Genomic DNA, 63,785 nt, shown 5'->3' with positions numbered 1-63,785 from the left:
AGGGTTCAAAGTTACAGGCCAATTTCACTTATCAATGGGGATGTCAAGTTATACTCAAAAATATGGGCCGAGAGATTAAAGAAGATTCTTCCTTCCTTGGTAAAGGATGACCAGATTGGATTCATTGAGGGTCGTCAGGCGTCTGATGGAACCAGAAGGATTCTGAATATATTGAACGCTGCAAAATTTTCTACTACTCCTTCAGTTCTGGTTACATTAGACGCCGAGAAAGCTTTCGATAGGTTGAATTGGGCTTATCTTAGAAGGGTATTTTTGAAGTTTGGATTTAATGATACATTTATATCCTCGATTATGGCCTTATACTCAGAACCATGTGCAAAAGTTTATACTAATAACCATCTGTCAAAGCTATTCTCTATTTCAAATGGTACTAGACAGGGGTGCCCCCTTTCCCCACTTTTATTTGTTTTAGCAATAGAACCCCTAGCAGAAAAAATTAGATTTAACTCTAATATTCATGGCCTAGAAACTTCACAGCGCTCTTTTAAAATCAGTTTGTTCGCAGATGATATAGTATTGACTCTTCTAAATCCAGAGGTTTCTATTGCGGCGCTGATGGTGGATTTAAAGGCATTCTCAAATATATCATATTTTAAAATCAATCACTCAAAGTCAAAGATTTTGTCTTTTAATTTAAATTATCAGGAAAAGGAACGGATTGAAAGTCTCTCAAATTTTTCAGGAAAAGAAGAAGAAGTCGGATACTTAGGGATAATATTGACAAATAAATTCCAGTCAATTATTCCAATTAATATTAACAGACTAATCAAAACTATCACTACAGATTTTACAAATTATAAGCGCATCACCCTATCATTATTTGGAAGGAAACTGGCCGTAAAGTCTTTCATTCTACCCAAAATATTATATTTATTCAGAACCCTGCCTATCAATATTCCATCAGCTCATTTGTCTAAAATCCAGGCTTTAATCAACTCTTTTATTTGGGATGATAAAAAACCCAGAATTGCCTCAAACGTTCTTTATAAAAATAAGGAAAATGGAGGTCTGGGATTACCGAATATTACGGCATATTACCAAGCCTTGTTAATTAGAGCCAGCCTTCTTTGGTTTAAACAAACCAAGTCTCCGGCATGGGTGGTTTTGGAAGAGAGTCAGAGTAACAACAATCTACTTTATAATACTTTTTATAACAATATCCTTGGGTCTAAACAAAAACTACCCTCACACCCTATATTTCAAGCTATACTTTTGGCCTGGAAAAGTTTTATTCGGCCGGGAAGGAATTGGAATAAAATAAGACAACTAAATAATGTACCGTTATCCTTAATAGCAGTCATTTATAAGCTCTCAATTCCAGATATTTGGTCTACATGCAACATAAAAAAAATAGGAGATTTGTATAATGGGTCTTTCCTTTCCTTCAGCGAAATTAAATTAAAGTTCAATCTCCCCTCTTCAGAATTCTTTTTCTTCATTAGGCTGGTTTCACATTAGCGCTTTTTAAGCGCACGCACGGCCGGGGGTAGCTCCGCCCCCGAGCCGGCTCTCTGCCCGGCGTGCCCGCCCCTTGCTTGTAGCGCCGCCTTCTAGCGCACAGCGGCGCCTGCGATCGGCGCACCCTATCTTTAGCATAGGGTGCGCAGATCGTGCGCAGGCCGTGCGCTAGTTGCGCTTTGACCTGCGCTGCGCACTTTTGACGGTGCGCCGTGCGCGCCAAAATCCGAAAAGTTTGATTTTGGCGCGCACGGCGCACCGTCAAAAGTGCGCAGCGCAGGTCAAAGCGCAACTAGCGCACGGCCTGCGCACGATCTGCGCACCCTATGCTAAAGATAGGGTGCGCCGATCGCAGGCGCCGCTGTGCGCTAGGAGGCGGCGCTACAAGCAAGGGGCGGGCACGCCGGGCAGAGAGCCGGCTCGGGGGCGGAGCTACCCCCGGCCGTGCGTGCGCTTAAAAAGCGCTAATGTGAAACCAGCCTTATTCTTAAAGATCATATAAAAAAATTCATTAACCTCAAACCACTAAATTTGGACATATTGGCCTCATTCATGGGAAATTTAGAAAAGAGAAGCATCTGGAACTTAAAAAATATATATAAAATTTTTAATAGAGATACAGTTATATTAAAAACAGCGTATATGAAACGCTGGGAGTTTGAATTAAATATAACCCCCTCACTAGAACAATGGCAAGATGCCCTCAAACTTTCTTATACCTCAACAATCTCGATGTCGTTACGCGAATCCTACTACAAATTAGTTGCAAGATGGTATTATACTCCATCGAGATTGTTTTTTATAAATCATGGCACCTCCAACCTATGCTGGAGAGAGTGTGGATCGGTAGGGAATTTATTCCACATATTTTGGGGATGTCCAAACGTTAGGAGCTTGTGGAGAGAGGTTTCGGTTCATATAGATACATTCTTAGGTAGGAGGTTAGTTATCTCTCCTAGTATGGCTCTCCTGCTCCTGGACCTAGAACATCTAGACCAGGGGTCCTCAAACTTTTTAACCAGGGGGCCAGATCACGGTCTCTCGGACCATTGGTGGGCCGGAATATAGTTTTAAAAAAAATTAGCACCAAATTCGTAGGCACTCTGCACATATCTTATTTAGAAATCATAAAACAAAATAGGAACAAATACAATATTAAAAATGAAGAAGTAAAGTTAAATCATCAAACTTACCGATTCTTTTGGGTTCTTCGAATATCCTACACTTCGAGTCAATTTTTTCTCTTTCTTGATATCATTGTTTCCTAGGGATTCAAAATTGCTATTAGTAAAATACCAACATATATACAGCGCTACAAAAACAATATACCAGCAATAAAATTGCCCATACAGAGACATACAGACTGCACTGCCCATCAATGCAGCCTGATCAGTGCCCATCAAAGCAGCCTGATCAGTGCCCATCAATGCAGCCTCACCAGTGCCCATATTGGTGGAACTCCACTTTTACCTCAGGCTCAGACTAGTGTGGTGCAAGAATCCCCAAGAGGCAGCATTGGTCCCTAAAAGGCAGGTAAATGTCCCCAGTAAGCAGCACAGGTCCCAAATAGGTAGCACAGGTCCCCAATAGGCAGCACAGGTCCCCAATAGGCAGGTAAATGTCCCCAATAGGCAGGTAAATGTCCCCAATAGGCAGCACAGGTCCCCAATAGGCAGGAACAGGTCCCCAATAGGCAGCACCAGGTCCCCAATAGGCAGGAACAGGTCCCCAACAGGCAGGTAAATGTCCCCAATAGGCAGGTAAATGTCCCCAATAGGCAGCACAGGTCCCCAATAGGCAGCACAGGTCCCCAATAGGCAGAAAAATGTCCCCAACAGGTAGCACAGGTCCCCAATAGGCAGGTACAGGTCCCCAATAGGCAGGTACAGGTCCCCAATAGGCAGGTACAGGTCCCCAATAGGCAGATACAGGTCCCCAATAGGTAGCACAGGTCCCCAATAGGCAGGTACAGGTCCCCAATAGGCAGGTACAGGTCCCCAATAGGCAGATACAGGTCCCCAATAGGCAGATACAGGTCCCCAATAGGTAGCACAGGTCCCCAATAGGCAGATACAGGTCCCCAATAGGCAGGTACAGGTCCCCAATAGGCAGATACAGGTCCCCAATAGTCAGATACAGGTCCCCAATAGTCAGATACAGGTCCCCAATAGGCAGATACAGGTCCCCAATAGTCAGATACAGGTCCCCAATAGGCAGGTACAGGTCCCCAATAGGCAGCACAGGTCCCCAATAGGCAGGTACAGGTCCCCAATAGTCAGATACAGGTCCCCAATAGGTAGCACAGGTCCCCAATAGGTAGCACAGGTCCCCAATAGGCAGATACAGGTCCCCAATAGGCAGATACAGGTCCCCAATAGGCAGATACAGGTCCCCAATAGGCAGATACAGGTCCCCAATAGGTAGCACAGGTCCCCAATACGCAGCACAGGTCCCTACTAGGCATGTAAACGTCCCCATTTTGCAGCACAGGTCCCCAATAGGACCCGGAGTTAAAAAGAAAAAAAAAAAAAACAGTACTCACCTATGTCCCCTGCTGTTCTGAAGAGGCGCCCGCTCGTCTCAGTCTTCTTCCGGCACAGGCGGCGTGACGTCATTAGGCCGAGCAGGCGGAGTGATGACAAACACGTCGTCTGTGTGGTCTCTGCTGCATACTGAGGGCTTCACAACGCCTTTCCTCGGCGCCTCGTCCCGCCCGCGAGTTTTCACTCTGCAGTCTAGTTCTTTAGTGGGCGTGTCAGGGGGGTGGCAGTGTTTGTGAGCTGCAGCGCTGATTGGTTCATCACGGCTGCAGCGCTGATTGGTTCACCACGGCAGTGAGGGCGGTGCAATCAGTGCGGTTAATGTCAGCCTGGCCAGGGGCCGGATAAAAGTCCTTCGCGGGCCGCATGTGGCCCGCGGGCCGTAGTTTGAGGATCCCTGATCTAGACTTTTCATCAAACCTTATGATAGCACATATTTTATCAGTAGTGAAAAACTCCATAGCAGCTCATTGGAGGAAAATTGACTCTCCAAAGTTTGATGATATATTCCATAACCTTTTGGTCCATAGTGCATTGGAAAGGCGCTTTGCTTTACAAAATAATTATTTGGACAAGTACAATAAGAAATGGGATGTATGGAACAAGCTCTTTATTACTTAACTTGTACCTCTAGAAAATTTTGCTTCGGGTTTTGACGAATCCAGGTGAGACTATACTTCATATTCTATATTTTAGAGTCTGGAGTTCAGTTCTTAGATATAGCTTTAAATTAGAACTTAGCTTGTCTTTTGATAATGGTCATACAGTTTCGTGTCATTGCCTAAATGTACCGATATTTCTTATGTTCATGCATAATCAAGGTACTCTCATCGAGTTTTCTATTGTATTTTCTTTCCCTTCCCTTCCTCTGTTCCCCCTCCCTATTTTCCCTCCCTTTTTATGTTTGTTAAATCTTGGAAAATTCTAATAAAAATTATTGGAAAACAGAAAGGTACATGTTGGCGGAGCGTTGGAAGGGAGCATTCCATCTGGCCTGGAGGTTGATTGAGCCTCTGACCCGGAGGACACAGTACGGAGGCAAGCACCGGTGTGTACAACAGACTGTGAGTAAAGCTTTGGAACTACAAGCCCCGGTGTCCTCCATTCATTCCTGCGCCAACACACCTGCTACCGCTACATCTGGGTATCAGCTTCTACACTGCCCGCGCCTCTCAGCTACCCCTACATCCACACTGCCCTGGGACTACAGCTCCACCTGTGGGGAGCTTCACCATCTTGGCTGCAGCACACCACCAGTCCCAGAGGATCTGAATGCAGCGTCGGCTTAACATCTCCCTTGCCGAGCACCACAGGTGGCGTCATGAACTATTCATCAATTCTACTTCATTGTTCTTGCACCACCTTTTGCCATGGAGCCCCAGGGCCACGGACCGGGTCACAGCTTCCGTGACAACTCCCATTGAGATCAACGGGCCCGGTGTCGAGTACCCCGCTAGCCTTGGCCGGGGCGCTCCAACTCCGCCTCTCAGGTTTGGCTAATGGTGAGGGTTGAGACTTGCTCGTACTCCCTGGCAGCACCTCTGCTGCCCCCACTGGAGAAGAAGGGGACGGCTGTAGAATGATGGCAGAGACAGTAGTCCTCCGGCAGCAGCCCTCACATGACTGACCCCAGCCGACTTCTTCCCTAGACCGCCAATCTATTACCGGGTTGTGTCTTTTCAACCAAGGGATGCCTAAAACGATAGGTGATGGCATTCCTCCCAAGACGTAGCATGACAGGGACTCTTCATGATGTGTCCCTATGCACAGATGTATGTTATCCACGAATTGGGTCAACCTCCCCTGGCTCAGTGGGACAGAGTCAATGGCCTGGACGCTTAGGGGACTAGCTAGTGTCCTACACCTCAGGCCATGGATCTGGACAAAGAGAGCGTCCACCAAATTGACTCCTGCTCCGCTGTCCACAATCACCGATACGCCATCAGTTACCCCGCCAACCACCACCTCTGCTGACAAGGTACACTTAGGGGACAAAATGGAGGAAATATACACTCCCTGGTTGCCTACCTCCACACGACCAGGGGATGCGGCTTCTTAGGTGGTACAGACGTTTTGGCCTGAGCTGGGCAGACCCTGATAAAATGACCAGTCTGCCTACAGTGGAAACATGCCCCCAGACCACGATGAATCGCAGGCGACACCATTTGGGAACTAGCTCCTCCCACTTCCATGGGTTCGTCCGTCAGCTCTGGTGTGTCATCTTCCCTAACAAGAACTACAGGGGGCACATTTGGTGTATGTCTCTCCTTGAGGCGTCTATCTACCCGGATGGCAAGGGACATGGCGGCCTCCAACGACCTGGGGGTGGCGTACTGCCCCAGAGTATCCTGCAACTTAAGGGACAGACACTGCACAAAATGACTCCTAAGAGCACCACTTCCTGAACTCTGAGCAGTACTCCTCAGCCGGCCGGCCCCCCTGTTTGATTTTACGGAGTCGGGATGCCGCCAGGGAGACGCCATCAGGATCTCCATACACCATCTCCAGAGCCGCAAAAAACCCATCGGCTGACTGTAGCAATGGTGACTCGGTCGGCAGGGAGAAGGCCCAGGATTGGGGATCACCCTTAAGAAGGGAGACAATAATCCCCACACGCTGTTCCTCACTCCCTGATGAATGGGGGCGGAGCCTGAAATATAATTTACAGGCTTCCTGAAACACTAGAAATTTTTCCCTCCCTCCAGAAAACCTGTCAGGGAGAGATATCTTGGGTTCTGGTTGAGCCTGAACCTGGGCCGAGGCCCAGAACCCCACTAACTGCTGCAGCTGCTGAACCACCTCACCCCGCAGCACCTTAAGCTCATCAGTGAGGGACTGAAGCAGTTGGGCAAAGAACTGCATTTGGGCCATGGCTCACCAGAAAAAAATGGGACAGTTGGTAATAATGTCACAAAGTGACTGGCCCTGCGTGACGCGACCCGACGATCGGTTGGTCACAAAAACAACCAAGACAGACAAGGGTACACCGGGGACACAATTACAACGGTGGGCCCTGCAATAGGGAATGGGGAAAGGGACACCTCCTGCACTCTCCTGAGGCTGTGCCCTGGACTATCCTGATGTCCCTAAATAGCTTCTTTCAAACCGTCGCCGACCAGGATACCTCAGCCCTCATTCAGTCTGCACCTAACCCTCAGTAGAGAATTGGTAAGTGCAGACACTGGTCCCACCACTGCACTAATAAAACATCAAGGAAAGTAACAGACAGGGAAAAAACAAACAACACTTAGCTTCCTCTGCTGCCATGCACCAGACAGCAGAGTAAGTCACCCGAACACTGCTTTCAGCAGAAACACCACTGCTCCAGATAAGGTGCAAACAGCACTGCTCCAGGTAGCTCCTCTCTTCAGAAAGGTTGGTTAGCAAATGACCTGTATTACCAACCGCTAGCTGGTGTACCAGGTGACCTTATATAGGAAGGTGGGAGTGGTCACCAGCAGACTAAATAAACATGCAGTAACACCAGCAGCCACCGGGGCAAAAACTGATATTAACCCCCGATGGCCTAAAAGGAAAAAAGTTTATATCAGAACAGCCCAAACTGACACAGATCCAAAAATGGATTGTGACAGTATCTGTGTGTGTGTGTGTTGTGTCTGTGGTGTGGGTTGTGTCTGTGATGTGTCTGCTTGTGTGTGGGCTGTGTCTTTCTGTGTTGTATGGGTTGTGCTCTGTGTGGTGTGTGGGTTGTCTATTGTGTGTCGGTGTGGGTTGTGCATGTGTGGGTTGTGTCTCTGTGTTGACTGTGTGTGGGTTGTGTTTACGCGTGTGTATGCGTGTGTGTGGGTTGTGTGACTGTGTTATTCTGTGTGTGGGTTGTGTCTAAGTGGTGGTTGTGTCAGTGTTGGTTTGTGTGTGGGTTGTGTCTGTGGGGGTTCTGTGTCTGTGTGGGGGTTCTGTGTCTGTGTGTTTGGGTTGTGTTTATGCGTGTGTCTGTATGTGTGGGTTGTGTGTCTGTGTCGTTGTGTGACTATGGGTTGTATGTGTGTGTGTCTCTCTGTGTGGGTTGTGTCTGTGTCTGCATATTTGTGTGTAGGTTGTGTCTCTCTGTGTGGTGTGTCGGTTGTGTCTGTGGTGTGTTGTGTCTTTGTGGTGTGTGGGTTGTGTCTGTGGTGTGTTGTTTGTCTTTGTGGTGTGTGGGTTGTGTCTGTGGTGTGTTGTGTGTCTTTGTGGTGTGTGGGTGGTGTCTGTGGTGTGTCTGCGTGTGGGTTGTGTGTGGGTTCTGTCTCTGTGTTGTGTGGTATATGGGTTGTGTCTCTCTGTGTGGTCTCTGTGTCTCTCTGTGTGGTGTGTGGGTTGTCTGTTGTGTGTCGGTGTGGGTTTGTGTGTGGGTTGTGTCTTTGCGTGTGTCTCCGTGTGAGTGGGTTGAGTGTCTGTGTGAGTTGTGTGTGGGGGGTTGTGTGTCTGTTTGTGTGTTTAGATATCTTTTGAGTATACTGAAGTGCCTGTATATACACTTTTTTGCATGCATGTTCTGTGTATATGATGTGTACCTGCTGTGCATCTGTTATATAGCATGTGTGTACGAAGGACATGTACATGTATGGTGTGTGAATTTGTGTGACTGTATGATGTGTATGTAATGAGCATGTGTTGTCCAGTATATGTGTGCTGTATACAAGTATATAATGTAATTTAACCCCTTCACCACCTTTGACGTTCATATACGTCAAAGATTGTATTCTTGCCTTTGATACGATATCGCACGCTGGAAATATACTATATGGAGGACTATGGGGGTGCATTATGTTATATGGAATACTATGGATGATGCATTATAATATATGGAGGACTATATGAAGCCAATTATACTATATGGAAGTAATAATAATATTTGGAGGGCTCTGCGGGAGGTATGATAATACTTGAATGGCTATGAGGAAGCCTTTATACAGTATGGAGGGGGCTATGTTGGGGCCTACGTAGGTCCTTTATACAGTATGGAGGGCTATGTGGGGCTCACAGTTGGGGATCATACTGTGGCGGGATAGTTGATGGGGTACAGTAAGGTCATCATACTGTGCGTGTGGAGGAATCACTGTGAGTCATATTGTTTGTGGGGCACCCTTGTTGGCATCATACTTGATGGGGGCAATAAAAGAAGAATCTGGGGGCTTCAATAGGAGGAAAATTATTTTGCAACGGCAGCAAAGTTGTGAGAACTGTACCTATGTAACCCAGCTTTTTTTTTTGGGGGGGGGGGGGAGGGGGGGAGCCATGAGAACTTCTGCCTTGGGGCCCCATGATCTCTTTGTATGCCCTGGTGCAGGATGCATTGTCCTTTTCACATACGTCTCTGCTGCAGGACAGATTGCCCATAACTTACACACCACGTCCAATGCTGCCCCTCGGTACATACAGGCATTCAGCCATGTTTCTCCTGAGCGTCGTTTGCACTCGTCCCCCTTCCCGCTCTCACATCCCTTACTCAACCCAATAGGAAGGCCCCTGCTATCTGCTATCAGCTCCGGACAGCCCTGTGTGCGGTGCTTGTGATTGGCAAAGCGTTTTGGTGGAAGGGGGCGTGGTCTGTTGGGGAAGACGCGCCATTTTACCACCTTAGTGCAGTGGCAGCTTGTTGATGCTCAGACTCCAGGTAATTGTATGTGGTGTGTGTATGGTGCTGCATGGTGTACATGTCTGGCTGGTCAGTGCCAGGCAGCTGCCACATTTGAAGCTGCCAAGAGTTTTGTAGGCGTGTGCGAGAGATAATAGGTGGACAATCAGTGATGCCTCCTGTGCTATAAGGATGCAGGACTGCCTACAGGACCACCGCTCTGCTATCCATCATTGTGTGTCTGTATGCTTGTGCCAGGCCTTCCATTGCCATTAATGACCCTTGTTCTGGATTCCTCTGTGAGGTTCTTTTTTTTTTCTCTATTTCTCTAAATTAAACTGTCCCATATTGTCCTAATTTTTTACAGGATATGAACCAGATTAATTTCTACCGATTTAAAAAAAATTTACTAGGGGGGGGGGCGCCGTTCTGCACTTTGCCTCAGCATAGAGGCTAGGTTCACCCCTGGTCACACGCACACCGCAGTCACACACACACCCCGCAGTTACACACGCCCTGCAGCACTTTGTTGGAAATATAAGTACAGTATGAAAGAAAAAGCATGGCTGGACACACACACGACGCACTCACACATACACCGCAAACACGTTGGTAAGACAAACACTGGCTGGCAAGACTCACGCTGGCAGGCAGGACTCTCTTGCTGCCTGGACTCTCTTGCTGGCTGGCAGGCAGGATTCATGCAGTAGTCTTGCTGGCACATTGAGGAGTGATGCCCTACCTGGCAGGTTTATACAGATTTGGGGCTGTCTGGTCAATTAGCAACAATTTGGAGCATGCTCATTAAAAAAAAAAGCGGAATCCGTCGCTGGATTCCATTTTTTGACGGACAGCGACGGATCCTGCACCCAGAGGCTTCCATTACAGCTAACGACGGATGGCGCAGCATCCTTCGCTCTCCGTCTTTTCGATGCAGACATAAAACGTTACAAAGTCTGTCTACTCCAGACGACGGACACTCAAATTCCGATGGATCCAGCGCATGACGGACGAAACGTGCGGCCATCCGTCGCAATCCGTCGCTAATGCAAGTCTATGGGCTCATACTCACATGCGAGTAACTCGGACGAGTCTCGCACGTCAATACCCCACACTGCCGCCGGCACTCGGATCGGAGAGTTTAGCTGCATGTATTTCTATGCAGCTGAGGGCTCTGAACCAAGTGCTGGCGGCAGTGCCAGGTATTGACGTGCGAGACTCGTCCGAGTTTATCGCATGTGAGTATGAGCCCTATGAGAAAAAATGGATTCAGCGGCAACAAACACAGGATCCGTTTTTTTCTAAAAACGACGGATTTAGACTGATACAAAAAAACTGACGTGTGAAAGAGGCCTTACGATGCAGTGATTGACAGCTCAGTTGTCCATTCTTGTGCAGGACCGTGCTGAGTTTTCTTTGCAGTTATTGGCAGATCATTTGTCTAGTCTAGTGCAGGACCTGAGCTGTCTGTGCAGTGATTGGCAGCCCAGTTGTCCAGTCTGATGCAGGGGCATGCTGAGCTGTCTGTGCAGTGATTAAAAGCTCAGTTGTCCAGTCTGGTTCAGGGGCGTGTTGAACTGTCTGTGCAGTGATTGACAACTTAGTTATCCAGTCTGATATAGGGGTGTGCTGAGCCGTCTGTGTTTTTATTGACAGTTCTGTCATCCATCTAATCTGAGACTGGAAGGTGCTAAGCTCTCACCAGATGCTCCCTGTTCCCTTGATTGCTCAGCTATTTAATTGAGCTGGCAGTTCGAGATAGCTGCCAGCTGTAGAATCAGCTCTGTGTCGTTTGTTTTCCCTTTGCCTAGTGTCTTGCTCATTGATCTATCGCTGCCTGACCTTGGACCTCATTCTAACCATGTCTAATCCTTTTGTTCTGATCTGCTATCTTCCTGGTATTTTGACCTTGGACTGTGACCTGACTACGCCTTTGTCTCTTCCCTCTGTTTATGACGTGCCCTCCTAACTTTTGATCATTTAAGGCCCCGTCACACATAGCGAGATCGTTAGCATCACCGATTCTGTGACGCAACAGCGACCTCATCAGCGATCTCGTTACGTCTGACACATAGCGGCGACCAGGCCCCGGCTGCGATGTCGCTGATCATGCTCGAATGTCCTGGGCCCTTTTTTGATCGCTGGTGTCCCGCTGGCCAGCATGCATCACTGTGTTTGACACTAATGAGCAACCTCGTTGGTGACTCAGAACTCAGGGACGCAGGCGGGAGTTGTCAGAATAGCTGCTGTGTGACAAGGTCCCAACGACCGCCGAGGTTGTTATACGGATCGCTGGATCGTTGCTGCGTCAATGAGTAGAGCTGTCTGTTTGACAGCTGACTAGCGACCATTTAGCGACGTACCAGCGATCCTTACCAGGTCGTATCGTTGTCGGGATCGCTGGTGCGTCGCTTAGTGTAACGGTACCCTTACTCCTTGACTATTCCATGTCACAGCTTGTCTGTGAGAAGTGACTCAGTGTCACAGTAGCCTTACTTGACACATCAATAGTATGTGTGTGTATATATATATATATATATATATATATATATATATATATATACAGTTGTGGCCAAAAGTATTGACACCCCTGCAATTCTGTCAGATAATACTGTTTCTTCCTGAAAATGATTGCAAACACAAATTCTTTCGTATTATTATCTTCATTTAATTTGTCTTAAATGAAAAAACACAAAAAGAATTGTCCTAAAGCCAAATTGGATATAATTCCACATCAAACATAAAAAAGAGGGTGGACAAAAGTATTGGCATTATTCGAAAAATCATGTGATGCTTCTCTAATTTGTGTAATTAACAGCACCTGTAACTTACCTGTGGCACCTAACAGGTGTTGGCAATAACTAATCACACTTGCAGCCAGATGACATGGATTAACCCCTTCCCGACATCCGACGGTATATCCTGTCCATGGGACCTGGGCCCCTATGCCCATGGACGGGATAGTACGTCGGGCGCGATCAGCGGCGCCCACGTGGTGAGCGCCGCTGATCGCGGCCGGGTGTCAGCTGATTACACTGGTCAACAGCATTTTTGGTGCCAAAGATATTTCATCGAATTTAGGGTATTTTTGGGGTGCTGATTCTGAATATGTCATCAGTTTTGCCAGATTGGCTCAAGTTTTTGAGATTTTTGGTATCTTATTTATAGCACTTGTTGGTAAATGCGACGCATCATCTCATTAATTTCTTTGGATTAGTACTTGAACTGAGCAGTTCTCAATATAGTTTTGTGTTAATTAGTGTTCTAAAAGTTTGTTCATAGCTTGATTTTTGCACTAACTTTATGTTGTTGTCTGTTTTCCAGTGAAAAGCATGAACTCATCAAGAAGAAGTTGTCTTAACGATCCAGACTCATTCTGTTACATTTGTGGTGAATACACACTGCCAAAACATAGAAGAAACATAACAGACTTCGTAAAAAAAGTGTATTTTGCCTATTTTGGGGTTATGCTTGGGGACCAAGACAAGTTTTGGGCACCACACATAGTGTGCAAAGCATGTATCGAATTATTACGAAAATGGAGCAAAGGACAAAGAAAAAGCTTCAAATTTGGTGTTCCAATGGTGTGGAGAGAGCCAAAAAATCATCATGATGACTGTTATTTATGGTAAACACAGGTACAGGCACATCTTCACAATGAGGGACAGGCCTTCTTGCAGATTCCATGTTACTCCCATTTTCGTTTCTTATGCTTATTGAATCCTTGCACTTGCACTGCACAGAAATAACAGTCATCATGATGATTTTTTGGCTCTCTCCACACCATTGGAACACCAAATTTGAAGCTTTTTCTTTGTCCTTTGCTCCATTTTCGTAATAATTCGATACATGCTTTGCACACTATGTGTGGTGCCCAAAACTTGTCTTGGTCCCCAAGCATAACCCCAAAATAGGCAAAATACACTTTTTTTACGAAGTGTGTTATGTTTCTTCTATGTTTTGGCAGTGTATATTCACCACAAATGTAACAGAATGAGTCTGGATCGTTAAGACAACTTCTTCATGATGAGTTCATGCTTTTCACTGGAAAACAGACAACAACATAAAGTTAGTGCAAAAATCAAGCTATGAACAAACTTTTAGAACACTAATTAACACAAAACTATATTGAGAACTGCTCAGTTCAAGTACTAATCCAAAGAAATTAATGAGATGATGCGTCGCATTTACCAACAAGTGCTATAAATAAGATACCAAAAATCTCAAAAACTTGAGCCAATCTGGCAAAACTGATGACATATTCAGAATCAGCACCCCAAAAATACCCCAAATTCATTAAAATATTTTGGACACCAGAAAAAAATTTTTTTTTCGTTGACCTGTGTTATCACAGCTGACACCCGGCACTATGTGTCAGGGGCGGTCACGGACCGCCCCCGACACGTTAACCCCTTGCACACCGCGATCAAACATGATCGCGGTGTACCAGGAGTTAAAGGGAAGCATCGGCAGGGAGGGGGCTCCCTCCGTGCTTCCCTGAGCCCCCCACGGCAGCGCAATGTGCAGCGCTGCTGCGGGGGACTCCTTTCCTCCAGGCCCCCGAATCCAAGATGGCGACGGGGGCCTGAGGAAGCTGGCTTCCTCAGTGCCTGCAAAGCGCAGGCATGAGGAAGCCTTCTGCAGTGCCTGTGTCAGATCGCTGATCTGTCACAGTGATCTGTGATGTGACAGATCAGCGATCTGTCACAGGACAGTGATGTCCCACCTGGGACTATTTAATAAAGTAAAAAAAAAATAAAAAAAGTGTAAAAATAATTTAAAAAAAAATCGCCAAATAAATTAGAAACAAAAAAAAAATATTCCCCCAATAAATCCATTTTTTGGAAATAATAATAAAAAAAAACAATAAAAGTACACATATTAGGTATCGCTGCGTCCGTAACGACCCGCCCTATAAAACTGTCCCATTAGTTAACCCTTTTAGCAAACCCCTTAAAAAATAAAAATAAAAAACGAAGCAAAAAATAATGATTTATTATCATACCGCCAAACAAAAAGTGTAATAACGCGCGATCAAAAAGACGCATATAAATATCCATGGTACTGCTGAAAACGTCATCTTGTCCCGCAAAAAACGAGCCACCACACAGCATCATCAGCGAAAAAATAAAAAAGTTATAGCTCGCAGAATAAAGCGATGCAAAAATAATTATTTTTTATATAAAATAGTTTTCATTGCATAAAACCGACAAAAACATAAAAAAACGACCTAAATGAGGTATCGCTGTAACCGTACTGACCCGAAGAATAAAACTGCTTTATCAATTTTACCGCACGCGGAACGGTGTAAACGCACCCCCCCAAAAGAAATTCATGAAACGCTGGTTTTTGTTCATTCTGCGTCCCAAAAATAGGAATAAAAAGCGATCAAAAAATGTCACGTGCCCGAAAATGGTACCAATAAAAACGGCAACTCGTCCCGCAAAAAATAAGACCTCACATGACTCGGTGGGTCAAAATACGGAAAAATTATAGCTCTCAATATGTGGTGATGCAAAAACTATTTTTACAATAAAAAGCGTCTTTTAGCGTGTGACAGCCGCCAAACATAAAAACCGCCATAAATAGTAAATCAAACCCCCCGTTATCACCCCCTTAGGTAGGGAAAAATAATAAAATTAAAAAAAAAGTATTTATCTCCATTTTCCCGTTAGGGTAAGGCTGTGTGCACACGCTGCGGATTAGGTGCGGATTCATCCGCGCGGATTTTGTAAAATCCGCAGGTGAAACCGCAGGTCAAAAGACCTGCGGTTTTACCTGCGGATTGCTCTGCGGTTTTGTCCTGCGGTTTTTCATCTCCTCAATAGAGGAGATGGCAAACCGCAGGAGAATCCGCAGAAAGAATTGACATGTCAATTCTTTCTGCGGATTGAAAACCGCAGATAATTCGCGCGGAAAATTCCGCACCATCTGCACTGCGGTTTTTGATTCCCATAGGGAATCATGGTACTGTACACCGCAGCAGAAACTGCTGCGGGTCCGCAGCAGCCAAAACCGCTGCGGAACCGCAGCAAAATCCGCAGCGTGTGCACACAGCCTTAGGGTTAGGGCTAGGGTTAGGGCTAGGGTTAGGGCTAGGGTTAGGGCTCAGATTAGGGTTAGGGGTGTGTTGGGGTTAGGGTTGGAGTTATAATTGGGGGTTTCCACTGTTTGGGCACATCAGGGGCTCTCCAAATGCAACATGGTGTCTGATCTCAATTCCAGCCAATTCTGAGTTGAAAAAGTCAAATGGTGCTCCTTCCCTTCCAAGCTCTGCCATGCGCCCAAACAGTGTTTTACCCCCACATGTAGGGTATCAGCCTACTCAGGACAAATTGCAAAACAATTTTTGGGGTCCAATTTCTCCTGTTACCCTTAGGAAAATAAAAAATTGGGGGCAAAAATATCATTTTTGTGGAAAAAAATGATTTTTTTATTTTCACTTCCGAGTGTTATAAACTTCTGTGAAGCACTTGGGGGTTCAAAGTGCTCACCACACATCTAGATAAGTTCCGTGGGGGGTCTAGTGTCCAAAATGGGGTCACTTGTGGGGAGTTTCAATAGTTTAGGTACATCAGGGGCTCTCCAAACGCACATGACACCCGCAGACCATTCCATCAAAGTCTGCATTCCAAAACGTCACTGCTTCCCTTCCGAGCCCCGACGTGTGTCCATACAGTAGTTTTCTCCCACATATGGGGTGTCAGCGTACTCAGGCCAAATTGGACAACAACTTTTGGGGGTCCAATTTCTCCTGTTACCCTTGGGAAAATGAAAAAATTGGGGACTAATTGATCATGTTTCTGGAAAAAATACGATTTTTTTATTTTCATGCCCTGGCATTATAAACTTCAGTGAAGCCCTTGGGGGTTCAAAGTGCTCACCTCACATCTAGATAAGTTCCTTAGTGGGTCTAGTTTTCAAAATGGGGCCATTTGTGGGGGGTTTCCACTGTTTAGGTACATTAGGGGCTCTCCAAAGGCAACATGACACCCGCAGACCATTCCATCAAAGTCTGCATTCCAAAACGTCACTACTTCCCTTCCGAGCCCTGACGTGTGCCCATACAGTAGTTTTCTCCCACATACGGGGTATCAGCATACTCAGGACAAATTGGACAACAACTTTTGGGGTCCAATTTCTCCTGGTACCCTTGGGAAAATAAAAAAATGGTGACTAAAAGATCATGTTTGTGGAAAAAATACGAATTTTTTATTTTCACGCCCGGGCGTTATAAACTTCTGTAAAGCACTGGGGGGTTCAAAGTGCTCACCACACATCTAGATAAGTTCCTTGGGGGGTCTAGTTTACAAAATGGTGTCATTTGTGGGGGGTTTCCACTGTTTAGGTACATTAGGGGCTCTCCAAAGGCAACATGACACCCGCAGACCATTCCATCAAAGTCTGCATTCCAAAACATCACTACTTCCCTTCAGAGCCCCGACGTGTGCCCATACAGTAGTTTTCTCCCACATATGGGGTATCAGCATACTCAGGACAAATTGGACAACAACTTTTGGGGTCCAATTTCTCCTGGTACCCTTGGGAAAATAAAAAAATGGTGACTAAAAGATCATGTTTGTGGAAAAAATACGAATTTTTTATTTTCACGCCCGGGCGTTATAAACTTCTGTGAAGCACTGGGGGGGTCAAAGTGCTCACCACACATCTAGATAAGTTCCTTAGGGGGTCTAGTTTCCAAAATGGTGTCATTTGTGGGGGGTTTCCACTGTTTTGGTACATCAGGAGTTTTCCAAACGCGACATGGTGTCCGATCTCAATTCCAGCCAAAAACGTCAAATGGCGCTGCTTCCCTTCCGAGCTCTGCCATGCGCCCAAATAGTGGTTTACCCCCACATGTGGGGTATCAGCGTACTCAGAACAAATTGCACAATAACTTTTACGGTCCTGTTACCCTTGAAAAAATAAGAATTGAGGGTGAAAAGATCATTTTTGTGGAAAAAATATGATTTTTTAATTGTATGGCTTTATGTTATAAACTTCTGTGAAGCCCATGGGGGTTCAAAGTTCTCACCACACATCTAGATAAGTTCCTTAGGGGGTCTAGTTTCCAAAATGGTGTCAATTGTGGGGGATTTCCACTGTTTTGGTACATCAGGGGTTTTCCAAACGCGACATGGTGTCCGATCTCAATTCCAGCCAAAAACGTCAAATGGCGCTGCTTCCCTTCCGAGCTCTGCCATGCGCCCAAATAGTGGTTTACCCCCACATGTGGGGTATCAGCGTACTCAGGACAAATTGCACAATAACATTTAGGGTCCTGTTACCCTTGGAAAAATAAGAATTGAGGGTGAAAAGATCATTTTTGTGGAAAAAATATGATTTTTTAATTGTATGGCTTTATATTATAAACTTCTGTGAAGCCCATGGGGGTTCAAAGTTCTCACCACACATCTAGATAAGTTCCTTAGGGGGTCTAGTTTCCAAAATGGTGTCATTTGTGGGGGGTTTCCACTGTTTTGGTACATCAGGGGTTTTCCAAACGCGACATGGTGTCCGATCTCAATTCCAGCCAAAAACGTCAAATGGCACTGCTTCCCTTCCGAGCTCTGCCATGCGCCCAAATAGTGGTTTACCCCCACATGTGGGGTATCAGCGTACTCAGGACAAATTGCACAATAACTTTTAGGGTCCTGATACCCTTGGGAAAATAAAAATTGGGGTGAAAAGATCATTTTTGTGGAAAAAATATGATTTTTTAATTGTACCGCTGTACGTTATAAACTTCTGTAAAGCCCTTGTGGGTTCAAAGTTCTCACCACATATCTAGATAAGTTCCTTGGGGGGTTTAGTTTCCAAAATGGGGTCACTTGTAGGGGGTTTCCACTGTTTAGGTACATCAGGGACTCTCCAAACGTGACATGGCGTCCAATCTGAATTCCAGCCAATTTTGCATTGAAAAAGTCAAACTGTGCTCCTTCCATTCTGAGCTCTGCCATGCACCGAAACAGTGGTTCCCCCCCACATATCAGGTATCTGCGTACTCAGGACAAATTGCACAATAACTTTTGCAGTCCAATTTCTCCTGTTACCCTTGGTAAAATAAAAAAAATTGAACCTGAAGTATTTTTTTTATGAAAAAAAGTTAGATGTTCATTTTTTTTTAAATATTCAAAAAAATTCCTGTGACGCACCTAAAGGGTTAATAAACTTCTTGAATGTGGTTTTGAGCACTTTAAGGGGTGCAGTTTTTAGAATGGTGTCACTTTTGGGTATTTTCTATCATATAGACCCCTCAAAGTGGCTTCAAATGTGATGTGGTCCTAAAAATAAAATGGTGTTGTAAAAATGAGAAATCGCTGGTCAACTTTTAACCCTTATAACTTCCTAACAAAAAAAAATTTTGGTTCCAAAATTGTGCTGATGTAAAGTAAACATGTGGGAAATGTTAGATATCAAGTTTTTTGTGTGCTGTATCTCTGTGATTTAAGGGCATAAAAATTCAAAGTTGGAAAATTGCGAAGTTTTCAAAATTTTCGCCAAATTTCCGTTTTTCTCACAAATAAACGCAAGTTATTTGAATGAAATTTTACCACTAACATGAAGTACAATATGTCACGAGAAAACAATGTCAGAATCACCGGGATCCATGGAAGCGTTCCAGAGTTATGGCCTCATAAAGGTACAGTGGTCAGAATTGTAAAAATTGGCCCGGTCATGAACGTGCAAACCACCCTTGGGGTGAAGGGGTTAAAGTTGACTTAACCTCTGTCCTGTGTCCTTGTGTGTACCACATTGAGCATGGAGAAAAGAAAGAAGACCAAAGAACTGTCTGAGGACTTGAGAAACCAAATTGTGAGGAAGCATGAGCAATCTCAAGGCTACAAGTCCATCTCCAAAGACCAGAATGTTTCTGTGTCTACCGTGCGCAGTGTCATCAAGAAGTTTAAAGCCCATGGCACTGTGGCTAACCTCCCTAGATGTGGACGGAAAAGAAAAATTGACAAGAGATTTCAACGCAAGATTGTGCGGATGTTGGATAAAGAACCTCGACTAGCATCCAAACAAGTTCAAGCTGCCCTGCAGTCCGAGGGTACCACAGTGTCAAGCCGTACAACCGTTGGCGTCTGAATAAAAAGGGACTGTATGGTAGGAAACCCAGGAAGACCCCACTTCTTACCCCGGGACATAAAAAAGCCAGGCTGGAGTTTGCCAAAACTTACCTGAAAAAGCCTAAAACATTTTGGAAGTATGTTCTCTGGTCAGATGAGACAAAAGTAGAGCTTTTTGGGCAAAGGCATCAACATAGAGTTTACAGGAGAGAAAAAAAGAGGCATTCAAAGAAAAGAACATGGTCTCTACAGTCAAACATGGCGGAGGTTCCCTGATGTTTTGGGGTTGCTTTGCTGCCTCTGGCACTGGACTGCTTGACCGTGTGCATGGCATTATGATGTCTGAAGACTACCAACAAATTTTGCAGCATAATGTAGGGCCCAGTGTGAGAAAGCTGGGTCTCCTTCAGAGGTCATGGGTCTTCCAGCAGGACATTAACCCAAAACACACTTCAAAAAGCACTAGAAAATGGTTTGAGAGAAAGCACTGGAGACTTCTAAGGTGGCCAGCAATGAGTCCAGACCTGAATCCCAAAGAACACCTGTGGAGAAATCTAAAAATGGCAGTTTGGAGAAGGCACCCTTCAAATATCAGGGACCTGGAGCAGTTTGCCAAAGAAGAATGGTCTAAAATTCCAGCAGAGCATAGTAAGAAACTCATTGATGGTTACCAGAAGCGGTTGGTCGCAGTTATTTTGGCTAAAGGTTGTGCAACCAAGTATTAGGCTGAGGGTGCCAATACTTTTGTCTTGCCCATTTTTGGAGTTTTGTGTGAAATGATCAATGTTTTGCTTTTTTGCTTCATTCTCTTTTGTGTTTTTTCATTTAAGACAAATCAAATGAAGATAATAATACCAAAGAATTTGTGTTTGCAATCATTTTCAGGAAGAAACTGAGTATTATCTGACAGAATTGCAGGGGTGTCAATACTTTTGGCCACAAATATATATATAATATATATATAGCAATAGCAGGAGTGCCCCAAGATGTCGACCATTGTTTCAAAGTATATTTTATTGTGAAGTTGTAAAACTGATAGAAAGAAAGAATAATTTTATTTGAACTTTCAGAACTTTCAAATCCCATATATTAGATATCACAAAATATTCAAACATACTAGCAATAAACCTCAAATCCATAAATAGAACACACCTACAATTTACTTTTTACCTTTGAAGTAATAAGCTCTCTAAAACACTAAGCCAAGGATATGAAATATTGCTACAATACAATTTAGATTTGTTTCTGTTGGCAACAATGCAGAATGTAAAACCTGGACAGGGAATTTTAATGTTGCTACACCTCATTTTTACGTTCAGTATTTTGTGATGATTAATTTTTTAATGGATCTTTATAGGCATCAGTTCCCAGTTTTATAGTCAGTGAATAACTTTTTGGCTACCTGTAGTCACCACATGGTGGAGCTTTGGAGCTTACTTTACACTGTTTTAAAGGCAAACTATCACTCCCAGGGACGCATTTAAGCTATGCCTATGGGAATACAGGTAATCGAATGGTCAAACCAGTCTTCCCTGTATGCCTCATAGCTGTGGTGTAGATCTTGAGAAATGCAGTTTTAATGTTTTATGTTAATGATTTCTTCCAGCATCTGGAGTGTGCGGTGCATGGAAGCAATCCCTACCTCCTCTCTTCATTACAATAGCACCCCCCTCCCATGCACATCATACTGCTGTGTGACGTGCATTTGTGGCGCCGTAATCCTGTGCATGTACCATGCACTCGTGATATGGGTGCCTTATCTGCTCTTCTACGGACAGTGTCTTCATCGATCTTCTGCGCAGGCTCTGGTGAGTCTCTGCTACTGCACACTGACTTGCTTACGCAAAAGCAGGATGAAGTCACTGCCATTAGGAGGGTGGATAAGGTACCACAGCTGCACGTCACACCTCATTGTGATGTTCATGGGAGGGAGATGCCATTATAATGAAGAGGAGGCAGGGATTTCTCCCAGGCACAGTACGCCCCAAAGCCTGGAAGAAAACATTAACATAAAACATAATAACTGCATTTCTCAACATCTACACCACCGCTATCACGCATACAGGTAAGACTGGTTTAACCATTCAAGTACCTGTATGCCCATAGTATTAGCTTAAAAGCGCCAAGGGGTGATAGATTCCCTTTAATACAGCGTTCAATGCATATGGCATGCTGGAAGCTCCCTTTTGTGGTGGCAGCCAAAATCTATGCCTACTCAGAAGATTTGGAGCTGTGTATCAGATAAACTGAGTCGAACCACTATAGAGATATGTTAAATAATTGGCATAAACTCTTGGATCAGATTAGCTAAAGCTGACAATGAATTAAGGCTTGCAAGAGATGTCAAAAGCAATAAAAATGGATTTTGGGGATATGTCAAAAAAGAAAAGTCATAGATGCTATAAGATGTTTACAGGATGAAAATGATGAAATGGTAAGACAGGATGTTGAGAAGGCCGAACTTTTAAATTCCTATTTTGCATCTGTTTTCTCTCAGAAAGGAAATGTAACATCAACTGATCTTCACTGTCCTATTAAGGGAATAGAAAAATCAGGATATTTATAAACAGAAAGATAGTGAGGAAACACTTAGCTATCCTTAATGAATTCAAGTCTCCAGGTCCAGATGAATTACAACCAGAGTACTGAAGAAGATAGCAGAAGAAATTTTTGAACCACTCTCCATAATCTTTGAAAATTCTTGGAGAACAGGAGAAGTCCCAGAAGACTGGAAAAGGGCAAATGTTGTTCCTAACTTCAAAAAGATGAATAAGGTGGACCCAGGGAACTATAGGCCGGTGAGTCTGACTTCTATACCGGGAAAGATCTTTGAACAAATTATTAAACAACATGTATGTAAGTACCTGGATAAGAATGAAGTGATTAAACAGAGTCAGCATGGCTTTGTAACTAATAAGTCATGTCAGACTAACTTAATTAACTTCTGACAGAATCACTGACTGGGTGGATCAGGGAAGTGCTGTAGATATAGTATATCTTGACTTCAGCAAAGCATTTGACAAATTATCTCACACAATCCTTATTGAAAAAAGTCTACGTATGGAATGGACAAGGCAACTGTTTGGTGGATTCATAACTGGCTTAGTGATCGGACCCAAAGAGTGGTAGTTGTTATGAATGACTCACCGAAGGAGGAAAAACAAAAATACAAGCTAAGTCCAGAAAACCGGAGAGGTTGGAAGCTATCAGATTGCAGAGCCCTGATCCTATCCACAACAACTAACAGTAGCCGTGGGGGGTTCCTACGATGCCCTAGACCCCTCGATCACAGCCGGAGAACTAAATAGGCCTAAAGAAAGAAAGAGGAAATCTAAACTGCCCCAGAGCAGACCCCAAAGCAAAAGGCAGCCACCAACATATAATGATGGTGAAGCAAGATGAAAACACTAACACAGATAGAAAGATAGGTTGAGCAAACGATGGGGCCCAAGCTAACTAAAAAGGACAGGATAGAAAAGCTGCTGTCTGCAATCCACAAAAAACCCTACCAAAAAATGTCCCAACCGTCTGATTGGAGAAACAGGCCCTGGAGTCGCTAGGACTTCAAAATGACTATATCAGCACTCAGGTAAATTCTGAAGATAGAACAAAGAGACAAACTGATCAGAGACAAAAATGGAACTCAGCACACCCCCAACCGTGGGATGGCTGAACTCCAAAAAACAAGGTAAACAAAACAAAACTAATAAGTTCAATAGCAGAGCAAAAACTTATCTTTGGGAAGCAGGAATCAGACTGGTCTCCAAGAATCCAGCAGAGAAATCACCAGCGACTCAGAAGGGCGTCAGCTGCCTTATATCCAGTCAGCAGTTCCTGTTACCCAGTCATCATCTACCAGATCAGGTGTTTGGTAATCAGCCTCACTATCTTCCTTCACCAGAAGAGGGAGTTCATCACACATCGACGGTGAAGGGGAAAATGAACTCACAACAGGTAGTAAATGTCTACACATCCAGTTGGAAGAATGTCTCAAGTGGGGTACCACAGGGCTCTGTCCTGGGCCCTGTATTGTTCAACATCTTTATCAATGATTTAGATGAAGGAATTGAGGGTAAACTGACTAAATTTTCTGATGACACAAAGCTAGGAGGGATAGCTAATACTAGAGAAGAGAGAGAGGATTCAAAAAGATATAAATAAACTGGAGCAGTGGGCAGCAACTAATAAAATGGTTTTTAACAGGGAAAAATGCAAAGTACTACATCTGGGCAATAAAAATGAAAAAAGCATGGGAGGAATAGGGCTAAGCAACAGCACAGGTGAAAAAGACTTGGGTATACTAATAGATCACAGACTGAACATGAGTCAACAGTGTGATGCAGCAGCAAAAGGCAAATACAATTCTAGGATGTATTAACAGAAGCATACAGTCTAGATCACGTGAAGTCATTATCCCCTTCTACTCATCTTTGATCAGACCTCATCTGGAATACTGTGTCCAGTTTTGGGCACCACATTTTAAAAATGACCAACAAACTGGAGCAAGTTCAGAGAAGAGCAACCAGAATGGTAACCGGTCTGCAAACCATGTCCTATGAGGAATGGCTGCAGGATTTGGGAATGTTTAGCATGCAAAAGAGAAGACTGAGAGGAGACTTAACAGCTGTCTACAAATATTTCAAGGGCTGTCACATTGTAGAAGGATCATCTTTATTCTCATTTGCACAAGGAAAGACTAGAAGCAATAGGATGAAACTGAATGGAAGGAGACACAGATTAGATATTAATAAAAACTTTTTGACAGTTAGGATGATCAATGAGTGGAACAGGCTGCCACGAGAGGTTTTGAGTTCTCCTTCAATAGAAGTCTTCAAACAGAGGCTGGACAGACATCTGTCTGTGATGATTTAGTGAATCCTGCTTTGAGCAGGGGGTTGGACCAGATGGCCCAGGAGGTCCCTTCCAACTCTACCATTCTATGATTCTATCTATTCTGAAAAATAATATACTGTTGCAGGGCAAACATTTATTTTAAAGTAGAATTATATTTATGACGATTGTTTTCAGCTGTTTAACACTGTTTTTGTGAAAATAAGATAATGGGATTTTTTTATTGCCTTAAAGGGTTGTTCTCACAATTGCTATTCAGGGAGTGCACTGCTCCAGAATCTCCCGGCCTCTAATTGACAGTCTGGACTAGTAACAGGAATACACCACTGGCCCAAAGCTAACACTCCCCCATGATGCTAGTAGACGTAGCTGTGCCTCTGCAGCATTAGAGGAAAGCAGGTGCACTGAAGCTGGCTGGCTCTAGAGCGCCCCCAGCTTCACAAGGAGAATGCAAGGTATATGGCTAAAAGCTTGCAGGAGCTGCATCTCTTGCCTAAAAAAACGGCCAGCTTTGATAGACTGCAGTGGTGGCCAGTAACTCGGGCAACGAGCAGTAAACTATAAAGAAACTGAACTTAGAGGTACTATCGGAATGTCTACTAAATTTGACAACATCGGTTCTCTACAATCATCCAGCATTGTAACCAATGTGTCATAAGTAACCGGGCCTTCCCTGAATGCATACAGTGACTACAGCACATAACTGCTGTAATGCATGTGTCCCTGAATGCAGTCCACTCCATGCTGGCTATACGCTTATAGGTGCTGTCATTTATTCTATACGGTTGACAAGTGGATGCAAGCCCACCTGTTTGAAATACATAAGGGCATCAACCTTCCAACAGTATATACATACAAAATAAAAAAGGGGAGAAGCCAGCGCTGCTTGTGGCCAGAACTCAATACATAAAGCGCATATACACATATTGATTTCTAACTGTATTTCAAAATGAGACATTTAGCAAAAAATTGATCAATATTTTGAGCCGCCCCGCCACGCCAAGGCATTCTCATATGGGTCAGTCCTACTCTACGTTTTTTATATTCACTGTGCCATTACGGCCTCCTAAATGTATTAAAAGCAAGACCATATTAAATGCAAACTGTACCTGAAGCGTTTCTGAATCACTCCCATGGAGCCAGAAAAGGAAAGTGCAGATAAAGGTTGACCAGGTCTGGAAATAGACATTTCAGGTTTAACCCCCATTTAATATGGTCTTGCTTTTAATGCATTTAGGAGGCCTTAATGGCACAGCGAATATAAAAAAACGTAGAGTAGGACTGACCCATATGAGATTGCCTTGGCGTGGCGGGGCGGCTCAAAATATTGATCAATTTTTTGCTAAATGTCTCATTTTTAAATACAGTTAGAAATCAATATGTGCATATGCGCTTTATGTATTGCGTTCTGACCACAAGCAGCGCTGGCTTCTCCCCTTTTTTTATTTAGTATATACATACACCATATAAGCCCATGAGGGGCTTGGCACCTTTGCGTGGCGCATGCAGATGGTTACATGTCCTATATACTCTACACAACACATTTCATGGTACTCTAAAGACAATCACCTCTACTGTAAAAAATGGTGACTTAATCATAGTAATAGCTCACTACATTCCCTACTTATACTCTATCCAGGCCAGAAAGACAGGTCAAAAGATTGTCATGGAATTTGGCTAGTCATCAAGGATCAAACTGGCCACATTGTGAAGTCAGAGGTAGATGGGGATTATAAGTATTCACTTACGGTATTTTGCTTTGCTTCTTTTTAACATACCAGTTAATGATTCGATCTCTCGGAAACTTTGCAGTCTTGATGTGTTTATATCATTGTGTTAATGCACAGCACCATCTACACCTCCACACATCAGGGAGAAAGGTTTCTGGGTGGACGTTGGGTTTTACAAAGCTTTCTATGAAAGTAAATCTACTTTCCATACAAATAGAGTCTTGTAAATTACTGGCGCTTAGTTATTGCTGTTTTTGTACCTCATTATATTAAACCACAAAAATATAAACTGAACTGATAGAAAAAATAGAGATTTTTTTTTAATAACTCATTATTAAGTCACACATCTTCTTACAACTTGCCACTAGATCTCAATAATGGCCCCATAAAGGTATTTGATGTGATCCTAGCCTAGCGGTCCATATGCCAGGAAGAGCGCGAGTCGGGAATATTGTAGAGCAAGTTGTTGATCAGCTTGCTTCTTCTGGCTTCTAGTAGAAGTCTTCTGGCCCTCTCCTGAGCAGCTCGCTTTTCAGTGCATTTCTGTATTCGCTTTTGTCTTAACCACCTACAGAAGATAGGTAAATGATTAGATGTGTGGACACTGGCAAAGCTAAGGAACATAATCACTGCTCAAATCTCTTAATTTTAACCCCTTAACCCCTCCCCAGCCTGTTTTCCGACCAGGCCAAATTTAACAATCCTGACCACTGTCACTTTATGTGGTAATAACTCTAAAACGCTTCAACGAATCCCAGTGATTCGGAGATTGTTTTTTCATGACACATTATACTTTACATTGGTGGTAAATTTAGGTTGACAGTTTTTGCGCTTGTAAAAATATAATTTTGGTAAAAATCTTGCAATTTTCAAACTTTCCAAATTTATATCCTTAAACCAGTTAGTCATGGGGCACAACATAATATATAAATAACATTTCCCACATGTCTACTTTACATCAACATCATTTTTTAAACATTTTTTTTTGTTAGGAAGTTAGAAAGGTTAAAAGTTTAATCAGCATTTTCTCATTTTTCCAACAAAACTTACCAAACTATTTTTTAGGGACCACATCACATTTTAAGTTACTTTGAGGGAATTATATGATAGAAAATAGCCCAAAGTGAAACCATTTTAAAAACTACACCCCTCTAGGTGCTCAAAACCACATTAAATTAAAGCAAAGGAAATTTTTCCCACAAAAATTTTCATTTAGCCCCAAATTTTGCATTTTTACAATTGCAATAGGAGAAAGTGAACCATACAATTTGTTGTGAAATTTCTCCTGAGTACTTCGATATCCCATAGAAGATGGAAAATGACTGTTTAGACACACAACAGCTCCATTTGACTTTTGGAGAGCATAATTGGCAGGAATAGATAGTGGACACAATGTCACGTTTGCAGAGCTCCTAATGTGCCTGAGCAAAGGAACCCCCCACAAGTTGATCCTATTTTGGAAACTAGACCTCTCAGGCTGTGTGCCCACGTAGCAATTTTTAAGCGTTTTTGCCGCGATTTTCGGCGCGAAAATGTTTAAAAATCGTGTACAGAACGGCCCCCATGCATTCCTATGGCATTCCGCACATGATGTGCTAATGCTGCGCTTTTTCCGCGGCGGAATCGCATCGCGGAAAAAATCGCAGCATGCTCATTCTTTTGTGCGGAATCGCAAAGAATTGCCGCGATTCCGCACCCATAGGAATGCATGAGAATCGCTTACTTCCCGCATGTGGCTATGCCCACCATGCGAGAAGTTAAGCGTCTCATGTGCGGTTGGTACCCACGGTGTGGAGGAGCGGAGACTGTCCTCCAGGCCCTGGGTACCATACCCCTGTAAAAAAAAAGAATAAAAAATAAAATATCGGGGTATATTTACCTTCCGGTGTCCCGCGCTGCATTCCCGGCCTAAGCGTTCCCAGTAATGCCTTGCGGCAAGGTCCTGTAATGACGTGGTCTCGCGAGATCGCTATAGCAACGCGAGACTACGTCATCACATGTCTCGCAAGGCATTACTGGGAACGCTGAGGCCCGGGATGGCAGCGCGGGACGCCGGAAGGTAAATATACCCCGATTTTTTTATTTTTTTTTAGCATTTTAACATCCTATCTTGTACTATTGAGGCCGCATAGGCGGCCTCAATAGTAAAAACCTGGTCACACTTGTCTAACACTATGTTTGACGAGTGTGACCAACCTGTCAATCACTTTCCAAGCGATGCTTCAAATCGCTTGGAAAGTGCTTGAATACCGCACGCGAAAATCGCGGCAAAATCGCGATCATAATCGCGGTAAAATTGCGGTGAAATCGCGCGGAAAAAAAACGCACGATTTCTGGGAAGGAGTCCGTTTTTTAGTGAGCGTTTTAAAACGCTACGTGGGCACATAGCCTCAAGGAATATATCTAAATGTGTGGTGAGCACCTTGAGGCTGTGTGCGCCCACGTAGCGTTTTTAACGCGCTTCCGCGGCGTTTTTAAACACGCGATTTTGCCACGGAAACGCGTTTAAAAAGCATTCCATGCAATTATAATGGAAAACGCACATGTTGTGCCAATGCTGCGTTTTTTACCGCTGCGGAATTGCTTCGCGGTAAAAAACGCAGCATGTTCATTAATTTTGCGGAATCGCCCGCGATTCCGCATACCATCAATTATATTGGCAAAAACGCGTGGGAAAACGCATGCAAAAACGCTTGACAATCGCGTCAAAAATGCGTGTCAAAAACCGCATGTGTTTTCCTTGGCAAGGGCATGCGTTTCTGCTCAGGAAAAAATTGCGTCAAAAACGCGACATGGGCACATAGCCTGAAATCTCAGGGGCGGCTTCACAGAATTTCTTGTGAAAATGACAAAATAAATTTTTCCTGAAAAGTGTTGCTTCACCAAAAAATTTTTCATTTTCACAAGGGTAACAGGACAAAAAGGACCAAACAATTTGCTGTGCAATTTGTCCTGTGTACACAGATACCCTGTAGGTGGTGCAAAATTACTATTAGGGCGCATGGCAGGGCTCGGAAGGGAAGGAGTGCCAATTGAATTCTGGAGCACAATTGTGGCTGAAACAGATTGCAGATGCCATGTCATATTTAACAAGCCCCTGACAAGCCAAAACAGCAGAAACCCCCACAAGTGACTCCATTTTGCAAACTACACCTCTCAAGGCATTCATCTAGCGGTTTAGTGAGCATTTTTAACGCTCAGGCGATTCTCATAATTGTATAACTTTGGGCTGAGTCAATGGAAAATTACCATTGTTTCCACTTAAATGTTACTTTGACCCAAGTTTTCCATTTTTAAAAGGGATAATAGGAGAAAATGGACCACAAAGTATGTTATGCCATTTCTTTTGAGTACGCCAATACCCCATATGTGGCGAAAATTTTGAGGCATAATGCAAAGCTCAGAAGGGTAGGAGTGTCATATTAGAGTGCACATTTTGCTGGAATGGTTTAAGGGTGCCATGTCACATTGGCAGAGCCCCTGAGGTAAGCAGCAGAATCCTAACATAAGTGACCCTATTTTGCAAACTACACCTCTCAATGTAGTCATCTCAGGGTGCAGTGACAGAATGTCTGTCACAGAATTTAATACCATTGGGCAGTGAATAAAAAAATAAATTACATTATCTCAAAAATTTAGTTTTAGCCCCAGAATTTTCATTGTCACATAGGGAATTGGGTAAAATGGCACCAAAATTTGCCACACAATTTCAGCTGAACGTGGCAATACCCCATATGTGACTGTACAGTACTACTTAGCCACACGTAGAGACCCATGAGGAAAGGAGTGCTATTTAACTCTTTGACAACAAATTATCGTATAATAGTTTGCACACTCAACATATAGAGTCCCTAAGTGCCAAAAAAGCAGAATTCCCCTTCAAATGACCCCATTTTGGAAATTACACCCCTCTGGGAATTTATCTACAGGTGTAATGACGATTTTGACTCCATGGGTGTTTGCCAGAAACAAGCAGCAATGAATGTTGCTGAGTGAAAATTGCAAATCAGCCATTGTAGTACCCAGTACATTGTAGTGGCCACTTCCTGTATCTGGAGACATGCATTCGTAAATTAGGCAGGCTCTCATCGCTACAGAAATGCCAAACGGGATGCTAAATGTGGTTTAGGCAAACTGTGGGGATCAGAAGGTTGGGGTGCATTAGGATTTGGGAATGCAGAATTCGCTGTATTTCTTTTGGGGGCGTACAGCCACAGTATTTTTCCAGAGCCTTTGTGCTACCAGTAACCTGGAAGCCTCTTATATTCCCGATAACAGATGATGGACGTGAGTGGGGACTTTTTTTGTGGATTGAGTTGAAGCTTTTGTTGGGAAATTTTACTTAAAATTCTGACATTTATCCTGCACACTACGCTGAGCACTTACACGCGGTTTCCATCTAAATCTCCGAATGACGTAATTCAGATGAAAGCCTCGAGGGATCCATTCACTATAATGAGGCAGCAGTGTAACTCTGGACTCTATCTGGCCTCTGTTCAACGATGTCCTTCTTTTCAGAGGTGCACAAAACTGTGGCCGACGGCACTTTTATGTACACCACCGGATCAAAGGCCAAACAGCATCCACATTGACTCTATTATAAGGAATCTTCTGCTGGGGGTTCCATCTGAAGCACGTATTTCAGAGAGTAACATGAAAACCCCGATGTAAATGCTCAGCGTAGAGCGCTGGATATATGTGAGCCGAGCATTACTGTGACCTATGGGAAGCAAATGAACAAATCAACAGTAGGTGAAGAATTGGTTTTATTTATTTATTTTATTTTTTTGCTGCGTTCCTCCTGCCATATAAGTGATTAGACAACTTTATTCTTCGGGTTGGTGCAATTACAGCGATACCAGATTTATACAGTTTTTTTATGTTTGGCTGTTGTCACATACTAAAAAACGCTTTTTTTTGCATCGCCATATTTTGAGAGCTATAATTGTATTCCAGTCTTGTGAGGGATTGTTTTTTGAGGGACGAGTTAATGCTTTTATTGGTACTATTTTCGGTCACTTAACATTTTTTGATTGCTTTATATTCTGATTTTTGAGAAGCAAAATTAACAACTAACAGCAATTCAGGAATTGTTTTTTATGCAGTTCACTGTGTGGTAAAAGTGATAGGGTAGGTTTATTCTTCATGTCGGTACGGTGTAGTGCTGCGGTAGCACCGTATGCAGCAAAGAGGCAGTGACCCACAAAATTCAAACACAAAAGTCTCTTTAATGTGTTTCCTCACAGCATTAAAAGTTCAATCCACACAAGTGCATATAACTTCAGTGCATATAATTAGTATCCATTTCACCATTTGCAGAATATATATTATACGGCATCCTTCATTTTACAGACACTAAAAACGCCAGTCTTCCTCTGACTAGTTCCCGTGGGTGTCTGTGCGCCGTATCCAAGACTCTATTCACACAGCATTACATGTTGCAGGCACTACAAACGCCAGTCTTCCTCTGACTAGTTCCCGTGGGTGTCTGTGCGCCGTATCCAAGACTCTATTCACACAGCATTACATGTTGCAGGCACTACAAATGACAGTCTTCCTCTGACTAGTTCCCGTGGGTGTCTGTGCGCCGTATCCAAGACTCTATTCACACAGCATTACATGTTGCAGGCACTACAAATGCCAGTCTTCCTCTGACTAGTTCCCGTGGGTGTCCTGCATCGCTGAATTACTGTATCTGTACTCACACGGCATTTCGTGTTGCAGACACTTCACACGCCAGTCTTCTTGTGACTAGTACCCGTGGGTGTCCTGCATCACTGTCTCTTTACTCACACAGCCGTACACAGTCCAGGATATCCACCTATTTTGCAATCGTTACACACCATTCCTCTTTCGGGCAGCGGACATCCACCTCCAGTTCACCTCCGGGCACAGGACTATCCACATCCGAGACCAGTTACCATGGGCGACTTGCATCGCTGTGTACGCTCCGGGTACCAGGCTATTCAGCTGCCCTGGCTGCTGGCTCCGCTGCTTCACACACACAGCCAGCGCTCTGCAGGCCTCTGCTCTGCACACAAGCACACACCAGGCTAACACTGATACTGCACCTGACACACCAACACCTCTTGCTACACTGATTTTAGTACAGAACTTGTGGCCTTCAGTCACATGGAAAACCTGAACCAGAAATGAAATGGACTGCACCACTAACATACTGCAGTCAGTTTCAAAACACCCATTCCAGAGCCTGCTTTCCCTACATCTGTCTTGGACAATAGCATGTCCAAGACTACACTTGTTTTTTATTATTAAACAGCATTACAGTCACCGCTACGCCCATGACTGCCATGCTCACCTATGGACTTCATACATCTCTATGCACAACCTGGGGAGAAAACACAGCGACCCCTACCTGTGACATGGGTTACTGCTTCACCATTGCAATCCCAGCTACGCCTGTGACCGCAATGCATTTCCAAAGGCCGGAGTCACACTAGCGATAAAAACGGTCGAATGCAATGCGATAAAAAAATCGCATTGCATTCGAACCCATTTTATTCTATGGGGCAGCTCACATCATGCGATTTTTTATTGCATCCGATCGTCGGACCGAGACAATCGTAGCATGCTGCGATTGTCACCGATTTTCGGATCGGATTCGACAATGCAAGTCTATGGATGCGATAAAAAATCGCATGGAAAACGCACCACACGTGTGACTTACGATTAAAATCGCAACACTTTTCCAGGTCTACAGGAAAGAGCATCAGGCATTGGCATTGGATGTCAATTTGATGCCTAGATGCGAATAAAATCGGTTCGTCACCGGAAAATGGGATGACAGACGGATCCCTGGACAAGAAACCTTTGTGCGATTTCGTACCGTTAAAATCTGACCGATTTTTTATTGGTTGTGACTCCAGCCATAGCCTCAATACACCTCCATGCGTATCCTGGGGAGAACATACAGCGCCCCCTAACTGTAACAGGGGTCACTGCCTCACAACGGATACAGTGATACCACATTTAGGCTATGTGCCCACGTAGCGTTTTTCATGCAGAATATTCCTGAGCGGAAACGCACACCCTCTTCCCGGGAAAATGCATGCATTTTATGAAGCACTTTTGTAAGCATTTTTGACGCTTTTGTTAAGCGTTTTAGCATGCGTTTTCCTGTGCGTTTTTGCAGTACAATTGAATGTATGCAAAATTAATGAACATGCTGCGTTTTTTCCCGCTTAGCGTTTCCACAGCGGAAAAAAACGCACCATTAGCACAACACATGCAGATTCCATTATGTTTCCATGGGATGATTTTCTTAAGCGTTTCCGCAGCAGAAACGCGCGTTTAAAAGCGCTGCGGAAACGCTTAAAAAACGCAACGTGGGCACACAGCCTTTGTATGTTTTGGTGCTCTTTCACAATAGAAAACTATTTTATAGAAAAACGAATTGTTTTTGCATCAATGTATTCTGAGAGCTATAACTTTTTTATTTTTCAGCTGATGGAGCTGTATGGCGGCTTGTGCTTTACAGGGCAAAATGACGTTTTCAGTGATACCATTTTTATTTACATTCGACTTTTTGATTGCATTTTATTGACTTTTTGTTCAGCGGTATGATGAAAAAGCATAGTTTTTTTATTTACGGTGTTGACTGAAAGGCTTCACTACTGACTAGTGGGGCAGTTTTATCGGTCAGGTCGTTGCGGATGCGGCTATACCAGATATGTATACTTTATGTGTTTATTTTTGTTTTTACATAAATAGATTAATATTTTTTCTTGTTTTTGTTCTTTAATTTGTGATTTTTTTAATATTATTACAATTTTTTTTTAATCATTTTCCAGGGTGGCTTTTGCATTGCAGGTCATTAGATCAATGCATTGCACACAGGGAAGAAGAGTGGCTCCAGCTCTGAGCAGGAGCTTACAGGCCAAGAGACCTTGGTGACCTTGAGGCAATCTTTCGGCCCGGGGTCACCACTGAGACATTCAGTGCACCGCAATCAGAATCGTGTTGTGACGTTCGGAGCAGAGAGGGCGCTCCCTCTCCCTGCTATGGCCATTGCTGTCACTATTGACAGCGCCAGCACCAATTGTGGGCGTTGCAGCAGGGTGTTAGCTCTCATGTAAAGTTGACACACGCTTTTGATTTCACTTGGCATGAGGAAGCATGGTCGTCACGCCATACATGTAGGGGGATTTGCATGAGCAGCACCGTACATGTACAGCGGATGTTGTGAAGGGGTTAAAAGGTGGTCTAAAGTCAAAGTAAATTTCAATGTAAATCCCTATCAATTTAGTGGCATAATCAAAGGGATTTTCTATTATACTTGCATTAAAAATAACCTACCCTTTCCTAACTACACTATCTAAAAGCTATTCTATTTTTTCCCCTACTTCCTGTTTGGTGATATTTCGTTTGATAATCACAGTGAATGCTGGGATACTCAAATAATTCGTCATTAAGGGGCAGAGGCTGGGGTCACTGGGCACTGTGCAATATGATAGTGCACCCTTGCTGCAGTTATAGGCAAATACTCGCTGTGTAACACAGCTGGCATCTCCCTGGTATGATGCTGGTTAGTCTATTTGAGGAGGCTTCATATTTTCCTTAGTGACTTATGACGAAAATATAACTTTATATCACATTTCAGGGGCTGGTCTAGACACTGATCTGTCCCAGCTTTCTATATGATGCGCACAATCACAGTGAGCGCTCTGTTGTCAACTCAGCTCAGTAGTAACCAGCCAGCAACAGAGCGGCGTCACGATACCTGGGCCTGGAAAAGACCAGTGACATCACTTGTGGGAGCGGCGTTGGTGTCCTGCAGGCAGGGTATCGTGACACCGCTCGGCTGTTGGCTGGTTACTACTGAGATGAGCCTGCAACAGAGCGCTCGCTGTGAATGTGCGCATCATATAAGAAGCTGGGACAGAGCAGTGTCTAGACCAGCCCCTGAAATGTGCGTCATCAGGGAAGGGGGCAGAGGCTGTGGCAGTGACCGCAGCTTCTGCCCCCTGATGAAGCTTTGTTTGAGTATCCCAGCATGCAGTGGTGATACTCAAACAAAGGTCATCAAAAAGGAATTAAGGAAAAAAAGTATAAAATCATTAAGGGTATCGTCACATTTAGCGATGCACCAGCGATCCCGACAACGATACGACCCGGTCAGGATCGCTGGTGCATCGCTAAATGGTCGCTAGTAAGCTGCCAAACAGGCAGATCTCACTAGCGATGCAGCAGCGGTCGGCGGTCGTTACTTACCTGTCAGACGCGGCGATGAAGACGTCCTCCTGCCCGCGTCATTGCGTCGGCGCCAGCAGGAAGCGGCCGACGAGAAATGGCCCAGGATGTTCTCGCGCGATCAGCGATAGACAGCGGGGGAGCCAGTCGGAGGTAAGTATCACACATAGCGATATCGCTAGCAAATTATCATCCCCTGGGGAAGAAGTACTATGAACTTCGAAACGCGTTGGGAATAAAAGGGTTAATTCATCAACCTGTTTATGGATATGAAATTTGTCTGGCAGCGCACTTAAATCCAAGAATTTTATCCTAAAAGATAGAAACCAGGGGCCTTCATCCATGGTAACTCATCGGTGCCACACATGGACTGGCACCTGCTCCATGTAAATGTCAATGAGATTGATGGGAGCTCCGCTGCGGGCTATGTAACATGCCCAGCATCTATCGCATGTGGAGAGAACAAAATTCCTGACCTCCTCCACACATGATCACATCAGCACCGACATACATGTACATCATTTTGTCCTAACAGTTTAATTAAAAAAAAGCTAAGTCCCAAAGAGAAAAATATACGTACAGATCACATTTCTGGTCACTTTTTCATATGTCCTCTGTGTACACAGCTTTCTACTTACTGTGCAAAAGCCCCTTCCTTGTCTTTCCTTTCCAGGAGAAATGCCTCGTGCTCCTGTTTTCGTAGCTCCTCCATCTTTTTCTCTTTAATTTTTTCTTTGTGTTTTCTTTTAAGCCAAACAGAAACAGCTTGTTGTGAATCTCTTTCTTCTTCATCCTGTAAAGCAACATACAGAAAACTAATATGGAAGCCACAGGACATCAGTGGTATACACAGTATCTCTTGAATAGTGTTCCATATGGTCACCAATTCCAGACACACCACATAAGGACAAGAATGGCCGTTTCTGGAAAACTTACCCCATCTTCTAAAACTATTCTAAGTTCTGCTCACTATGGTGTCAGGACAGATCTGATGGCTCATAAATAATCTGGTCTGTATTTCCACTAGGAACCTGAAGGCTGGTGCCTAGGGCAGCAGGATGCGGGGGTCAGCGTCACCATGAAGGAAGTATAAAATAAATTCTCTCTTCTCAAATTGCTTTATTGGCACAACCAAATGCACATAAGTACTTCCAAAGCAAGTGTAATGCTACCAACTCTGCTGTACTGCTCCTCCCCCATACTGACTGCTGGTGTCGAAAACTGTTAATCACACTCAGTTCTTTTGTGCTTGTGCACATGTAATCTCCCTGCAGTGAGTGGAGCAAATAGTGTTATTATGTCTCACACAGAGCCTGTTCTAAGCTATAGTGTTTTTTTTCCCTCTTGTATGTGGATGCCTGGTTATGATTGGTAGAGCTGACAGCACTATGAAAAGAGAGCTACTAGAAGTGTTTGTAATGAGACTCAACTATGCAGTACTGCACCTCGCCCAACACTGAATGCCAGAGATGAGGATTAATCATAGCCAGGTCTGCTGTGCTCCAGAACATCATCACTTTGCAGTGAGGTGATTAGCCTGTGTCATTATGTCTCACACAGAGCCTGTTCTAAACTATAGTGGGGAGTGTTCTTTTTCCCCTTGTATGTGGATGCCTAGTTATGATGGGCAGAGCTGACAGCATTATGACATGAGAGGTACTAGAAGTGTTTGCAATGAGACTCTGCAGCCATTGCCTCACCCCCACACTGACTACCAAAGATGAAAGCTCCCATCAAAGGAAAGGTCACCTTGATGTGGCTGATGGTTACACATGAAATGGCCAATTTATGAGCTAAGTACCTTCATTTTTATAAGTATATTCTATTTAGCAGTAATACACTTCAAATTTCATATGTTCAATGTTTGCATAAATCTTAGCGCTTACCGAATGCTGCTGAATTCTCTTGTTTGTATATTATGCAGTCATGGCAGCTTGCACCCGTTCACACTAGCTTTATTCTGTTTGGCGGTGCTGCACAGTTTTTTTGTCTTCTATAGTGGGGAGTGTTCTTTTTCCCCTTGTATGTGGGTGCCTGGTTATGATTGGCAGAGCTGATAGCAATATGAGAGGAAAGCTACTAGAAGTGTTTGTAATGAGACAACTCTGCAGCACTGCCTCTCCTCCGCACTCACTACCAGAGATGAAAACCGTTAATCACACTCAGGTCTGCTGTACTCCAGCACGTCAACACTCCGCAGTGAGTAGAGCAGATTGACTGTCAATACAGGCCTCACGGTGAGCCTGTTCTAAGCTATTATATGTGCCTCAGTGTGTTGCTGTACACCCCCCAATGAAATCTCTTTGGTTTGGTAATGCCTATTTGGACTTTAGGCTGGAGTCACACACAACGAATAAAAAATCTGTCCCATTTTAACGGTCCGAAATCACACAAAGGTATCTTAACCAGTGATGCGTTTTTGATGTGATTTTTCTTCATTAATGCGATTTTAATCGCATGTAAGCATCCTTTTGACATCCGTCTGGCGAGATTTTCTCGCAGGATAGCAAAATGGACAAATAATGGAGCCCAATGACAGGTTTCCCCACACAAACGAATTAATAGATCTAGACACACATATATATATTTATATATATATATTTTATACATGTCATAGAGACACATTTATACATATATTTCTAATTCATACAGTTCATCAAAGCAGAATAGCCGCAGAAACATTTGCCGGCTTTTGGATATTTATTCTCCTGCCCGACATGAAATGACACATGGTTTACATATAGTTAACCATTTCATTTCATGTTTTTTTTGGTATGTCTATCACTATTAATTAGATGACTCTTTGTGGGTAAAATTATGGGCTTGTAGGGGTTCATTTAAGGGGTTAATTCATTGTATTAAATTGCTGGGACTCCCGCTGACGTCACTGAGGCTGTAGGGAGTCCCCTTAATTTCATACAACGAATTAACCCCTTAAATTAACCCCTACAAGTCCATAATTTTACCCACAAACACTCATCTAATTAATAGTGATAGACATAACAAAAAAAACATGAAATGAAATGGTTAACTATATGTAAACCATGTGTCATTTCATGTCGGGTAGGGGAATAATTATACAAAAGCCGGCAAATGTTTCTGAGGCTATTCTGCTTTGATGAACTGTATGAATTAGAAATATATGTATAAATGTGTCTCTATGACATGTATAAAATATATATACATATATACATATATATATATATATATATATACATATATATATATATATTTTGTGTCTAGATATAATCATTCTTTCTTTATTTAACCGGTCTCTGTGACTTTACTGTATTGGAATAAAGAATTGCCGACTTTTGATAAAGGACACCGGGTGCGATTTAATCGGAACTCACCCATCGGGTCCGTTTTTAGTCCCATTTTTTCTCGCCCCCATAGACTTGTATTGTCGAATCCGATCCGAAAATCGGTGACAATCGCAGCATGCTGCGATTGTCTCGGTCAGAGGATCGGATGCGATAAAAATTCGTATGATGTGAGCAGCACCATAGAATAACATGGGTTCGAATGCAATGCGATTTTTTATCGCATTGCATTCGTCCGTTTTATTCGCCAGTGTGACCCCGGCCTTAAAACAAAAATAACGGTTTAGGTACCAAATGCTTTGATAATATCTCTGCCTACAAAAGCGAAATTAAAAAAAAAAATATATAGTTTTATTCTGTGCTGCAGTCAATATTACATTGTGTGTCCAGTTCATCATGAAAAATTTGGTGAAAGATCCTCTTTAAGCCTTTTGCAACCATATAGCATTAATTGTGTCATTTGTTTGCAAGGGGTGTATGGAGCGGGCTCAGTAACAACCTGCACCATACCTGGCAGATGCAAGCTGTGTTATACAGTCACCGTGTGCCTATAACAGTGCCAACTACAGCGAGCTCCGATTGGTGTTATTTAACCATTCAAATGCCACTGGAGATCGCGGGATACTTATCATTTACCATGGCAGCCAGGGGCTTGCTGAAGGCTCCCAAAGCAGCCATGTTGGTCTTACTATCAAATCCAGACCATGGCTGGGCTTCCTAGGAGAACCTCATTTTAAATATATACTACAGTGTATAGTATAAATAATCAAATGATTTCAGAATTGTCGTTTTGTGATCACCACACCTTGTAAATATGCAGTGAAAAAACCCCCCGACTTTGTACTGCACAACCTGTCCCTGAAGTTGGAAGGTTCTCTACACATATATCAAATGTCACAACATTATGATCAAATCATCTCTCTCATCCTAAGGCATAGACATAGGGCAATTACCAGTACAATAGTGAGTGGTTACAGTTTTTACTATCCAAAAAACTACCGTAATTTTATCTTAGAGATTTCCAGGTAAATGGGCTGAACTGCAATACCAGACGCAGCATATGAGTGGCCCTTTTTTCTACATACATGTATATGGCACTGTTATACGTTATGTTCTATGCTACAAAATAACGATTACAGTTATTATTACTCAAAAAGTTAAATACTGCCATTTTTTCTGACCCACACGAATGCTGTTTCACAAAAGTGTCACTTCTCTCCTTACTGTAAAGTGCGACAATGCAGACTGATCCTGACAACTCACTGGAGCGCTGCTCGTCTCCATCTCTTTGGCCTTTTGGATTCTCTTTTCTTGAACGAGCTGACATTTTTTCCTCTGTAACCACATCTTAAAGGCTGCTTCGTTTTCTCTCTTTTTCTGTTCTTCCTGTTCTTGCCGATGCTCTTCATCCTAGGTCCGTAGGTAATATTGGTTATGATCACATCAGGTTTCTCAATTGAAAATTCTAGCAACTGATGAAATAATTAAAAAAATGTTTTTTTTTCAGGAGTGAAAAATTGATAGTTTTTATTTTTGATTGGTGGGTTTTCAATCCCTGAAAATTCAGAAATTCATTGAAAATCCATAGCAAAATCTTCATATTTATTACTGATTCGATGTGGATATTATCCACCATGGCTGACACTTACCTTCTATGGGACATATTTTCCTTCAAAAACATGTAGGCATGTGGAAAATTGCATGGGTGCTATGGCGTTTTGTGAGAAAGGGTTTGCACCCCCCTGCCTAGTGTCCCAATTTCAATGGTATCGGCATCCTCGGGATGCAGATACAGTTGAATTCAATAGTGGGACAGGGAGTCATCAGCTTCCTGTTCCACCATTCAGCATGGGCATCTGCGTTTCAGTGCAGCAGGCAAGATGATGCCACACTAGACTGTACCTACTGTGTGGATCCTCAGTACACACACTGTACAGACCGGAGCAGCGCATCCAATGGACGGTGTGGGCAAGGTGAGTAGTTTGTTTTTCCACCGTTGTACTTGTGGGGAGAAAGTGTGAGGGTACCATACTGTTTGAGTGCTGTGAGGGTCATAATATTGTGTATGGTGAACTGAGGGGGGCCATCACATTGTGGAGGGCTGTGGGGGCCTTGATACTGCGTGAGGGAGACATTGACGGCATATTACTATGTGAGGGGGACTATTGGGGCCAACATATTGAGGTGGGATGACTGTGGAATGATAATACTGTATGTGAGAAAACTATGGGGAAAGCATACTGTGTTGGAGGGCATTATACTATTTTGAGGTGCATTATACTGGGTTAGTGGTCACTGCTTTGGGGGCACTGTAGTGGAATCATTGTGTGTGGAGGTTATGAACTGGAATCCTACTGTTTAGGGGTACTATGGCAGCCTTATACTATGTGGGGACATTATACTGTGATGTAGGGCTGTGAAGCCATTATACTGTGTTGGGAGTCACTGTGGGGACATCATACTGTGTTGGGGGCAATGTGGCAGCATTATACTATGTTGGCGGCACTGTGAGGTCATCATACTGTTGCATTTAGGTACTATGGACAACTCACTAAGGGGATACCATACTGTGTGGGTGGGGGGCATTTTGGAGGGCATCATACTAGATGGAGGTCATAAAAGTGGTATCATACAGTGTGCAACCACTAAGGGACTTCAGTAAAAGTGCAATAAATGTCTCTCTCTGTCATTGAAACTTGGCAGGTAAGCCCTTCTGTGGCTGCACTTATGTGATGTGTACCTGCAAAAATGTTTTTTTTTGGGGGGGGGAGGGGCAATTAGGAATTTTGTTATGGGGTCCCATGATTTCTATGTACGCCCCTGAAATATTTGAAGGGCACCACCAGTACACCATCTAATATATGGCTTTCCATGTACAAACAGACATTTCTTACCTCTTTTCTAAGTCTCTCTCGTCTTTCTAGAATCCGTTTCTGTAGCTCTTTTTGTTGAGAAGAGAGGATGAATGTGGTGTTATGGGATGACACATTTGCAGACTGCACTCTTCGCTGGGTTTTTACTTTATGCACAGATTTTGTCAGGTTAGCAGAGTTAGGTCGGACTCTAGGGCCAGTAGGAGGCTTTGGGATGAAACCATTCCCGTTACTAATACTGGGAGTTTTCTTATCGCTGTTAGCTGAGGCTCCAGATCGATCTGATTGAGATGATGATTTGTGGCCATCTTTATATTTACTTATAGGAGGTAAAGAACATTGGTTCTCAATGTCCTGTATATTTACGAGTTCGAACTTTCCATCTTTCTCAACCAATACTCTTTCATCTTTAGGCTTGTCGCCAGTGCCACTATCTACATTAATATGCTCCCTGCCTTGCACTGGCGCTTCATATACTTGTAATTGAGACATGCCATCTACAACCTCGTCTTCTGTGAAACTTTCAGTTCTGTCACTATCAGGGAAATCTAAGGGAGGAACTTCCAGATCAACCAAATTTTCCTTGAATTTGAGTCTTCTCTCTCGACTTTCATCCAGGGCTTCCATTTCCAGTTTCTTGTTGGCTTCTTCTATCTTCTCTGTGATGTATCGTTTTGCTTCTTCATCTTCTATTTCTCCTTCTTCACTTTCAGATACAGAGTCAAGTTTGGGTTTTCTACTTGTCTCATTGTGAAAAATCTCATTTTCATCGCTTGATGACTTTTTAGTTTCCTCGTCTATACATTTTTGGGAGTCTTGTTTCAAATCGCTGGGTTTTTCATCACCCTTAAATAAGATATAACATATGAAATAAATGTATTTTTACTTGATATTAAAATTAGAAACGTATGATTTTTGTAACCTTCACTAACTTTAATATGAAAATGATTTTACAATATGTGATCAATGATAAAATATCATTACGTCGCTGAAAGGGTGTTAACGGCCATGGAGAAGTACATGGAGGGCAGCAACATTACCCAACACAATGTATGGGAGATTCCAACCATGAGTGAAGAACCTGCAGCCCACCCGAGCGGATGGAAGACAGAACTGCTACACTAGTAATTAGGTGATGAGTATAGACAAATGTGACACATACCATAGATGACTATATTTTAACCTAGCCTCGGGTTTGATTTAAAAAAGAAGGCTCATCTGTATGCTAATACCTGCGAACCTCCATACTTCTCCGCCTCTTCATTTATTAACCAGTCAAGGTCCTTCTCAAAGTCATCTTCATATTCTGCAACACCATCGGAATCAGATTCTTCCTTACTGCTCATTTTTTCGAAAAATGCTGTTCTTCTAGAAATACATAAATCGAAAAAATATACATCAGTTATCCATAGAATGGTAATAAGATCACACGCAAACAGAACGGAGAGAAAAGAATATCCTGCCCAGAACCGCAGCTTGATGGATAAATATTTGGCAAGTCGCTCCAACAATAGTAGTGCAGGGTACAAGCTGGCATTCAGTCACATCTCCTATCCACTTTGATGCTCTCCACTGCTTCCCATACTTTAACTCCTTGAGGATGAGTCCTAGTTTGATTTTTTGTTATGTTTTTTTTTTCATTAAAAAAGCCATAATTTTCTTTATTTCAGTTTTTTTTTTTTTGCAGAATTAATTATGGCGGTACGTATGATTTACTGATAAACTTATTTAAACTTTTTCTGAAAATAAATGAAAACAAATCAATTGGTTTGCGTCATTACATTCTTAAAGCCATAATTCTAATTTTCTGTCAATGGAGCTGTATGATGGTTGATTTTCTTTTGCGGGGCGAGACAGTCTTCTTTGTATGTACCATTTTGGTTACATACAACTTTTTGATCACTTTTTCCATAGGGATTAAATAATCATGCTCAGCTCTAGCTCCTATACTGGTTGTTAGAAGCTACAAGTGCTTCTCTCTAAAATAGAATACCATAAGAAAGTTAATTTATTTCAGTTCTTCAAAACAAAAAGTGAAACTCATATATTATATAGAGTCATTACAGACAGAGTGATCTATTTCAAGTGTTTATTTCTGTTAATGTTGATGATTATGGCTTACAGCCAATGAAAACCCAAAAGTCATTATCTCAGTAAATTAGAATACTTCATAACATCAGCTTAAAAAAATGATTTTAAAATCCGAAATGTTGTCCTACTGAAATGTATGTTCAATAAATGCACTCAATACTTGGTCGGGGCTCCTTTTGCATCAATTACTGCATCAATGCGCGTGGCATGGAGGCGATCAGCCTGTGGCACTGCTGAGGTGTTATGGAAGCCCAGGTTGCTTTGATAGCAGCCTTCAGCTCATCTGCATTGTTGGGTCTGGTGTCTCTCATCTTCCTCTTGACTATACCCCATAGATTCTCTATTGGTTTAAGGTCAGGCGAGTTTGCTAGTCAATCAAGCCCAGTGATACTGCTGTTTTTAAACCAGGTATTGGTACTTTTGGCGGTGTGGACAAGTGCCAAGTCCTGCTGGAAAATGAAATTGCCATCTCCAAAAATCTTGTAGGCAGAGGGAAGCATGAAGTGCTCTAAAATTTCCTGATAAATGGCTGCGCTGACTTTGGTCTTGATAAAACACAGAGGACCTACACCAGCAGATGACATAGTTCCCCAAACCATCACTGACTGTGGAAACTTCACACTAGACCTCAAGCAGCTTGGATTGTGTGCCTCTCCACTTTTCCTCCAGACTCTGGGACCTTGATTTCCAAATGAAATGCAACATTTACTTCCATCTGAAAACAACATCTTGGACCACTGAGCAACAGTCCAGTTCCAGTTCTGCGACACCTGTAGCCCATGTCTTGGATACGTCTGTGTGTGGTGGCTCTTGAAACAATGACTCCAGCAGCAGTCCACTCCTTGTGAATCTCCCTTCAATTTTTGAATGGCCTTTTCTTAACAATCCTTTCAAGGCTGTGGTTATCCCGGATCCTTGTGCACCTTTTCTACCACACGTTTTCCTTCCACTCAACTTTCCATTAATATGCTTGGATACAGCACTCTGTGAACAGCCAGCTTCTTTAGCAATGACCTGTCAAGTCAGCAGTCTTCCTTCCTGAAAAAGTACTCAAAAACACTAAAAAGAATCTTCGTATTGTTTTCTATGAACCACTTGTTTTTCATGTACTCAAGCTTTTGAGTATCATTTAACAGCTTTCGTTTCCAAAAACTGTCAAGAAGGGGCCTGACTGTGTTTTTTAGGTGTTTTCTGCTTGGAAGATGCTCCATACTTTACAATAGAAGTGAATGTGAAGGCAAAAAAGAAACCGCCTGGGTGTCTTTTGGAACGTTTTGTGAATGCTACATAAAAACTTCCCGCAAAAAAGCTTAAGATAACATCATCAAAAACTGCTTACCAACCACTAAGGCCTGTTTCACACAAGAGAGAGAGAGAGAGAATATTTTTCAGCCGCCAGAACAGAGTTTAGGGTTAAATTTGCGGCCGAGCCAAGTCCTCCAGGCATGCGCAATGTAAAATGCGGATCCGGCCGCCCGAAAAAACGTTGCATTGTCCGTCCAGGCATGTCGGCGGGCGCCAAAATTTTGGCGGATCCACAAAAAAACGGATTTAACGGATGGCCATCTGGGTCGCCCTCCCAGGGCTGTGGGGTACTCGGTACCGGGCCGGTATCAGTGGGATATGTCACAGCAGCATTGACCTGGACCGTGGCCCTGGGCGCCCAAGTAATAGGAAGATGTGAATGGTGGAATGTAGTTAGAAGAATAGTTTGTGACACTACCTGTGGTGTTCGGCAAGGGAGGTGTTAAGCCGACGCTGCAGACAGATCCTCCGGGACAGATGGTGTGGTGCAGCAATGGTGGTATAGCCCTCCACAGACAGGGCTGTTGTCCCAGGGCAGTGTAGTGTCTGGCGCAGGGGATGCAGCAGTGCTAGGCGGACGGACGCAGGAAGGAATGGAGGACACCAGGGCATGTAGTTCCAAAGCTTTACTCACAGTCTGTAGTTCCCGCTTCCGTGTCGTGTCCTCCGGGTCAGGGACTCAGCCAACCTCCAGGCAAGATGGAAAGCTCCCTTACACATTCTGCCAACTTATGTGCCTTTTCTGAATGCCTCCTCTATAGCGCCTTTAAGTGTGAAGATCTCCTAGTACTGTGTTACACTGGAGTTCCTCCTGACAGATGTTCCCAAGAACTCTACTTGCACGGCAGACAGCTGTAGCCTGCTTCGGGGACTCTCTACTCTTAAGTCCCGGCGCTCTATCTAAGTCACTGTTGTGCCCCCAAGTCTTAGATGGGAGTAGTGCATCTACAGCCCACTACTCCACCGATGACTGCTGCAGAACCATTAGTTTTCATACAACCGCGGGGACCGGGCCCCGCCTTGCGCTTAGAACTTCTAGGCAGGGTTCTTCCTCTAACCCACGTCCTCTGTGTTCCCTTTACTCCTACGTTCCGTACCTGTCCTTTCCCTTCTATGGAAGCTCAGGCTTCGGTTCAATGTCCTTCTCCTTCTTTCCTTTCCTTTCCCGTGCCAGCTGGCTCAGGTCACTGAGGCAGCTGCAGCACTCCTTCCTCCATCCCTCTTCCAGGGATCCCCACTCCTCCCGAGTGGCTTTCTCTCTCCTACTCCACCTCTGAACTCAACTGAACCCCAATCCTGGAACCGTCCCACTCTTTTATATGTATACTCAACTCCACCCACCTCCCAGCACGTCTAGTGTTCCAAGCAGGGAACCACCAAAGGTGCTCTGCCTCTCTCTAAGCAAGGAGCCGCAATGTGGTTTTGCTGAACTACTCTATTGTGTGGGGTGCGAGTGTTGGAGCGTGGTCAGGAGCCTCCAACTTACCTGGATGGTGGGGCACCACACCTTAGGAGGTGCAGTACCTCTGTGGCAACTGAGCCTCAGGGGCGCCACACATCCGTCAAGATCCGCCGGTAATGCAACTGAATGGGAAAAAAAACGGATCCGCCAAGCAAAATGGCGGATCCATTTTTTTTGCAAAACGGCGGATTTTGACTGATGGTAACATACGGATGTGTGAAACAGGCCTTAAGGAAACATCGCAAATACAAACAAAAATATGCTTCAGGGAAGAAAAACTGAAAATGCAGCGTTTATCTAAGGCTTCTGCTTTGAATCTCATTGGTTTTCCCAGCTACAAACATAGTGGAAGGATCTCTTCCTTGAGACATTACTTGGCCAAAAGATCTGCCTTCTCTACAGCTGACTGTTCAGATTCTCACTGATAAATTTCTTCTGTGTAACCTGAACAGGAAATTATATCAAATATTTCCTCTCCATTTCTAACCCACTTCATTAAATAATGACTTTTCCTGATCCTTAATCTGTGTCAACAATGGTCTGGGGCTGCTAGGAACCTGCACTGTGTACAAGCAGAGCTGTGATAAGGCCGAGGTTACTCCTGAAGCATCTTGTCACTATGCAGCGTTCGCGGATAAGGATTAGTAATGCAGCATTTACCCTGAAAGATAATCGTAATTGAGTGTTCTTAAAAAACGCAGTGTAAACAGCCTGTCAACCACACGACCAAAGAGCAAAAATGCTCGTTCATCAGAAGAAATTATCTTTTGTACTGCGCAAAAGATCATCGTTCTCGGCAGCACATTGTCTTGTGTAACCAGGACTCGCACTGCTGAGAACTATGGCAGCCTGTCTATTACAGATCGCTCAGTGCGCATCACTTACTTTGGTCTGCCTGTGTAAACAAGCATTTAAACAACCGGCAATCGGTAAAGTTTCACCGATCAGCATTGCATCGTGACGCCGGTCAGTCCATGTAAGGCCATGTGCACACACTGAGTATTTGGTGAGTTTACCTCAGTATTTGTAAGCCAAAACCAGGAGTGGGTGACGTGTTTCTATTAGACTTTTCGTCTGTTCCTCTCCTGATTTTGGCTTACAGATACTGAGGTAAAATACTGACCAAATACTGAACGTGTGAACATGGCCTAATTAGACGGCGGCTGTGAGGTCGGTAGGAGGGAGCTGTTTACTCCAGAATATCCGAATATCGTCATGAAGAGCCCCAGAACTAATGGTACAGAAGCCGACAAAACCGCACTGCAGTCCCGGACACAAGGCGCACAGACAACGGTGATCATGTCCAGTTGAAAGCACCCCTCATCCAGCAGTCTCACCACTGGGACTGTGGTCAGGCATGTGCTCGAATAGTTATTCAGTCCCTTAATCTCCGGAATGAAGAGGAGTTCCAGAATGCAAGAGCTCCAACTAACAAAAAGAATTTGGACTACTGACCTGGCTTACCTAATGCACCATTTTGGGGTACAGCACCAGTCCTGCACACAGACCTTGGGTGTAGACAAAGGACACAAGAACCATTCTTTTTACAGGAAACATTTTGATGCAGAGGAAAATAGGGTAAACCAATTATTCGCCCAAGCAAAAGCTCACAGTGTTAATGTGGAAAAAAGAAGTGTCACAACACAAGAGCTACAAGATCACCTTTCCCAGGGAAACGTGGCCATGGTTCTGGTAAATGCTGCCCTGCTCCTGTGTGACCTCTGTCCTAGGTGCGTTAATTACTGCTGTTTTCTTCCTATTGGTGAAAAGTGCTTCTGCAAAAGCAGTGACTATCAGGGCCATTTTATTGTGCTGAGCGGCTACAACAAGTCCTCTGGAAGTCATCCTGGATATGCAGACAGGTTGTGTCGGACAAGCATCACCAACTTTGAAGAAGCACGTAGCAGTTATGGTACCGATGAGAATATCCTCTTTATCTAAGTGGACAGCAGACCCCAGAATGGATGGCGACAAGAAGCTGATACTTTCTTCTGTGCAGAGCAACATCTGCAGTTTATGCACTACAGAGACCTTTGCTTGTATAGCTTTTGCAAAAAAAAAAAAATGGATGATGGGCGAGCTCTTCGTCTATCTAAGAGAGGATGCTGTCGATCTATCCGTTATCAGAGGAAGTTATTTCTAGTGTATTAGGTTATGCCGTGAATATGGTATTTGTGATACTGGCCTCATTATAGTATACAGTGGGGAAAAAAAGTATTTAGTCAGTCAGCAATAGTGCAAGTTCCACCACTTAAAAAGATGAGAGGCGTCTGTAATTTACATCATAGGTAGACCTCAACTATGGGAGACAAACTGAGAAAAAAAAATCCAGAAAATCACATTGTCTGTTTTTATTTTCATTTTATTTGCATATTATGGTAGAAAATAAGTATTTGGTCAGAAACAAAATTTCATCTCAATACTTTGTGATATATCCTTTGTTGGCAATGACAGAGGTCAAACGTTTTCTGTAAGTCTTCACAAGGTTGCCACACACTGTTGTTGGTATGTTGGCCCATTCCTCCATGCAGATCTCCTCTAGAGCAGTGATGTTTTTGGCTTTTCGCTTGGCAACACGGACTTTCAACTCCCTCCAAAGATTTTCTATAGGGTTGAGATCTGGAGACTGGCTAGGTCACTCCAGGACCTTGAAATGCTTCTTACGAAGCAACTCCTTCATTGCCCTGGCGGTGTGCTTTGGATCATTGTCATGTTGAAAGACCCAGCCACGTTTCATCTTCAATGCCCTTGCTGATGGAAGGAGGTTTGCACTCAAAATCTCACGATACATGGCCCCATTCATTCTTTCATGTACCCGGATCAGTCGTCCTGGCCCCTTTGCAGAGAAACAGCCCCAAAGCATGATGTTTCCACCACCATGCTTTACAGTAGGTATGGTGTTTGATGGATGCAACTCAGTATTCTTTTTCCTCCAAACACGACAAGTTGTGTTTCTACCAAACAGTTTCAGTTTGGTTTCATCAGACCATAGGACATTCTCCCAAAACTCCTCTGGATCATCCAAATGCTCTCTAGCAAACTTCAGACGGGCCCGGACATGTACAGGCTTAAGCAGTGGGACACGTCTGGCACTGCAGGATCTGAGTCCATGGTGGCATAGTGTGTTACTTATGGTAGGCCTTGTTACATTGGTCCCAGCTCTCTGCAGTTCATTCACTAGGTCCCCCCGCGTGGTTCTGGGATTTTTGCTCACCGTTCTTGTGATCATTCTGACCCCACGGGGTGGGATTTTGCGTGGAGCACCAGATCGAGGGAGATTATCAGTGGTCTTGTATGTCTTCCATTTTCTAATTATTGCTCCCACAGTTGATTTCTTCACTCCAAGCTGGTTGGCTATTGCAGATTCAGTCTTCCCAGCCTGGTGCAGGCCTACAATTTTGTTTCTGGTGTCCTTTGACAGCTCTTTGGTCTTCACCATAGTGGAGTTTGGAGTCAGACTGTTTGAGGGTGTGCACAGGTATCTTTTTATACTGATAACAAGTTTAAACAGGTGCCATTACTACAGGTAATGAGTGGAGGAAAGAGGAGACTATTAAAGAAGAAGTTACAGGTCTGTGAGAGCCAGAAATCTTGATTGCTTGTTTCTGACCAAATACTTATTTTCCACCATAATATGCAAATAAAATGAAAAAAAAACAGACAATGTGATTTTCTGGATTTTTTTTTCTCACTTTGTCTCCCATAGTTGAGGTCTACCTGTGATGTAAATTACAGACGCCTCACATCTTTTTAAGTATTGGAGCTTGCACTATTGCTGACTGACTAAATACTTTTTTTCCCCACTGTATATATTTGAACATGTACGCTACAAGGTCAATGAAAAGCGATCACCTGAACTTCTCATCTCTAAATCATGGGCTTCACCATGGAAGCTAATCTTCTTTTTCTTGTGGCCTAAATGGACCCTAAGGTCATGTTCCCACATATCGTCCATACAGCGTTGTTTTGTGCAGAAATGTTGCTGACTTTAACTGGTGAAGCAAAGCAGATGTGAAAACTTGTGCATCTAAAGATACGGCTGAGCTGTACATTTTTTGTGCAATTTTTTTAATAAGCTTCTACGGCAGGGGTGGGGAACCTCAGGCCCCAGGGCCATTTACAGCCCTCGATGACCTTTTATCAGGCCCCCGAGCAGATTCTCAGGGACCGCATTCTTGGGCAGGGAGCTGTATTTTGATTGCCACAATCTCATTAATTTCTTCTTGCTCTGTTAGCACACACACGCAGTGATCACTACTGAACATTGAAGCGCATGCAATGAAAGATTAAGTCATGAAACCAGTGCCAGAGTCAGGATGTACTTTACGGGCGGAGTTTGTACGGCCCCCGAAGGATGGTATAAATATCCAAATGGCCCCTGGCAGAAAAAAGATTCCCCTCCCCTGTTCTACGGGAAGCCTGGAAAAGCGCACTTGTGTTTTTAATTGTGGAAGCAAACCTTTCTGTACTAATAAACAAAACACAAAAGCATTGACAAATTGTTTGAAATCTGCATCAAGTAAGTAAGAAGATATATAACAAAAATACAGCACAATAATATAATCAGCGCAGATTGTTGTTGTGTGCAGACACCAGCAGAAAATATGCCGACAGGACACAGGATTTATGCTATACGTGAACGCGGCATGAAAAACTAGTCATGGGACTCAGCATGAAGGGATGGGTGATGTAGAGATGCAGCAGAGCCGAGCTTATATGGAGCTCACCGGATGTGCCATAAATGTACAGCAGATGTGGATCCCGCCAATGGCATCAGCATCTATCTCAGAGACGTGGCCTGGGCGCGGCGCTGTCAGAGGAAAGGTTGGCGCAGTTCCTTTGTATGGTAATTCCAACGTTCACTCCATTGATGGCGGCTGCTATACAATTATGGCGAATCCTTTAGACATGTCAGTAAAGTATCGGACTGGGATACTCCGTTACAGGTTTGATAGTTTGGGATCATCCAAAAGAGGCCACTGGTGGGATGGGGGGAGCGGGTGGGGGGTGTAACATTTTTGGTTGACGACTCCAAAACAACTTTCCGTTTAGCTTCGGGTGGTCAGTGGGCTGTTTGCAGGGATCTGAGCGGGGGGCTCGGTGCAGGACAGGTCTGTATGAAGACTGAGCATAGGCCAAAGAAGACAACGCCATTGACGCACCCACGAGAGTTACGCTGAGGCAGTCGCCCACGGCAACGAGTGTTACAGACTGTTACGGACGATCTGGCTGTGATCCAGAGGATAACAATTGCCTTTTTGTTCTGAGCGGCCAAAAGAAAGACCTTTAAGTTGGACTAACCTGGGTCACTGCCTCTTTCCTGCACTGTGTGAACACTGCTGCATTATGTAATAAATATATATATATTGAAGAATATTTCCTTCAGTAAATGACAGAGAATAACGCTAGGTAAAAGCTCATGTTAAAATCGTATTGCGTACAGACTGCAGTCGCATGTCATTCGGATGCAAGGTCATTAAAATTGGATTTTACTTGCATGAAAATCACACGCCACTTGTACGAAACGCGTCCGACTTTTCAGGAACAATATAGGATCGTTCGTTTTTATGGTGATGGGTGTGAGCCCTTAAAGAGGGTTCTGGAAAAAATATCAACAGATCCAGAACACTGAAAAAACACAGGACCATCCTTCACATATGACGAAAAAAAGGACATGCAATGAATCCGAGCAATTGTGACTGCACTCAGTGGCCCTCTGAGCATGCCCAGAATACTGGCCGGCGGGCCGGGCGTGCGGTGCCAGGTCAGTACTACTAGTCACACAGCCAGCTGAGAACTAACTTCTGTCATGGCAATCACCAAAAACATTCTGCATCGGAGCTGTGTACTACAGAGGGGATCTGTAATAAATGATGCCCTGCAATAGAGGGGTCTCTACAATAAAGGTGATGCTGTTATAAAGGGGGCTGTAATAAAGGTGGGATCTATAAGAAAGGAGATTCTGTGCTAGAGCGTGAAAAGTGGGCTTTATAATATGTGGGGCTCTGTAATAAAGGGGGCTCTACAATAAAGAGCTCTCTGTAATAAAGGGAGGCTCTGTTTGTAATAAAGCGGACTCTATAATAAAGGGGGCTCTGTAATAAAATAGGCTCTACAATAAAGTGGGCTCTATAATAAAAGCAGCCCTGTAATACAATCGGCTCTATAATAAAGCGGTCTCTGTAATGAAGGGGCTGTAGAATATAGGGGGGCTGTAAAATATAGGGGGCAGTGCTATACCACTGCCCCACACCACACATCAGTGTGTAGCTGCTATGATCTGAGGGATATAAATGCAGAGAAATCATGGAATCCGGGCCATTTTCTGTAAGCACACAGCAGATATATATTTCCACGCTGTCCCACTCACCCACGGGCAGCCCCTTCCCTGCACGCGCAGCTCGCCCTCTCCTCTAAGCAGCATTAATGACAGCTGCCATGACAACCGCCCAAGCTGCCACTTCCTCCGCCCCCGGATCCTGCTCTCACCTGGAGGCCTGGCTGCGGCTGCTGCTCCCGAGTAGTGCACGGCAGGAGGGGTCCCGGAGGCTGCCCGGTCACACACCAGCATCACCGGGGCCGCCGCTGCCGCCGATCTCCGCCTCACGGGGCTTCTTTCATCCGAGCAAAGCTGTCGGGTCTCCATGGAGACCGAGGCTGGGACGTCACACGAATCTCGCGAGGATTACCAACGGGTCTGTGCTGTTGGGAAGTGCAGCCTCCTGTATAGTAGTGCACCCGAGACGTTTTTGCAAACAGATGTTGATAGCAACCTCATAGAGTGCTGAAGGTGACATCTCCCACCAGTGGGGGCCTTTTCCGCATAATCTATCCAGACATTTCTAGAACCCTTGTTTTTTTTACCCTTCTGACCCCTGTCACTTTATGGGTACTAACTCTGGAACACTTCAACGTATTGACTTTGTGGGGTCTGTACGATAGAAAATACCCAAAAGTGACACCATTCTAAAAACTGCACCCCGCAAGGTGATCAAAACCACGTTCAAGAAGTTTATTAACCCTTCAGGTGCAGCACAGGAATTCATGGAATGTGGAAGAAAAAAATGAACATACACAAAAATTTTACTTTAGACCAATTTTTTCCCCCAAGGATAAAGAGAGAAAAAGGACTCCCAAGATTTTTTGTGCAATTTCTGCTGAATACGCCGATACCTCATATGTGGGGGAAAACTACTGTTTGGGCGCACAGCAGAGCTTAGAAGGGAAGGAGCATCGTTTGACTTTCTGAATGTGAAATTAGCTGGAATCAAGAATGAACACCATGTCATGTTTGGAGAGCCCCTGATGCGCTTAATCAGTGGAAACCCCCCACAAGTAACCCCCTTTTGGAAACTAGACCCCTGAAGGAATTTATCTAGAGGCATAGTTATAGTAATGATGATAACTTTTGGTTTTGCTGATGCATGAATTTATAATGTAGTGTTATATGTAAGATGTGTGGAGTACATCAGGCTATAAAAGTGTATTGTGTCAACAGGGTAAAAACAAATTTTATTAATTTGTGGATGAGTGGCACTCTTCGAAGCAAGCCTTAATGCGAAGGTCAGGTTTCTAAGGGGAGGTTTCACAATGGTAAATTGTGTCTTTTCGGATTCCACTCTTGGAGCATATTCTGCACTTTTTTTGGGTTCTTCTTCGCTGTTTGGGGAACCAGTCCTGGAAAATGTTAACTTGGGACAATACTGGCACTATCAGTTTCAAAAGTCCTGGGACCCTCACCTTCCTGATTGCCAAACATTAGGGCATTTATGACTACCTCCTGAATCTGAAGGAAGTTTCCCATGTTGCCTGCAAATTGAAACAGCACAAAAGCATTGTACAGTGTCAACCCCACATATCCTCCTATATACAGTATCAACCCCACATAGCCTCCTGTATACAGTGTCAACCCCACATAGCCTCCTGTATACAGTATCAACCCCACATAGCCTCCTATATACAGTGTCAACCCCACATAGCCTCCTGTATACAGTGTCAACCCCACATAGCCTCCTGTATACAGTATCAACCCCACATAGCCTCCTGTATACAGTATCAACCCCACATAGCCTCCTATATACAGTGTCAACCCAACATAGCCTCCTGTATACAGTGTCAACCCCACATAGCCTCCTGTATACAGTGTCAACCCCACATATCCTCCTATATACAGTATCAACCCCACATAGCCTCCTATATAGAGTGTCAACCCCACATAGCCTCCTGTATACAGTGTCAACCCCGCATAGCCTCCTGTATACAGTGTCAACCCCACATATCCTATATACAGTATCAACCCCACGTAGCCTCCTATATACAGTATCAACCCCACATCTCCTATATACAGTATCAACCCCACATAGCCTCCTGTATATAGTGTCAACCCAACATAGCCTCCTGTATACAGTGTCAACCCCACATAGCCTCCTGTATACAGTGTCAACCCCACATATCCTCCTATATACAGTATCAACCCCACATAGCCTCCTGTATACAGTGTTAACCCCACATAGCCTCCTGTATACAGTGTCAACCCCACATAGCCTCCTGTATACAGTGTCAACCCCACATAGCCTCCTGTATGCAGAGTCAACCCCACATAGCCTCCTGTATACAGTGTTAACCCCACATAGCCTCCTGTATACAGTGTCAACCTCACATAGCCTCCTGTATATAGCGTCAACCCCACATAGCCTACTATATACAGTGTCAACCCCACATAGCCTCCTGTATACAGTATCAACCCCACGTAGCCTCCTATATACAGTATCAACCCCACATATCCTCCTATATACAGTATCAACCCCACATAGCCTCCTGTATATAGTGTCAACCCAACATAGCCTCCTGTATACAGTGTCAACCCCACATAGCCTCCTGTATACAGTGTCAACCCCACATATCCTCCTATATACAGTATCAACCCCACATAGCCTCCTATATACAGTGTCAACCCCACATAGCCTCCCGTATACAGTGTCAACCCCACATAGCCTCCTGTGTACAGTGTCAGCCCCACATAGCCTCCTATATACAGTGTCAACCCCACATAGCCTCCTGTATACAGTGTCAACCCCACATAGCCTCCTGTATAGTGTCAACCCCACATAGCCTCCTGTATGCAGAGTCAACCCCACATAGCCTCCTGTATACAGTGTTAACCCCACATAGCCTCCTGTATACAGTGAGAAACTGGGTCTGAGCAGAAAAAGTAAATTAATGTGCATGCAAAATGTAATTGCATATGAACACATGACCTTTACACAGAGAAAACCAAAAACAAAACACAAAACAAATATCCTGGAATAAAAAAGTAGTTTTTTTTTTTTTTGTTTTTTTTTTTACTTTTTACTTTTTTATTCCAGGATATTTTTTTTGTTTTTGCTCCTGTATACAGTGTCAACCTCACATAGCCTCCTGTATACAGAGTCAACCCCACGTAGCCTGCTATATACAGTGTCAACCCCACATAGCCTCCTGTATACAGAGTCAACCCCACATAGCCTCCTATATTCATACAAATATCCTATACACATAAAAAACAAACAACACAACTCCCTTCGCTCCCGTTCCCCCAGTGCTCTGCTTCTGTCTCCTGAGCATTGAGCCTCAGCAACAGCAAGAGGAAACTGCATCATCACGACTGGTGTCTCACACTCAGATTGGTGGAAGATGGAGCTGGTGGCCCATCCTACCCCAATGTATTCACCGCTGTCTACATCAGGATGCAGACTATGGTGATGGGGGGGCAAGATGCAGCCCATGGGTCACTGTTTCAGTCCTTCGGGTAATTTGTCCCGTGTGCCGGACTGGACCAGCCAGAGAGCCAGATCGCCCAGGTCTGGCGTAGAGGAATCAATTTTATTCATTCTAGAATTCTTGTAATATGCAAATTGCCTCTTCAGAGAGGAAGAACACTACAACTCTAATGTCACCTATGGGATATCGCAATCATAAAAGTCAATATGGACCCATTAATGAGCCTACCGTGTGATTTAGGATAAAAAGGCAAACCAAAAGCTCCATTTCATGGTTTTCTGGATATTCTTGTAAAACATGTTCAGAAACAGAATGCGGGTCCTTGAGTTCCAACAGTTAAATCTGACCGCACATGGCAACTCCTGAGTTAGGATGCCACACTATTTTACCAGGCAAAAGAATAGTTGTGATGTCACAACTTCTTTTTTGTTTGGCAAAATGATACAAGCTTGAAACCCACATGTGATGTCATTCAGCTTCTTACCCCTAAAGCACGATTGTGATTTCAGAGCATCTTATCATCTGAAGCCCACCACTGATGGCATAAAAGCGTTTCCAAATGAAACCATTGCAATGTCACAGCAGATACCTGACTCGGACATTATTGATAGACATTCTTTACATGCCCATCCTGCTTTAATGAACCTGCCCAGATAAATGAATGGCTTTCACAAGTTGATTCAGAGATATGGTCTATATGACCTATGGAGTATGTCTAATCCATCTTCTAGGCAATAGACATTTTACTCCCGTCCTCAAGCTACCCATACATCAATAGATGAATAGAGTAGATTTTTTTAAAAAATCTTCTAGGTTTGACCATAGCATCTTAATCCCAAGATTGGTCAAATATTGTGGTCAGACCATGCACCAGTATTACTAAAATCTATAACCGGTTTCTACCCCAGTGAGGGAGTGTCATTGGAGATTACATGATTGGTTCCTAGAGCCAACAACTAGAAGACTACTTTCATCTCAATAAAAATTATTTATCTTCTGTTTTTACTCTTTTGGAAGATCACAAGTCATTGATGAATTGATGAGAGGGAATTGTATTTCTTTAGCATCTCACCTGAATTGAGACATAGCCATCAATATATGACCCTTTCTTCTGGCCTCAAAGTTCTAGAATATAAAATGTTATTATTTCCTATTAAGCGAACACTGATGAAGGATCTTTCCATTTAAAAGGTGGCTAGAATGCCGATATACAAAGATACAATGGAAGGCAACGAGGCTCACTCTCTTTTGCTGAAGAGCTGGAGGAAAGGTCAACAGTTCCCTCCAATTGCTGTCAAGAATACACTGGACCATTTAATCTATGACCTGAAAAAACAATCAGACACATTTTGTTTATTACTCTCGTCTATATTCTTTACCTTCTCTACCTCCTGACCCTGATGTGTAGTCCAAAGAAACTAAAACTTACCTAGATTTATGCTGGCTGGCTGTTGACCTCACGGGCACTGTCTATGCATAATAGCCCATTGACAAAATATTTTTTGGCTACAGTTAAAGAATTTCCCACGAGACAAGCCCTAGGCCCTGATGGCTTCACATACTTACATTACAAAATCTTCTAGCATGATCTCTCCCCATTCTTGTTAACACTTTATATCGGGTTCTCCCCTATTCTGTGCTTAACTCAGATATTACTGTAATTCCCAAGCCGGGTAAGGACCCCTCTGATTGCGTTAGGCTACTTTCACACATCATTTTTTTTCCGACAGGCAGGATCCGGCTATTTTTAGAAAAACCGGATCCGGCGAAATCAGGCGCCAGATCCGTTTTTCTCTCATTGAATTGTATTAGCGCCAGATCGCACCGCATGGCCTTCCGTTTCTTCCAGTTTTCGCCGCATCCGTCAAAAATTTTGATTCCGGCATCTGGAAAAACCATCCATAGTAACGTTTTTTGTCTGCGCCGGATCCGGAAAAAGACGGATCCGACCACCGGATCTGTTTTTTTAAGTGTGCGCATGCTCAGATCCAATAGGCCAGCCCCCAGGAAAGAGATATGACCTGCTAGACGGATCCAGCAGAAAAACTGATCTGTTTCTTCAGTTCTCCACAATTTACGCCGGATCCGTTTTTCTAAAAATTGCCGGATCCTGCCTGTCGGAAAAAACCTGATGTGTGAAAGTAGCCTTAACTATTGTCCCATATGCTTAGTCAACACTTATCTGAAAATATTCACAATAATCCTAGCTAATAGATTGCGATCACTTCTTCCAGAATCAATCCATAAGGACCAAGTTGGTTTTGTAGCACACAGACATGCAATGGATAACATGGGATGCACAAAAGATCTTGTAGACGTCCTTTATACAGTAAATGCAGTCTGGTCTGCTCATTAGGGCTCATGCAGACAAGCGTATAAATTGGACTCCAATTTTTGATTGTTTAGCACACGGGCACCACACTGACCCATATTATTCAATGGGGATGTTCATTGAATAACCCAACTGTCCATGAGAAAAAAAAATAAATTCAGAATGCACTACTTTCTTCTGAGTCTCAGAGGAGACTCACCTATTTATGTCCATGGGTGCGTAAAAAAAATCAGATACCACACAGAGTATCCGTTTGGCATCTGATTTTTTGGATACATTTCTATTATAAACTTCTGGAACTGTATTTGATCAATGTACATTGCTTAGTGGCCATTCTCAGGTTCTGCATCCTATTGTCTATTCAAGTGAATGAGAGATAAGTGGCTGTAGGTGGACTAAGAAATTTCTGGCTTCATATTGCTGAGCGGAATATTGATTACTGCAGTGAGATATGGTAAAATTGTTCTGTAGGGGGCACTGCCAGTGCCACGGTCACAATTTATACAGGTGCTTCTCACAAAATTAGAATATCATCAAAAAGTTAATTCATTTCTGTTCTTCAATAAAAAAAAGTGAAACTCATATATTATATAGAGTCATTACAAGCGAGTGATCTATTTCAAGTGTTTATTTCTGTTAATGTTGATGATTATGGTTTGCAGCCAATGAAAACCCAAAAGTCATTTTTTCAGTAAACAAGAATACTTTATAACACCAGCTTGAAAAATGATTTTAAAATCCGAAATGTTGGCCTACTGAAATGTATGTTCAGTAAATGCACTCAATACTTTGTCGGGGCGGCTCCTTTTGCATCAATTACTGCATCAATGCGGCGTGGCATGGAGGTGATCAGCCTGTGGCACTGCTGAGGTGTTATGGAAGCCCAGGTTGCTTTGATAGCAGCTTTCAGCTCATCTGCGTTGTTGGGTCTGGTGTCTCTCATCTTCCTCTTGAAAATACCCCATAGATTGTCTATGGGGTTAAGGTCAGGCGAGTTTGCTGGCCAATCAAGCACAGTGATACTGTTATTTTTAAACCAGGTATTAGTACTTTTGACAGTGTGGACAAGTGCCAAGTCCTGCTGGAGAATTAAAATTCCATCTCCAAAAATCTTGGCGGCAGAGGGAAGCATGAAGTGCTCTAAAATTTCCTGATAAACGGCTGACTATGGTCTTGACAAAACACAGTGGACCTACACCAGCAGATGACATGGCTCCCCAAACCATCACTGATTGTGGAAACTTCACACTAGACCTCAAGCAGCTTGGATTGTGGCCTCTCCACTCTCCCTCCAAACTCTAGGACCTTGATTTCCAAATGAAATGGAAAATTAACTTTCATCTGAAAACAATACCTTGGACCACAGAGCAACAGTCCAGTTCTTTTTCTCCTTGGCCCAGGTAAGATGCTTCTGGCATTGTCTATTGTCATGAGTGGCTTAACACAAAGAATGCGACACTTGTAGCCCATGTCCTGGACACGTCTGTGTGTGGTGTCTCTTGAAGCAATGACTCCAGCAGCAGTCCACTCCTAGTGAAGCTCCCAATTTTTGAATGGCTTTTTCTTAACAATCCTTTCAAGGCTGCGGTTATCCTGGTTGCTTGTGCACCTTTTTCTACCACACTTTTTCCTTCCACTCAACTTTCCATTAATATGCTTGGATACAGCCAGCTTCTTTGGCAATGAACATTTGTGGCTTACCCTCCTGGCGGAGTGTGTCAATGACTGCCTTCTGGACATCTGTCAATTCAGCAGTCTTCCCCATGATTGTGGAGCCTACTGAAACAGACTAAGGCTGGTTTCACACTTGCGCTTTTTTGCGCATGCGTTTTTTTTGCAGTGTGCGCTCGGGCGCACAAAATGCATCCTGTTGCATTTTTGTGTGCGTCCGACTTGCCCAAAAAAAACGCATGCGCACGCAATGCATTTTTTTTACAGCAAAACACCCATTAAAGTCTATGGGTGCGCATACGTGCGCATGCGTTTTTAAAAAAATGCACCAAAACCCACAAAAAAACGCACACAAACGCATGATGCATTTTTTTCAAGCGTTTGAAAGCAAAAAAACGCAGCAAAAAAACGCAAGTGTGAAAGTAGCCTTAAGGACCTTTTTTACATGCTTAGGAAGCCTTTGCAGATTTTTTTGTTAATTATTCAAATTTACTGAGATACTGACTTTTGGGTTTTCATTGGCTGTAAGCCATAATCATCAATATTAGTAGAAAATACAAGTAAACACTTGAAAAAGATCACTGTGTTTGTAATAACTCTGTATAATATGAGTTTCACTTTGTGCATTGAAGAACTGAAATAAATTAACTTTTTGATATTCTAATTTTGTGAGAAGCATCTGTAAATATGGAAATTGCCTCTTCAGAGAGGAAGAAGACTCTATAGCGCCACCTGTTGGAAGCAGTGATCCTACAAGTCACTATCGATCCTTTGACGATTCATATGGGCAGATGTAATCTTAATAGTATGTACTTATGTGGCTCCCCTGAGGGTTCAGTCGCCACAGAGGTGCTGCACCTCCTCCTGAGGTGTGGTACCCCACCATCCAGGTAAGGTGGAGACACCTGACCACGCTCCAACACCTACATCCCACACAACACAGTAGTGTAGCAAAGCACCCTTTGGTGGCTCCCTGCTTGGAACACGAAGCGTGCTGGGAGGCGGGTGGAGTTTAGGTTGCATCAAAAGAGCGGGAAGAGTTTAGGATTTAGTCAGTCTGACAGAGTCAGAGGAAGAGTGAAGATCCCCTGAGTGGGATGGAGGAAGGAGGTGCTGCAGGCGACCTCAGTGACCTGGGTCCGCTGGCACAGGAAAGGAACTTTGATAGAAAGCCTGACTCTCCATAAGAAGGAAAGGATTAGTACGGAATGTAAGGAGTGGAAGAGAACTAAGGATTAGCGTTAGAGGAGAACCCTTCCCAAGTTCTAAGCGCAAAGCCGGGGTCCAGTCCCCAAGGTTGTATGGATACTAATGGTCCTGCAGCAGACACTGGAGGAATAGAAGTTTTCACCACTTTATTCCCACACCAGACTTGGGGGCACAACAGCATCAATAGTGAGCCGGGACTAGGTAGTAAGGAGGCCCCGAAGCAGGCTACAACTGTCTGCCGTACAAGTAGAGTTCATTGGAACATCTGACAGGAGGAACTCCAGTGTAACTCAGTACTGTGAGTACTTCAATAAAGGCGCTAAAAGGGAGACGTTCAGAAAAGGCATATATGTTGGCGGAGTGTTGGAAAGGAGTGCTTCATCTTGCCAGGAAGTTGGCTGAGCCCCTGACCCGGAGGACACGGCACTGAGGCGGGCACCTGTACCTGCAACAGACTGTGAGTAAAGCTTTGGAACTACATGCCCTGGTGTCCTCCACTTATTCCTGCGTCAACACACCCAGCACTGCTACATCCTTGTGCCTAGCCCTGCGCCCGACACTACACCATCTACGTGTCACTTCATCTCACTGACCTGGGACTACAGCCCTGCCTGTGGAGGGCTATAACATCATTGCTGCACCCCACCATCTGTCCCAGAGGATCTGTCTGCAGCATCGGCTTAACATCTTCATTGCCAAACACCACAGGTGGCGTCACGAGTCACGACTCATTCATTCATAAACTTTAATCATCATAAGCACACTGAACATTTTTCCCCCTTTGTTACAATGGATGCCCAGGACCACAAGCCGGGTCCCAGCTGCCGTGACATCTCCCATTGAAGCTCATCGGGCCCGGTACCGAGTACCCCACAGCCCTGGGAGGGCGACCCACTTATCCTTGACAATAGGGATTTGTTATAAATACATAGTGATAGTATGTAGCTAAAGGGTGTGCTGTGTTGTGGTGCTGGGTGTGTATACTTTCTGAGAGCAGCTTTATGTGCAGAACAGAGGCTGGCATTGTGTTACATAATTAGGTCGTGTGGACTAGGTTAGGCACCATTGACATCTCATTTTTTTGTTGACATTTAGCGTTTACGCTGAAAAAAGCTGTGACTGATACCCAAGAGTGGCATTCATTATTCATAAATAGTTGCATCAAGTGGATATGTTGTGAATTGTTCAAGAGCTTTCAAGACTTGTCTTCAATAATAGTCTAAGAATGACAGATGCCACTGCATGGCACCCATCACAGGTGTCACCCCATAAGTTTAATGGCATAAATTTAACAGCTCTGTTATAAAAAGCTCAGTGGCATCCATCACCCATAGGCTAGTATGAAAGAAAAATGTATACTATATGTAGCTTGACCCTATTCATTTGAATGGGACAAATTTGGATTACCCTTTACAGTTGTTGGTAAGTGCCAAGCATTGTGGCATACACAACAGTGGAAACAAAGAAGAGTTTCAGACTCTATCATACAGCCAGAGGCGTATCTATGGGAGAGCAGACAGGGCATGTGCTGTGGGTGCAACTGGCAGGGGCGCAGTCGGGCAGCCTAATGCGGTGGTCCAAAGTGTCTCCCCGGCAGCAGCACTCTGCTGACAGCCGTCTCACAGAATGCGCAGTGTGCCGGCTCCAAGAGTCCACTGATCAATTTTTTTTGCGCCTTTTACACGCAAATATAATTGAAGCTCTGCGGTCAGAGTGATGCCAGCAGCGTGATCAGGTCACAAAGCACGATGATGATGTCACTCGCTGGCGCTCAGAAGCGTGAAGAGCATCGGTAGTATGTGCTCCACACTGGACATGAAGACACCGAAGAAAAAATGTAACAGGGTTTGAGGGGAAGATATACTGTGTGAGGTGAGCATACTCTATGTGTGTGTTAGGAGTACATATTCTCTGTGGGGGTATATTCATTGTGTGCATGGGGAGTATTTATGTGTGTGGGGGTATATACTTTGTGTGTGGCAGGTATTTACCGAATGAGGGTATTTACTGCATGGGGGAGATTTAGTGTGACAGGGCTGGAAGAGATTTACTGTGTGTGGGAGATTTAATGTGTATGGAGGGGAGATTTAGTGTAATGGGGCTGGGGGAGAAATAGTGAAATGGGGGAATATTTGAGGACAAAAGTTTGAAGAGCAAGGAGACATAGTAGGTGCAGACACTATATGGTGAGTGGGGGTGGGTGTGGACACAGTGTGAGACGCGAGGGTGATGGGATAGGTGATTCTGAATACGGTGATACCAAATATGTGTTTTTTTCTTTTTTTGTTTTATTTTGAAC

General features: G+C 43.8%; 1 protein-coding gene and 1 pseudogene across 3 annotated transcripts; one reads left to right on the top strand and one right to left on the bottom strand.

The window, feature by feature from the left end:
• Nucleotides 1-26,432: 26,432 nt before the first annotated feature.
• CCDC181 (coiled-coil domain containing 181) lies at nucleotides 26,433-53,205 on the bottom strand. 3 transcript variants are annotated; one of them, XM_073563808.1, is made up of 6 exons: nucleotides 53,005-53,205; nucleotides 42,890-43,025; nucleotides 41,679-42,503; nucleotides 40,009-40,194; nucleotides 36,100-36,254; nucleotides 26,433-26,819 (listed from the first exon to the last, which is right to left on the bottom strand). In XM_073563808.1, exons 2-6 carry the CDS (start codon nucleotides 43,001-43,003, stop codon nucleotides 26,663-26,665), a joined length of 1,437 nt encoding a protein of 478 aa, XP_073419909.1. In that variant the 5' UTR covers nucleotides 43,004-43,025; nucleotides 53,005-53,205; the 3' UTR covers nucleotides 26,433-26,662. The 3 variants fall into 3 exon arrangements, with proteins under 3 accessions (XP_073419909.1, XP_073419911.1, XP_073419910.1); XM_073563810.1 differs by having other exon boundaries at nucleotides 40,048-40,194; nucleotides 53,005-53,202; XM_073563809.1 differs by lacking the exon at nucleotides 53,005-53,205 and adding an exon at nucleotides 52,886-52,948.
• Nucleotides 47,357-48,496, top strand: LOC141076362 (protein GUCD1 pseudogene; annotated as a pseudogene).
• Nucleotides 53,206-63,785: the final 10,580 nt, after the last annotated feature.

Source organism: Dendrobates tinctorius, unplaced genomic scaffold (assembly GCF_039654945.1).
Source record: "Dendrobates tinctorius isolate UK_male_01 unplaced genomic scaffold, ASM3965494v1 ptg000398l, whole genome shotgun sequence".
Classification (NCBI taxonomy): Eukaryota; Metazoa; Chordata; class Amphibia; order Anura; family Dendrobatidae; genus Dendrobates; species Dendrobates tinctorius.
The sequence above is the reverse complement of the archived record's forward strand: the minus strand, read 5'-3'. Positions and strand labels throughout refer to the sequence as shown.

Excerpts from the sequence above, each read along its gene's own strand:
- CCDC181 (XM_073563808.1), bottom strand. The coding sequence starts at position 43,003 with ATGAGCAGTAAGGAAGAATCTGATTCCGATGGTGTTGCAGAATATGAA. Across the intron at positions 42,504-42,889 it reads AGAAGTATGGAGGTTCGCAG|GGTGATGAAAAACCCAGCGA; the intron begins GTATTAGCATAC and ends ATCTTATTTAAG. Across the intron at positions 36,255-40,008 it reads CTGCATTGTCGCACTTTACA|GATGAAGAAGAAAGAGATTC; the intron begins GTAAGGAGAGAA and ends GTTGCTTTACAG.